The sequence below is a fragment of the Thermobia domestica genome, unplaced genomic scaffold (assembly GCF_964235325.1).
Source record: "Thermobia domestica unplaced genomic scaffold, izTheDome1.hap1.1 HAP1_SCAFFOLD_1116, whole genome shotgun sequence".
Taxonomy (NCBI): domain Eukaryota; kingdom Metazoa; phylum Arthropoda; class Insecta; order Zygentoma; family Lepismatidae; genus Thermobia; species Thermobia domestica.
The window spans coordinates 1-58544 of NW_027656826.1; the positions used below are offsets into that span (position 1 = coordinate 1).

Here is a 58544-nt window from a genome sequence, read left to right on the forward strand (position 1 = left end):
CCTACAGAAGAGTAACATTTTCATCCATACGTCTTCATATTTTTTCAATCACAAACACTATCACTATCACGTTGGTTTTTATTCCAGATTAAGAATTTCTTAAAATCTTTCTGCAAAAATATTTCTATTAGTTGATTAACAAATGTATCATTATGAATGGCATCATCATATATATGAAAAAACTGTTCTAATTTATTAAAAGTATTGTCGTGCATTTTTTGAAACGTATACCAAATTTCATTTTGTGTGTCCATATCCATAATAACATTTAGTACTTTTGTTTTCAATATATTTTTATGTAACAGAATGCAGTCATGGTTTATTGCGTCTTTCAATCCACGTGCACACCCACTGCAAAGAAACATACTTCTTCTTTTAGATTCCCACATTTGAAAAGCATTTATTAAGCACTGAATGCTGATGTGAATATTATCGCAGAAACAGACCAATACGTTTTCAGCATTAGACATTTTTCAGTTCGACAAAGTAAACGAATTATATAATAGTTCACAACGTAGTTGTTTTTACGACTTTTTAATTTTAAATAACACCAATTTTTTAAAACGTTCACAATCTATTTTAACAATTAGTTTGCACCGCAAACGATCCAATACATAAGCAGAGTATGTATAACATACGATTCGTAAAATATGAAGTGATCAAACTAAAATAAAAACACTAGCCACAAATATCTTCATTGACCACCATACAAAGAAGAAGAAATCTTTTCATCGACTACAAACAGTACAAGAATATTCTTATGTCACTTTCTTAACCGCGGTATTTATACTTTTCACCGTGGGATGTAATGACATGTTTGAATTAACCAATGAAAACAAGTTTAAGGTAAACCTCAAACTCATAGTTCCCACCCCCTATTAGTTTTAAATACTATTCTTTTATTATCCAAATTAGCTTGAATATTTCATCTTTGCATCAGTTTCACAAGCGACAAAGTCACTCAGACCGTTTACTGCGCGTGCTTGAATTTCTATATATTCACATTGAAAGCAATAATTAGAAATCACTATACCTGAACCCCAATAGCTCCTTTTGTATTTACTTGTCTTTTAATTAGCCTGTTGGATTTCAACGTATCAATAAATAATGCTTTTAAATCCATTTTTTAAAAAGTATACTTTTGGTTATTGTACATTTAAGACATGGTGGATTACTTCCTTTTGTGACAACTTTTAGTAATGAGTGGTGCTATCTTATCTACAGAATACTCCACACTTGAAAAATTTATTACAGTTGTTATCATAAGACAATAGTTATTGAACTTTCGCTAAATATGTTTACAGATAAAGTATTGCGTACAATAAGGAGAAACAAATGCTATCGAAAACTCGTCAAATGTTAAGGATTCTTGTAGACAATCCATGTAGTAAGTTGTGAATATATGTTAAAACTGAAGCCTACATTATGTATTTGATCAGTGCTAAAAAATACCTGTGAATTTTCATTAGGTATGCTATATGTTAAAAGCTTAGGAAAGAAAAAACTAACACCAACTTTGCAATGGGAAAGGAGAATAAACTGTTTCACAAACTTCTTCTTCTTATGTCTGAAGTTTCATGAAAGTAAAATTTATTTATTTGTACAAGTAATCACCGATTTATTTCCTATTTATCTGTATTCTTTTTTCATGTCTATATGACATATATTCAAAGATCATTTACTTATTTAAACAGGTTTTTATGTCGATGCGCTAGGTTATATATTTCTATTGTATTGAATTAGATTCAATCTCCCAACATGACCCTCCTCCTCCTCTTTGCTAAACGGATAGCGTACATGTTATCGGTGGTAACAGACCACAATCATGTAGGAAATCATCATCATTTTATTTACACTTTTTTTTTTCACGAACAATAACTTTGTAAGATTATATAAAATACCCATTACTGTTCAAAGGGTGAGGTCAACTAAACTACCACCTTTTCCTATCATTTCATTTAACCACTTGTTTTTTAAAAAAGAAGGCCAATAGAAGCAATTTTCAGTTCAAGTTCTTGAAAACAACCATCTTTTAGTATATATTAATCTTACTTATTTGACACACAGTTGTTCATTAATTTTACTTATGTACTGTTCAAAACAGAAAAAGATTTGTTCAAAGATTTGATAATAAATCTATAAGTACGTTAGCAATAGTTCACTATTGTTTTCTTATCGAGAACAAACTTTTATTCTTTCATAACAGGTCCCTCCCATGATTCACATTTAATTTTAACACTTTTGAAAATACAATTTCCTTGAGCATCCAATAAAATAAAATAACATTATATGGATTACTATGCTGACAAAGTTTCAATGTTTAGTTTTTCAGTGCTAGTTGGTTTCTACAGTTAGACTTTTCTTCATTAGGTATTCATTTATCAATATAAGATCATAATGGCTCAATGGTAAAGGGTTCATTTCCACTGCTTAGGATTCCTAGTTCGGTTACCGTTTACATCAATTATTTCATTTGTCATAGCGGAGCCATAAGGGCTCAGTGGTAAAGCGTTCATTTCCACTGTTTAGGGTTTCTGGTGCGATTACCGTTTGCATCAATTATTTCATTTCTCATAGCGGAGTCATAAGAGCTCAGTGGTAAAGCGTTCATTTCCACTGTTTAGGGTTTTTGGTTCGATTATCGCTTGCATCAATTATTTCAACATTTTTTATGACAACATTAAGTTTGGATTTATTTCTTATAAATTGTGCTGAACAAACAACATGTTCTCCCACTTCTTCATTCCGCCAATTTCATAACCTTTTCTAAAGTGATCCAACATAATCGTGGGACTCACAAATTTCATTTATTATTCAAAATAATTTCATAATTAAGCGTACACAGATACCATAGTAAGTAAGTAAGTAATTTTTTTATTTCTAAGAAACAATTTTGCTATTTAATCTTTACATTTATTCAGAGTTCAATTCCATGCTGCACAAAGTATCTAAACTGAACTGAACTGAACTAAAGTTCTTTTGTCTTTGGGGATTGCAATGGGTTAGTGGTCACCTTTCGTGCTTGGGGGTTGATCCTAGGATGCTCCAATTATTTGATCATTTTATGACAAGTATTTGTGTTTCACAGGGCCGCTTTTTATAAAGTGTCTAAGAGACAACAAATCTTCATGACCTAAGTGTACGGGACTCCATTTCATCCAAATAGATAATAGTATGCCAATTAACATATATGTCATTCTACACTGAAACCCTTTATTTATATTTACCTTGAATAGTTGGATATTATTGTGTTTTTGCACAAAATTTTATATACAATACCGTGGCTCGCAAATCCACAGCTTCAAACCCAAAAGAAATACCTAGTTAATTATTCAAGGAATAAAAAAAAAAACTGATTTTATTGTATGTTCCCTGGCACCAACTACATTTTAGTGTTCACAGAAGAAAAAGTATTCAAATTCTCTATCTTGTCTGCATAAAATAAGTTGCTCCGAGTAATTTATTAGGAGAGTATCTTTTATTCACTTACATATTCTTCGAACATCTTATACATGTGAGTGAATAAAATAAATTCATTCACTCATCTTAAACGGATTTAATCAAAAAGTAAAAATTCAGACTTTTCTTTCAGTATACTATCATTTAATAGCAACAACTAATTAGTAAACGAAAATGTTGTTGTTGTTGTTGTTTTAATTCTTATTTATGGACACCAGCAAATATCTCATTACGCTTGTTTCACCCTACAACTACGTATTTTGGTTAAAAATAAAAGGAAAACTCAAGTACAATTTGATATTGAAGGGAAATCAAATTATTTATGATAGCATAATTAAAATCTTTTCAATGGTAACTGTTAACTGAATAGTACAACGTACTGAAAAGCATAAAGATTTTTTCCTGCTTTTAAAAAACTCTTCAATGGTAACTGTTAACTGAATAGTGCAACGTACTGAAAAGCATAAAGATTTTTTTTTCTGGGTTTTAAAAATTCTAACAACAATTTTTATTCTGAAAATATCTTTTCTATGCTTCGAAACGTTACTGTTAATAAAAGGTATCTATAAGTTCAATATGACACGGAAAAAAAAAAGTTAGACATTTTTTATGACCTTTGTTAGGTAGGTTTTAAAAATTCAAAGGAAAGGAAACTCAAAATTTACCCATTTACCCAAAAAACATGATTTATTTACAAGTATTTACAACTATTTACAAAAAAAAAAATTAAAGCCCCAAAATTACCTCCCCTCCCTCCCCTTCTTCTTCCTGATCCATTTCTTCTTCTTCTTCTGCCTCCTTGTCTTCGTCTTGCTTTTCTTCTTCTTCTTTTTCCCTCACCCGTCCCTCCAAGTCCCATGGTATTCCGATTATTTCCCCATCATTACACTTTCTGTCTTTTTCTTCTATATACATTTTTAAAAGTTCCATGTTTACACACATATCACATGTATGCCATTTTTCATTTTTCTTTTTATTTTGTGGGCATACATATGATAGAAAATATGATTTTCGATCACCACGGTTTTTTATTTTTTTACGGCAGTAGTCGTTTGCGGTGTACGCTTCAAATTCAATTTCAGTCATTTTCTTCTTCTGCAAAATAAAGAAAAGTATTATTAGTACAACTTATTTTCACCAAAATGAAATCAATTATAATCAACACTAATAAAATTCTATTATTCTAATCACAAGCTCAATTACATTGTTTAACTTGGACAACTTATGTATAATTTTAAAGGGGGTTAACTTCACAAAGATTTGACCGACATGTAAGAAGTTATGTTTGGTTTTCGATGTGAATTTTATGGGTCAAAATTTTAAATCTGTGTGAGATATATATTTAATTTTCAGTTTTTTATTCTGAAAAAACCTATAAGAAAAATATCAATCTTAAATCAAGTCTAGTGTTCCTGTGTAGCCTAACATAGTGATTAACGCTAATAATCACGCTATTGGTACAAACTGTCCCGGATTTAATTTCCGGTGGTGGTGGTAAAATACTAGTTTCATATAGCTATGCTACTAAACAAAACAATAAACTTAAAATCAATTCATTTTATGTAGGTACACGTCTCATATAGTCATGCTACTGAACGGGATAGCAAACTTAAAATCAATTCACTTTATGTAGGTATACGTCTCATAAACCATGTTACTGAACGAAACAACAACAAACTCAAAATCAATTTACTTTATGTAGGTACACGTCTCGAAGTTTTCAAGTTTATTTTCCAATAATTATTAGTTATTTAATACGTTCATGTCTCATATGTCAATGCTGCTGAACGCCTTGGTTAACTGAAATTAAGCTACTATTATTAAATCTTACAGGTATGTTCTTATATTTTAATAAACGCTGCTAACAAACACGAATTCAATTTCCGGTTGTATCCTAAAAGTTTCACGTTAAGGCTGACGCATTTTGTTAAAATGAATCACAATTTAATTTGTAATGGTTCGACATGTTCTAACCCCTTAATGCTTTTGCCTTTGGTGCAAACAAAACCATTGTACCGTATTCACTAAAGTTATCATCATTATCTTTACTGCAAACATATTTCCGTTCTCAAGTACAAATTTCGCATGTCATAATTTTTTAATGTTATTGCCTTTCGTGCTAAGACGTACAATTTTAATTCCCGTGCAGGTCTACCCGCATAAACAAAGTCACCTTACCATTAAAATGCTGATTTAATTCCAGCGTAAACCTAACACTAACGTACGAGTTCAAATCCTGGGCAAGCCTACGCGCATAAACAAAGTCATCTTAACAGCGGCGTGCGGGTTTAATTTCCACGTAAACCTAACAATGGTGCATGGGTTCAAATTCCGAACGGGCCTACGCATATAAGCAAAGTCACCTTAACAGCGGCATACGGGTTCAAATCCAGGTGCGCTTACGCGTATAAGCAATTAGCCTTAAATGCCCTACAACAACAACGCTGCAAAGGGTCGGAAATTAATTTTAATAATAAGTATTATATTTAATCTCGGGTTTTATTCAATGTTACTCCAATCCAATTAGCTATAAAATATTCTCCTACATTCAAATGAATTCTGCAATATTTAAATATATCTTTCACGCCATTTCCCTCAAAATCTGACGGAGTAAACAAATTAAGTTATTTTTTTTTTCACTGTATATAAATCAAATTTCCACCCAAACAAACTCAAACAAAGTGATTATTAAAAATAAAATACGTTCGCTTCATATAAGCATTGTCTCTAGTTCAAACCTTGAATCGGTCATAAATGAACAAACGAAATGTATATCAGTTTTCTTATGCATCTCTATATCAATTTTAAACTTATAAATATTCTTTCAACAAGAAACAAAAATAAGATTGTGTATGTGTTTTCAATAACCATATTAAAACAGTAAAATCACATTTCTTCTTCTTCTTCTTCTATACTTATTTTTTTTCTTTCTTTCATTAAATAACCCCGTACTAATTATTATATAATTCTCTTCAATCATTTGTTTTCATTACTTTAATACAAAATCAACTATAATAGAAAATTGTGGTTCCATGCCATCTGTCGGAAATTTTTTAAATTAACTTTAGTTTAGTTTAAGCCGTGTGTCGTGTTGATGTATTTGTTATTAGTCCTGAATATATATTTATATTTAAAGGTACAATATGATATATATATATATTATATATATATTTTCTTTTTTTTAGCCATTAAATACTACTGATAGCATTAAATAAGTACCCTTCTTGCAGTTGTGTTCTGTTAATAAAACATAATTTGTGAGGGCATAGTTGATTCTTCTTCTATCAGTAAACCACCAAACGTTCATTATATTACAAATCCCTAAGGGGGACCCTTCAGTTGAACATAATTATCATCATCATTATGTTATTACCTATTCAGAAAAACCCGCAATTGTAAGAACTAACTAACTAATGGGGAACTTTAACACATGTCAATGTATATGGTAAAAACACATAATTCTCTTTTTGCTATAATATAATACTGCTAAAATCTCGGGTCGCCTATAACTAATGGGCCCCCGCCCAGTTATAGCTACGCAATTTTCCTTTTGCTATAATATAATACTGTTAAAATCTAAGTAAGCCTGGGGGGCCGCGGTGACTCGGTGGTAGAGCGTTCACCTCTGGTGTTTGGGGTCCCGGGCTCGCACCAATATTTCAACATTTTCATGACAAACATTGTTTGGATTTATTTTTTATAAATTGTTGTAGACAAACATCGTACATATGAAAATTTCTCGGGGTTCTACCCGTTTCCTATATACTTTTAAGAGTTTATTTTAGCTCCCATATTTAGTTCAAGTTTGTAGAAACAAACGAGAAAATAAATAATCACACTGTAAGTGTTCAGAGATTTCATAGAAATCGAACCAATAAAAAAAAAAAAAAAAAAAAAAAAACGGCATAACCGTGGGGACTCAAAAATTTCTAAGTAATCTTGTAACTGGGACCCGCCAGTTATACTGCAAATAGGACTACATAATTTCCTTGTAATACAATACTGTTTAAATCTGGAGGAACCCATAAGTAAGGGGAAGGGCCTCCGCCAGTTATAGCTATGTGTTACAATACTCGTACGTAATTCTCTTTTGCTATAATAGTCATACGTAATTCTCTTTTGCTATAATACTGGTAAATCTAGGCAATCTATATAACACGCAAAAGCACCCGTCAGTTATAGGAGCATGGTACAAATAGGAATACCCATACATAATTTCAATTCGTTTCATTATAATACATTACTGCTAAAATCTGGAGGAACCCATAACTACGGGGAGGGAAGGGGGCCCCCGTTACTTGTAAAAATATACTACAAATACCCATACATAATTTCAATTCGTTTCATTATAATACATTACTGCTAAAATCTAGGATCGCCTATAACTAATGGGCCCCGACAGTTATAGCTACGTGATTTTCCTTTTGCTATAATATAATACTGTTAAATCTAAGCAATCTATCTGGCAGGCAAAACCCCTCATTGAGGGACATGGGCTCTATCTGGAAGGCAAAACCCACTTAGTTGAGGGACATCATTTCCTTTTGCTTCATTGTAATACAATACTGCTAAAGTCAAAAGACAGTGTTCAATAACCAATGTATTTAACGGGTCCGTCCTTTCTCTGTCTTGACATTAAAGCCAATGTACGCGTTATGTGGCTAGCTTCCACGCAAATAACTAACATTCAGTAATATTTACTATTAAAACACAATAATGTTGGAAAAAGCGCTCCCCCCAAGACTAAAACATTTCTTTCTGCAAATACTAGTCTTAGTTCAAACATTTGCGTTCCTAAAAAGATTATCAGTTGTATTACCAAAGCGTAGTAGTATGCCATCTATTGGTAAATGAGCTTACTTAAACAGTTCAAGTCCCATCTGTACAACGTACATATATATATTAGGTATAACTGATTTAAAGTGATCGGTATAACAGTTAAAAAATCGTAACAAATGAATCAAACATATTGTAATTAAGCATCCTATAATTAAGCAAATAAAACTCTACAAGTAAATGGTCCGTCTTTTATTTGTAGGTTCACACTACAGGTGTTCTGAGATTTCATAGAAATCGAACCAATAAAATAAATTAACACGGAACTTCTAATGAAGTGATTGAACAAAAAAAAAGCAAATGAACCAATAAAATATTTTAATAGTTCGCACCGTAGCTGCTATTAGCCTGTGTACCAAGCATGAAAAATGCAAATAAGAAGCAATCCGTAAAAATAATAATAATAATAATAATAATAATAATAATAATAATAACTTTAGTAATCGAAAATCGCAATTACATTTCAAGCGTTTTCAGTATATCGCAAAGCTTATCCTCTTGTCATGATTACAAAAATGGTCGTAGGTTTATTTCCCGGATAATGTTTCTCAGAAACAAATCGTGTATTATTTACTTAATTATAATGAATTGAATAATACATGACATTTAAAAAGTTCTCACCTTAAAAAATCAGAGTTCGATCTGTTAAATCACTCCCAAAAAAGTTCAACACCCAAAAGATCAACACACACACACACTATAAACGGTGTAAAAACAATAATAACAAACTTTATTTCATTACTGTATATATATATATATATATATATAAGGATTTCATTATGTCCCTCCCCCCAAGCATCATGTTTTTTCAGCGGGTTTTCAACCCGATTTCATTAATTATAAATAAATAAATAAGATCATCATATCCGCTAACATCGTTTATTCAGTGTTACGGTAAGACATCTGAATTTCTTATTTTCAAGTTCGTCAGCCGGTGGAGAAATCTCATTCAGACAGGGTATCGACATTTGGGACTTGTAGCTATGTACGGTTTTCATCTAATTAAGGAAAAAATGCTTACATGTTCATCAGATATTCTGCCAAAAATCAAATATTGTCACAAAAATACATCTTCTAAAGGGAGAAGAAACATGAAATTTCTATCTGTCTTCTTCATCACTGCCGATAACTATCGCTGTAACAACCATCGTTAATGGAAAAATATTTCAGTATGTTGCCAGACAGTTTCTCATGGTCAAGGAGAAAGTGTGTAAGGTTATTCCAGTACATGCGGAAATAAAATTAGAAAGTACATTGACACTCAATGTTCTAACGGATGTCAGGAGAAATCGTGTAAGGCAACGACCCTGGCATTTTACAAAAATAAAACTCTATTCATTCTAAAACAGCCTTCTCTCAGAGACGGAAGAACAATTCACTCGCTCCGTATTTCAAACTTGGCTGTAAACACGGAGTTAACTATAAGGAATAAAAAACAATGAATATTAACAAAATAAATAAAGCATTCAATCATACATACACAGACTCCGTATTTCCTATATGTTTTTTTTTCTCGCCAATTTACATGTGAGAATTGCAATAATTCTCAGTACAATACAATATACACCATTAGTGTTTGGGGGTCCCGGGTTCAGTCTCCCGTACAATACAGCGTTCACCGCTGGTGCTTAGGGTCCCCGTACAATATAACGTTCATTTCTGGTGTTAAGGTTCCCATATTCAATCCCCGTACAATGCATCTTTCATCTCTGGTGTTAAGGGTCCCGGGTTTATTCACAGTACAATACAACATTCATCTTTTGTGCTAAAAGTCCCATATTCAATTCCCATAAAATACAACGTTCACCCCTGGTGCTAATGGTACCACGCTCATTTTCAGTACAATACAGCATTTATCTTTGATGCTAAGGCTCCCATATTCAATTCCCATACAATACAACGTTCATCTCTTGTGCTAATGGTACCACGCTCATTTTCAGTACAATACAACATTCATCTCTGTTGCTAAAAGTTCCATATTCAATCCCCGTGCAATGCAACGTTCATCTCTGTTGCTAAAAGTCCCATATTTAATCCCCGTACAATGCAACGTTCATCTCTGTTGCTAAAAGTCCCATGTTCAATCCCTGTACAATACAACATTCATCTCTTGTGTTAAGGGTACCAGGCTCATTTTCAGTACAATACAGCATTCACCAATAGTGGTAAGGGTCCCGGGTTCGATTCCAGTGCGTATCACACATTATAAGTGTTCTCACCTTCTTATTTTTAACAATCACCATCTCCTTTAGCCTAACAGGTGGAACTCAAATATTTCATTTTCTTTTTTATTCTATCACATATTGTTCGTGTAATATATTCAATATTAATTTAATCACTACTACGAAAGTACGTGATACAAAATGACGTATCAACAGATTTAATTCAAATTTCCATTATTATTATTATTTTTAAAAATACCCAGTATAAAGTCTCTAAAAAGAGGACACGATCTTTACATGTCAGCACAACTAAAAACAGAAATATAACAACTTTCCAAATCCATGTCATCAACCCATAATGACCTACCAAACCGTTTGACAACATCCATTAAAGAAACATGTTAGAACATCATTATTACGTAAAGTACCGCTAACATTCCAGCTTTCGGGTGTAGAAGTTCGTCAATCACTACTGAGGTAGCCGACATTAGTGCCAAGCGGCCAGAATGGGTCCAACTAGCTTTACTTAGCTGTGAAAATATCTTGCGGAGAAGTATTTCCTATATTAAATGTATTATATTGTTTTTCATTTAAAAAAAGGAAAAAAATAAATCTTGCTTGAAACTACTTTGTTACGCAAGATCATATTTTTCATTTCTGTTTCATATGCATGTTCTTCTATCAGCCATGAGGTTCTTACGAGCCGTCAACTGGTTGGAGTCATACTTTAACTAGGCTAACTTAATAAATAAACCCATTTCCGAGACGGTATTTCTATCTCAACTCTCTCGTACTATCCCACCACTCCTCCCCGGATCGAGCGTAGGATCCCTATACTGGGATTCGAAGCCGACCATTTAAAGCTACAAGCAAAATCTTAACAACATATATATAGGTCGTTTCAAAACAACACCGACAACATTTGGTAGGTGATTCCTGACACCAAAATAAGACAAAAAGGATAGACCAATCTGGGTGTACAAATGCTTCCTTTCGGAGTTATAGGCTGCAGAAAACATGAAAAAATGGACTTTAATGAATTAAATGAAAATGTCTTTATTGAAGCAGGCGAGGTTCAGCCATGGCTGCTCTACCACCTAACACTTGTCAAAAGAATAAAATATTAAATACTACACATCAAAAGGAACGGAAAAAACTATAAAAAAATACAAGTAAAAGAATAAATCAGAAAATAAACAAGTGACATATGCAATAAAAACTATTGATACTGTTGGATTTAACTAAGTTCTTACATAAAACTGTACATGTAAGTGCCAGAGGCCAGTCGGTGGGATTTCATCAAATGTGATTTTAATGAATTTCGAAATGAATTAAATGACTTTATTTTCGTGAGAGCTTTTGTTATCGCATTCCATACTCTCAGACCTGCTCTAGAAAATGATCCTTGCACTATCTTCAGTTTAAGTCTTTGTACGTTGAATTTCTTACTGTTACGCGTAACGTGAGAGTGAATTTGTGAACGCTTTGTAAATTTACAATATAAATATTGTGTTGATTGAGTTTTAAGGATTTTATATATCAGGCAACTATAGGGTAGGTATCTTCTTCTCGACATTGTTAAAATATCGTTTCTATTTAACACTGGTAGGATATGTTCCGATTTCTTTAAGTTAAAGGCAAACCTAATGCACGAGTTCTGTATTTTCTGTATAGTTTTAAAATTGTAAACGGAAAGAGATGGTCCATATACAGCGTCACAGTAGTCTAATAACGGTAAAACAAGAACTTGTATGACATATAATTTCATAGACTGAGATAGAAAGTCTTTGGCTTTGTAAAGTCGATGTAATAAAGTAATAGCTTTATTACACTGAGTAGATATATGGTTATTAAATTTAGTTCCTTATCCAATATGAGTCCTAAGCTTTTCACATGGGTAGATTAAGAAATATAAGTGTCCATAATTTTTATTTTTAGATCCGCTGCCTTGATTTTATTCAACTGTTGTGAGGTTCCTATAATCGTAAATGTACACTTACTGGGGTTGATGACAAGACCGTTATCGGTACACCATTCAGATATAAAGGTTAAATCTCTATTAACAAGTTAACTTTGTGGTGGACAAACACCGTGCTCGTGAGTTTTCTCGGGGTTCACCCATTTCCTCCCACTTTCTTCATTCCACCATTTCATTCATTTCTCATAATCATCGTCTCCTTTAGCCTAACCGGCATAACCATGGGACGTAAAACTCAAAGATTTCATTTCATTTTTTCTATTAACAAGTTCAATTGTGGTGATGACATGATGCAAAGTTGTGTGTCATCCGCGTAGCAATGCACAGTAGAGTATTTAATGGAATATATGAGGTCAGCAATGTAAATAGAAAAGAAAAGGGAACCCAAGATTGACCCTTGAGGTACTCCTTTGTTTATAACGAGTGACGAAGATAAGGGATTTTGAGCTGTCCTAAGATATACTTGTTGTTTCCTGCCTAGTAAGTAGCTTTCAATCCAGTTTATAACGATATCAGAGAATTTATAATACCTTAGTTTAGCCAGCAACAGGTTATGATTAACTAGATCGAAGGCCTTGGTTAGGTCTAAGAGGACTATGATTGCTACTTGAGAGTTATCAACTGCGTTTAATATCCAATCTGTTACCTCGAGCATCGCACTGACAATACTATGATGCTTACGAAAACCGGATTAAATAATAGGGATGATATTATTATGATTTACATAGTCGTATAATTGCTGGTTTACTAATTTCTCTACAACCTTTGACATTATTGGTAAGATACTAATTGGACATAGCTCGTTTAAGGAAGTTACGCGGGGTTTCTTTGGTAACGGCGCCACTTTTACTGTTTTCCAGACAGTAGGAAAGTAGCCGTTAACTAGTGAATAATTAATTATTTTTGTTAGAGGTGATAGTATGAATGGCAACGCTAATTTGATCATTTTAGTGCTTATTGCATCAGGGCCAGCTGTGTTAGATTTTATGCTGTGTACCGCCTTCCTCACATCGGATTCATTTACTGGATGAATAGGAATGTTGTCTCCAACTGTGGATGTTGCTTAGACATAAATTTCTTAGTTTGATTGTGAACTCTCAGAATTATTAGGACGCAAACCAGGAAGACTGACGAAATGATCATTAATATCTGGATCATTGATTTCACTGGAAGATGCTACATCATTGTTCCTGTTACAAAGAGACAGCACTTGCATTACTTTCCATTTGTCTTTAACTGCAGTGCAGTTTTTAATACGATAAGAGAAGTAATTTTTTCTTGTCGAACCACTGACGTTGTAAAGTTCCTAAGCCTTTTAAACTCTTCCCAATCTTGTTGGATTCTGATACGCTTGAACTTGAGATGTGCTCGATCACGCATTTTCATTAATATCTTGGTATTACTTGAGAGATATGGGAGTTTAGTTTTAGAAAGCTTGATCTTTTTAATAGAAGCATGCACATCAAATATATGTATTAATGCGTCATGTACAAAGGAAACCTTACCGTCTATTATTAAAGGTCCATAGCTTCAAAACTATGGGATCTACCGTAGTCAGGTTAAGGCTTTATTTAGGAACTAATATGTGCGCTACCCAAAAATATATATTTGAAACTCCTAAGGTACTTCCGCAACAATTTTTAAAGAGGGAGTTTGGCTACGGGCATGTACTCTAAAGTACTCACCAACTACCTCTATAAAAGTTGTTGCTCAAGTACCGCAGGATTCTGGAACTTGGATATTTGGATAGCGTGTGTATATATACAGTGAAACCTCTAATAACGGACACCTCCCGTAACGGGCTAATTTTGTAATCCTTGAACACTGTAATAGGAAGAAACATATTGGTAAACCCCTCTAAAGCGGATACTCTGTAATACGGACACAGACAGTCTTTCCTGTATGTTATAGGTATTATTTACCTCCGTGTTACGGACATTTTCTCTAGAAACAAGTTCAAAAGTACAGCAAAAGTACATTTTCAGTAATTCATACATGTGTCAGCAAAGAAGCATTGTGATAACATTTTGCCTCGTTAACTGACTTCTCAGCAACCCAGATGAAGCGTCTCTGTTTAACAACACCTTCATGTTCTTTTGCATTCCACTCCCACCCAACCTGCTTGAGAAATAAAAGTGATTGACAGTTGCCCGCCGTTTGGGATATGACACGTAATTCTACTGTCCGACTGAAATCTCTGACCAAGCAGAAGACAAGTTCAGTATTTTTTGCCGTGGGTACGCATATTGTCTCACTGCCTCTATTTGTAGAAATATTTTTTTAAAGTGATTCTGCATCTCGAATATGCAATAAGGTGAATTCAGTTGTAAGCTTTCGAAATGCCACAAAAAGCGCTAACGTTAAAAGAAAAAATCGAAGTGATTGATATTTCTAAGAAAGACAACTGTGGTGTGCGAAGGACAACTGAATATTTTCGTATCGGTAAAATACAAGCAACTGAGATAATATATTACTTTGAATATTACTTTATTTACTGATTTACGTAAGAAAATATTGAAACTTCTCCAAGGCGGACACCTCTCTATAGCGGACAATTTTTGGTTCCCCACGGCTGTCCGCTTTAGAGAGGTTTCACTGTATATATATATATATATATATATATATATATATATATATATATATATATATATATATATAGAGAGAGAGAGAGAGAGAGAGAGAGAGGCTGTTAATGTGCAATGTTTGGGAGGTAAATTTACTTATACAGTAGGCAAACGAAATAAATACCAGTAAATATTTCCTCGGAATCGCGTAGTTTCAGAGATATAGGCTGCTGAAAGCGTGGAAACATAAAGTTTAGAGGTGAATATCCTCAAAACCACTAGCCATTCAGCTGATGCGACATATTATCGTTGTACATCCTTGATATCCTCTATCCAAAAATGCATAATTCAGAATCTTCTGTTGACGGTGCAAGGGGTTCCTCCACAGGAACTGAAGAGTTTTGGACATTCTGTTAGGATAGATGGATCCTATTTATGATGTAATGAAAGATGCCCCAGTAGGTAACAGAAACTCGTTGACATAATATCCATTTCTTGATCAGAACCAAGATAACGAGCTGTTTTTGGTGTGTGGTTCGTGGTTACGTAAGCACAGAAGAGAACGATTGTGACTGATCAAATGAAATTAAATAAAATCTTCAGTCTAATATCTCACGATCATACCCTGAGCGTTAACGGAGATAGATATTTAATGATTTTAAAAGAAGTAGCGCTTAGACAATGGGGAAGAAAATGGAAGTATCCCTCGTAAATAAAAATACAGACACTATGTTCTCCCACCACAAAGCCACTTGACTTGGGTTTCTTTTGCGGTAGAAATGAAATGAAATGAAATCTGTAACTTTTACGTCCCACGCTTATACCGGTTAGGCTAAAGGAGACGGTGATGATGAGAAATGAGTGAAATAAAGACAGTGGTAGGAAACGGGAGAACCCGAGAAAACCCACGAGCACGGTGTTTGTCCACCACAAAGTCCACACGGCGCGACCTGGGATCGAACCTTGACCCCAAACACCGGAGTTGAACGCTCTACCACTGAGCTACCGCTCCCCCTAGCACTGACTTACCATGCATCCCTTCTTTCCCTTCTTTGCAGTGGACAAAAGGTTGTTAACAACGCGCTGGAGGTTGTTATTATTACTACTACTAAGTATTCTGATTGGTACTACTGAGTATTCTACCTGGTACAAGTAAGTTGGCAGGTCCAGGGACTAATGAGTTTTTTTTTTTTTTTTTTTTTTTTTAGGTTCGGGCCTGCAATAGTTTTTCCATGTTTTTTTGATCCTCAGCTTCCTATTTTAATTCCCAATATCTTCTTATATTTTTCAAATCATCGATCACTTGAACTCTTCTTCTGTGTGAGGTGATGACATTAAAACAGAAAATTGATTGTGAAACAAAAAGTTGAAAAGGGTGTGTTAAGGAAATCGACTTCGTGCATAAATTAACTTTACATACGGATATTGGCAAGGGCGACAATACTGCAAAATTGCGGTGACAGGCGGCCCATTAAAGAGCACAACATGGACTTTTCCACCCTCTGGACAAACGTGGGATTTCCTTCCTGACTTCATGGGATTTCCTCTTGTTATGCCCCTGACTTGTATTTTCAAGTTACTTACCTTCCCTGAGATTTTAAAATTAACATTTATTTATTTTTTTATTTATCGACACAACAGGTATTGCTGCCCAATTACAGTGTCTACATATGCAACTTGAATACATAATGTTAGAGTATGACGTGAAACTTGAATGCAAAAATTAAATTATAATGAACCTGATGCTTGAATATAGAATATTAAATCAAAGTAACACATTGTACTTAAACTTTTTTTCTTTTTTTACAGAGCACTCAATATTAATTGTTGAGTTGATTTTAGTTTAGCGTCCCTTTCAGCAGCGAGGCTATATGAGATGTGGACATACTGATTAACGTGGAATCCGAACCACATGAGCTCCCGCCAGGAATCGAACCCGGGTCTCCCACGCCAAAGGCGCGTACGCTAACCGCTTAGCCACGAAGGAGCTCTAATACACTCAATATTAGTTTTTTGAATGACTTTTCAGAACAATGAAATATACCTACATCTTCATAACTTATATGTTTTATTGTATGTAGCACAAAGTCTCCATGTAGGTGACATATGTAATGTATTCGTTTGTTCCTTCCTGCAGTAGAATAGGCCACTATTTCCCTTGCGTGTTTTGAGGTATGGAACCTGGATCATTATTTTTTGTAATAATACCCATACAGTCTATTTCGTTGTGCAGATGTCTGTTTAGCTAAAGGATGTCGTTCAACATCCGTCTTTGTTCTAGTGTCTGAAGTGTAAAGTTATCAAGTAAATTATCATACGGTTCGTATTTGGGTAATGTCCTGTCCTCTTGTATGTGAAAAAACGTATGAATTTCTTTGTATTTGCTCTACCTTTTGACTACGTGTTTTCACAGAAGTGTTCCAAAGAAGTGAGGCATATTCAAGTTTGCATCTTATGTAAGAAAAATAAAGCGCTTGTAAATTCTTTGGTTGTTCTGATAAGAAACCCAAGGTTTCGATATACATCCTTGGTGATATTTATCTTAGATTTTTATCACACCTAGATCTTTATTGATATTTAGTTTTTCTAAGCTTGTCCCATTAATCGAGTAAGTAAAGTCATACGTTTTTTCACGTTTACTGTACGTCATGGTTTTACACTTATTTATATTTACGTCAAGTCCATTGGTAGTACACAATTTAAGTATATTAGTCAGATTCTGTTGCAAGAGTAGACAGTAATATATAGATTTCACATTTACGAATATTTTTGAACCATCTGCAAAGAGTAATTTATGAGAGTTATGGATATTATTAATAAATAATAAAAACAAAAGACGTCCAAGATTAGATCCTTGAGGGACTCCGGAATTTACACAAAAGTTTTTAGTTTTATATTCTTTATACAGAAAGGATAGTCTACGTTCACGGAAGTAAGATTTTAAAAATATACATATCATGGGGGACTAAAATTGAAAGTGGCAAGTTTCTGAATTAGTATGTTATGATCCACAATATCAAATGCTTTATTAAAATCTATATATTACATCTACCTGCACATTATTATCGAAGGATGAAGTGTGAAATCTGAAATGATGGTGAGATTAGTTATCGTGGATCTCTTCTGTAGGAAGCCATGTAGATATATTGATATTGAAGATTTAACATGAAATATGACCTGATCATAAATGACACTTTCAAATACCTTTGCAATTGTTGGTAATATAGCTACTACACCATAGTTTTCTATGCTATTTCTGACATCCAACAGTGATGGCCTTTAGTCTAAAAGAGCGAATGATTAACGAATGATTTTTAGAGTTAATGGAACGACAACGTGGTAGGAAAGGGAAGAGCTCTAAGAAAACCAACAAACACGAATTTTTTACCAGTATCCGACAATAAATATCAAATGGGAAGCAATCCTTAGTATCGGGCTACGCGTAATCAAACATACGTGCAAAGCACTAGTGTTATAAATATATTAACGTTAACCAATGAAGGATGTGATGTTCACAAACCTTCGTGTCCGTTTGCAATTGTGGATAGCACAATAAGATAGAGGAATAAGTGAGAATCACGTTTATTTTGACTGTACCAAGATACATTGGCCATTTACTAGGGCAGATCGCATATCTCTCGATCTATTGTTGGAAACAGTGGTGTATGATGAAATTTTACTTTGGGTAAGCATTAGTAATAGAGGCGGCTCCTGAGGGACATCACAGCGGCAAAAATTATTTCTTTCTCTTCAAACTAAGAGAAGAAGACTTTATTAATGTAATAATTCTTCAATATAGCAATTATTGCATTATTCAACATTGCCTTAATTTCAAGCAATAAAACTGCTTTTTTTCTTTTTCTTTTTTTCTTTCTTTTTCTTTTTTCTTTTCTTTTTTTTTTTTTTTTTACCAGAATGACTTTTCTCACGAGCCACCTCTGAATGGTATGAAACTTCTTGGTCTCTTTTCTCTAAATTCTAAGAACATTTAACAGTTTCTGAAACCAGATAGTCCAGAATCAGCTAATCTAGCTTCCGTAACGTGTTTTGTGAATTCGATGTTGCATTAACGAAACAGTCAAACAAGTCATGGTAAGTACCCGGCTATTTGGTAGCGTTTGCAAAGCGTATTTATTGCTCATGCGTACGCTTGGAATACGCTGACCATGTATTTAAATGTAGATGGATAATCACAAACGCGAAAACAATAAAAACGCGGAAAAGACGTCAGCTCGAGCGTATTTGGTGCGTTTCGGAACAATAGACCGCCTGCTGTTTAAAAGATGTCTAAAGAAAGGACAAAAAGGAAAGAAGTGTTGCCAGGCAAGGAGATTTTAAAAAGAAACAGCTGCTTGGAAGATGCTTTGTGCAGAGTATTGGAACTCTGCTAGTATAGACCTGGATCTAACAAAAAGACCCGGAAACCCTGACTGACTCACAGTATGATTTACAACTCTGGCAAAAGTAAAATTACCGAGTAGCCAATTTGACCGTGTTCCCTGTGGGGAGTAACGCATTCTCAAATAGCCATACGCTAATATTTGTTGCTTTGATCAATTTTGTTTCATTAACATACGTATGTTGAATATTTCCACAGCTATAATGAGAAAATTTGCAGTTGTACGCATCTTCATCTGTTTGAAGAATAAGTACCCTCATTATGACCTCCTGAAAACTGGTTCTTGTATGCCTAGAAAACAACAATTAAACGTTTCACAATATATATCTGTTTAGGAATACGCTCATTGTGTTGGTCAGGGACGTACTCAGAGGATGGGTTCTGGGAACCCCCCGGAAATCCCAACTTTCCTGTAAATATAGGGAGTGATTTTTCTAATTTTAATATAATAATAAATCCTCGTATTGACTATGGAATCCCTCCAAAACATTTTGACTCCTGCTGAAATAAATTCTTGCGTATTTGTCTGGTGTCACTGATCGCTTATTTCCGTTTGTTCATCATGCATATAGTTAATCCTGGATTTTCCAAGTTTTATTATTTTTTTTAATAATTACTGCTTGCAGATGACATTGAGAAAGATTGTTCTTTCGTGTACATTATTAATATAATTACATCCTTCATTCTTCCACATATTTTTGTCACTGAAAAAAAAATGTCAACAATCAGTCGCATACGCAGAATTTCGTCAATTGTGAAGGGTGTCTTCAAGCACTCAAACTGATATTCCTTGAGTAGAGCCTACAAGCGTGATTTTGGTAGAAATATGGTAAATGGCTATTATTCCATTTCAAGAGGAGTTTAAAATCCCGCACCCACACTGCTAGCAATATAGTTTGTTTGTAGAAAAATAACCACACAAAAAAAAATATTATCTACATTAATACGAAAATGTTTTCACTTTAGTGGAGGAGTTGAATAACTACTCTGGACAATTATCTTTCTTCTGATTTTCTTTCCCTTTCTTTTCTTTTCTTTTCTTTTCTTTTCTTTCTGTTTTCTTTTCTAAATGCTCGAGAAGTAAAATTAAATTGGCGAATACCTCAAATTATACAATCACAATTGCCTCTATTGCCATTTCTCACGCTCCTACCTTGTCTCCATTTCACAGGTTTCTTGCTTTCACTGCAATAATTAGACACAGCTACTGCATACCTTCCTCTATATAACTGCATAAGATTAAAGTGCATCACTACTTCACTCAGGCACGTAGCCAAGGGGTGGGTCCGGGGGGTCCGGACCCCCCCCTTCAAGACCAGAAATTAAAAAAATAAGGAAGGACGAAACAAAAAGAGACAAGAAATAGGAAGAATCAGCGTTAAAAATAAAAGATAAAATATAAAGATAAAAATAAAGCTAAAAATAAAAATATTTTTTTAACATCGCTTCCCTGTAGTATCTAACATGTTATTTCAAAAACGGTTTTCTACTGCTCCTTTAACTTGTCATTTGGAACAGACAGTAATTGACGGAATAAGAACAACAAAAAGTTATGTGGAAAGCAAGTCCTGTTAACATTTGATTCAACAGAGAAAGGAACGCAGATATAAAATATTTTACAAGACATTATTGGATACGTACTTTCTTTTTAAATAGTTGAGGTCATAATGAAAGGAAAATTGTTATATTTGGATGAACAGAAGAAGGAACGTAGATATTATAATTTTTAAAAAAATATTTTTATAAATATTTTTTTATTCGAGATTTCTTCATAGTTTGTTACTAAAATACTTACTAACATACATGGGCACCGATCCTGGGGGGCCGAGGGGGCCCGGCCCCCCAAAGGTCATGTGAGCCCCCTTGTTGTATTTATGAATATACAATACATTGGCATAATTTGAATGCAATTTGTCTTAAAATCCTCATATATGCCTTCTGCATCTGAATGGACCCCCCCAAATTTACAGAGAAATCGGCGCCCTCGCTAACATGTCCCAATTTTAAAGTCTTAACAAACCAATATATGTTGCTAGTAAAATAGTTTAAATTGATCAAGCCCCTGGTGTGATAACCACAATATTCATATGAAATTCCCCCCCCCCCCCCGTCATGAAATCCTGACTGAGCGAACCAATACAGTGAAACCTCTGAATAACGGACACCAATGGGACGGGAATTTTTGTCCGTTACTGAGAGGTGTCCGTTACAGAGAGGTTACAAAAATTTAATTTTCTCAATGGTAATTGTATGCAGTAATATACAGTAAATACATTTTGTATGAGCGTAAATACGTAAAATTCAATATGAAAATACGCCATTTAGTACATATTTGAATTACTGGGACGGATGAAGGAGAAATTAATTTCTGTTAAATAATATTATTGTTGTGGGATGTTTTAATATGTTCGTATACTGTAAATGATAATGCGTGTATGGTAATTTTCTTAAGGACATGTCATCACCCTGTAAAAAATCCATTAATTCACTTACCGCCTATATTAAAAGTAAAAATAGCTTTAAAAAGTATGCAATATTGTTATTAAATACTGAAAATGTGGAGAAAAACTCATCAAATTTCTTGGGGGAAAGTCTGTAGTAGTTGTCTGCCGTGTACATCCTACGGACACTAGTTTCTGTTTGAAATTTGCTTGCAACTGTTGGATCAATTGGAGAACTTCTATTTCACCGCGATTAATGGCAAATTTCTTTAATTGGTTCAACTGTTTGACACCAATTTGTACAAAAGAAAAATTTTGCTTTTCCAAAAAAGTAAGAGAAAAAGCATTGCTCGTTGAAAAATGTTATCGCAAAATAAACAATGTTCTTTTGTTATCTATGAAATCGTCGGGAAAGATGCAAGACCCAGAGGGAAAAGCACTAAATTTGTTAGGGAAGGGAAGATCCGCATAGAACTCTTGATCATACGAATAATTCAGCATGAGTGTTAGTGCTTATTGAAGATTTTCTAGGATTTCCACCAGAAAGCAGTTTATTGCGGGCAGATAAAAAGAAGCATTTCAAGTTCAGCTTGAAGTTGTTCTGTTTGATGATAGATACACTTGTGGGGAAAAAACTTTTCTCTCTACTGTCAAATATAGCAGAACCAAGAATAATTCCTGTCCGTTATGAAGAGGTTATTGAAACGTTTGGGGGTAAAAAAGGACTGTCCGCGTCCGTATCTGAGAGTGTCCGTAAAAGGGAGGGTTTTGTTCCGTAAGAGAACATATTTTTTGCCGGGACAAAAAAATCTGTCCGTATTATAGAGGTGTCCGTTATTGAGAGGTGTCCGTTAAGGGAGGTTTTACTGTATATGTTACCAGTAAAATAGTTTAGAATAATCGAACTCTGGTGTGATAACCACAGTATTTCATGTCTCGGACCCCCCCTATTACGAAATCCTGGCTACGTGCCTGCTTCACTGAATGTCTCAATTAAAGAGAAACACGTCTATACAATTTATAAGGGGTTATTATTATTATTTCGCTGATTTTAGTATAAATTTTGTTCAATACTACCACGAGAAAGGGTACTTTCTGGCATTCTTTCTGTTTTAAATTTCGGTACTGGTAAGCAATACAAACAATTACATCCAGCGCCACAAGCAAATCTAAAGAATGACGCTAGAGGACACACCTAGAGTTTATGCTATTGTGCTGCTCCTAGTGACAATATATGGAACTTACAACATCAATTCAGTTCCATTGTCAAGGAAGGGAAGCAAACGAACAATTTTGAAAATCACTTGGAATAAAATGACTTAAAGAAATATTAATGTTAAGTGTGTTGGATTTGGGCATGCATTGCTTACCTTACACATGAGAATCGCTGCTGATTGTAAAATACGATTTTTTTACAGTAGTCAGGATGGCGAACTACTCTACATCTGAAATATGGGACATGCACCTCATTTATGGAGAGCCACAATGAATCAGCCGGGAAGGAAAATGTCTACACTATGAACAGTTCCTGCATAGGAGGTTACCCTTAAACATTTTTCAACAACTTCATATTCGCATTGGGATCCACAACCTCTTTTACCACCGAGAAAGAAAATGATGATCTCGTAAAGTATACATGATTCAGTATAAGGAGAAGACACTTGCTAGTACATGTGATATTGACCTGGCGCTATACACTCACTATGTCAATGTTTGGCTCATCAGCAATAAACAAGAGAAGAATTCCTTACAGTTTTGGGCTGTGCAACGAAGGTTTTCCAAATCTCCAATCATTTTGGCAATTTTGTTAACAGTCTTCTGTAAACTATGGAAAAGGGGGAAGAAAGGGTATGTTCTGAGTTAGTAGCAGTCTGTTAACATCTTCTGAAAGTTTCCCATTTTCAATACCAGGTGAAGTGATTTAGAATTTAGGATTTAGATTTCTGAGCTTTCGGCATCTAAGACCATTTAGACCGTCAAGTTTGAAGGATGACATCCCTCGGCAAGAACACTATCCGGGGAAAGAAAAGGAGGAAAGGTTGGGGGAAGGTAGGAAGCGGCCTGGGACTTGTAAGGTAGGTACCACCCCGCCATTTGCCTGGTGTGAATGAGGAAAACCTCATTCAGGGATGCTTGTCTGAAAAACCTTTTTGCACTTTTTTGACTGAGTGCTCCCACGGGAATCGAACCTGGGATCTCTCGCACTGAAGGCGAGAACGTTAGTGACTACGCTACGCGGGGCCACACCAGTCAAGTGAGTTTGTTGTGGGAGAATACAGTTTCCGTTCGCGTTAATTTCATTTCATCAGTTACAATCATGGCTTTCTGTAGATATGCAACCTCTCAGAGTACACAAAAATCCTTCGCCATCTTGATTCTGATCAAGATATTTATGTTCTCTCAACTAACTTTTGTTACTTGCTGGGATATGGGACCACATGAATAGGTCCCACCTATCCTAACTGAATATCCGGAATCCCTCAGTCCCTGCGAAGGAATCCCTTGCACCACCACTACAGGGTTCTGAATCATTCATTTTAGGATAGAGAACATCACAAATATAATGCGATAACACGTTCGTCACAGCCCAGTGGCTAGTAGTTTTGGAGAAATTCACCTCTTAAACGCTTTTGGCAGTCTGTGACTCTCATACTAACCGATTCCAAAGAATTTTTACTTGTATTTTTTCTACTTTAATTAACCTCCCAACCATTGTTAACTGAGCACATTAACACTTTGTATATAGGGTGGGTACAAAGTTCATTTTCCCACTATATGAAGAAATATTTGTTTAGGGAACTGAAACTTCTTTGCTCTCTCTCTCTCTACCCCCATATATATATATATAGATAGATATACATATAGATAGATAGACAGATAGATAGATATAATACGCCTCATTTTGGACATGAAGGGGGTGAATTTGAGTTTAAACTGCATCAGAAATGCTAATATTCGTCCTAGCGACTCCGAAAACTATGGATTCGAAACTACTAATATCGGTCATTTTCGATAATTTTTTAAATATCTCCTTCTCCCCTCAGTTGCACAAAGTGAAATTATAAAAATCATTCTCGTCCCGAACTTCATCTATGTTGAAAATTTCATCAAGATCGGTCAGCCCGTAAGTTGCACCTTTAAGTGAAATAATATTAATAATAATAATAATAATAATAATAATAATAATAATAATAATAATAATAATAATAATAATAATAATAATAATAATAATAATAATAATAATAGGTCTAATAATAATAATAAAACTAGCCCGAACCTCATCTATATTGAAAATTTAATTTAGATTAATCTGATGCTTCAAGAGGTAGGAAGTCACAAACATAGTGACTTTCATTTATATACAGGGTGTTAATGAACTATACGCACAAACTTTAACAGGTGATTCCTGACATCAAAATAAGAGAAAATGTTCATATGGACCTATGGCGAAAAGTGCATAGTTTCAGAGCTAGGGCTGTCCAAAATCGCGAAAAAGCTGAATTTTCATAGGCTCTACTTCGAATTCCAGAAACTGTGAATGGTGGCTCTTATCAGTGTAAAGGAAGCCACGCATACGCAACCCAAATGTGCGTATTTCATCAATTGTCAATAGGTGTAGGGGGTATTCCCTAGAGGTGTAATTCTCAGATATGCTTTCAACAGAGTTTTCAGATATACCCTTATTTCAAGAATGGTCCAAAGTAGGCAGGAGGTAAGCCTTGACAGCAATAGACATCCAATGCTTTGGAGGGAAGTCGGAAATGTTAGGAAACGGCAGCTTTATGTTTTTCTGTGTTCGTAATAATGTGTGATGCGATGTATTTCGACGAGGTATATTTCACGTTTTCTTCACTTACAAGCATGCGTTTTCCCGAGTACAAGAGACCGTGCTGCTGCCGATCATTAATGCTTCCGACATCGCGCCAAAGGATTCTGTGTTTACTGCTGTGAAAGCTTATCGTTTGCCTACCTTGGACCAATCATGAAGTCAGAACATATCTGAAAATCCGGTTGATGCCATGTCTGGGATTTCACCCTGCAGGGAATACTCTGTAGACACATTGAACATTAATGAAATACACATTTTTTGATTGCGTATGCGTGAGTTCCTTTACGTTGATACGGACCACCATCCATAGTCTCTTGAATTCGAATTAGGGCCTCTTGAAATTTGAATTTTTCGCAATTTTGGACAGCCCTAGCTCTGAAACTATGCACTTTTCACCATAGGTCCATATGAATTTGTTCTCTTATTTTGGTGTAAGGAATCACTTCTTACAGTTTGTCGGTATAGTTCATTAACACTCTGTATATCCTAAACTCAGTGGAGGGTAACTGACCCATCAACCCCAAAGTGATGCGCCTGAATTCGATCGGTTTATTAACAGGCCTAAATTGTTGTAGTAGTTCTATTAATAATGAAGAGTTACTCTTCTTTTATTGGGCGGAGTTGGTAATGCTCAAAGAAAAGACTTTATAAATAAAACGATCAACCTTCAAAGTCAGATTGGGTCTCTCTGTCTTCCTTTCGTTTTTAATGAATGATCATTTAATTTTTTCCTCATATCTAGACTTTTCAAATTCCTTTGTTTTACTGTATATATACATAAAGTGTAAGATTTTAACCTGTTACATTTCTCTTACAGCAAAATATATCACTCCGTGCTCCAGAAATGATCCAGAATTGAATGCATGTATAAAGAAGTCAGGAAGCCCTGTAGTTCGACATATTGTCAAGGGTAAGTATTTTCTTTCTTTTGCAACCAAAATTCTCCGGAGACGAAATTAGACTCCTATCAATGTAAATTTTACACTTACAGAAACAAGCACAACAACTGTAGTGATGGTAACTGAAGACAAAGTAGAAAAATTACCGGGAATCAAGTATTAATAATACAATAAATTACTTTAATATGTCCATGAGGCTTTAATTATTATAGCTGCATTAATTTATTCATCGTTTTTCACTGCCCTTTAAAAACCTTCATAAATCCGATGTATGCTACAAAAAATTGTCACGATATTTTGGAAAGAGATTCGTCACATCAAGATAAGAGAAAAAGTTCATATGGTCGGAAGTGCAGAGTTTAGTAGTTATAGGGTGCCAAAAGCGTGAAAAATGAAATAGTATTAAGGTCCGTAGTTTCACTACTATAGGACCGATCGTAGTGGTGTCAAGGTTATTTTTCGACACAGTTTCCATATCGCTTGATGCACTATGTCGCATCGTGGGATAAGTTTGAAGATTCCCTTCAAGTAGAAATCTTATCCTAACGTATTCACGTTGTCACCAACTGTTTTACTTCATCGTCTGAAGCGAAGCGACGACCTCCTAGGTGTTTCTTCAAGTGCCTGGAACAGGTCAAAGTCGCATGGAGCGAGGTCCGGAGCTGTAAAGAGTGTGGTCGATGATGTCCCAGCGTGACTCCACTGCTTCAACAACGTAGTGGTCTTCTGGGCTGTATGCGAGCCCGCGTTGTCGTGAAGGCAGATGACGGCATCGGTGAGAAGTTCTGATCATTTCCTCCTGTTTGCTTTCTGCAATCGTGTCAAAGTCTCACAATATCGGTTAGCGGTCACTGTCTCCCTCTTTCCAAAAACTCCAAGAGTATGACACCGGCGCTGTCCCAAAACACTGTGTCTCTCACTTTCCCGACAGATGGAGTCACCTTACATTTCTTTATCTATGGAGAGGAGGGCGCTCTTTTGATAACCGCTTACTGTTGGGGGTGTAATGGTGAATTCATGCTTCGTCACCCGTGACAATACGGTGAAGAAAACCGTTAAGAACCGTTTTAAAATTTGCAGACTTGTCCCTATGCGCTTCTCCTATTTTGGTTGGACAGATTGCTTGGAACGTGGAGAACGCTTCCGAACATTTCCAATTCTGCCATCAGATGCCATAATGTGATCATACTGCCGTCCTGAATCAGCTCCTCCAGGCAAGCTGTGTTCACATCTGTTGATGCCATGATCGGTCGGCGACTGTGCCCCTCGTCAGTGATGCTTTCTCTACTAATCGCAAACTTTCGATACCATTCTGCCACATGCTGACGAGACATTAGAGTCTCTCTGTAACCCTCTACCACCTCCTGGTAAATTTCACCAGCAACTATTTGTTTCGCCCACACAAATCGAATAATTGAGACCAATTTTCTAAACGAGTCGCTAGTTGTGTTTACGTACAACAAGCGCCATAGGTTGTGTGTGACTGAAACACTGCATAGTTGCCAACTCCATGTATTAAAATTATCGCACACTTCTCATTCCTTTAAAATAGACAAAACTCCAGAAATATAGGGCTTGTAGCCTTAGGTTCTGATTCTACTCTTCGTATTAGTTAACTAGTCGATGTGTACAATTTCTGACATTTCGTTAATTAAAAATACTTAAATATGCGTGTTTTAATTTGAAAATTCCTTTCACTCAAAATCATTCACACTGGCATTGGCACATCATAATTTAGAAACTTCTAAAAGTTATTATTCATATATGAGTAGTGATGATAATAATGGTATAGGAATATATAATTCATTTTTAACAAGAAATATACATAGTTTTTATTATTGATTTATAGGTACTAAGAAACTATGATATTATACATACTATATGGATACATAATCTATTAATATCATTGTTTCTTTTTGTGTTATATAGGTGACCCACAGTATAATGTTCCTGCGATCGATCCTCTACACGTGGAAGAGATGATTATCAATCAAGGGTTTGGATCTGTAGTAATAAACCTAATATTTAAGAAATTTGAAATATTTGGACTCAAAGATACAGAAATAATTAATGTTAGGTAAGTTGAAGCTATTTAAAAACATATATTTTTTTATCTTGTTAAAATTCGGTAAAAAATATTTAATAATTGAGCTCAATGTCGATTGAACTCGAGAGCCTGGCTCACGCTTATTTATTGAGTTCAGTGCAGATTGAACTCTATACGCGGGCTTGTAGTCATTTATTAAACTCAAGTCAGGTTGAACCCGAGAGCCAGGGTGTCACGTATATATTCGTCTCAAGGCATATTGAACCTAAGATCAGGGCTCGTATTTATTTATTGAACTTTATGCCAAATTACTTCGAGAGACGGGGTTGCCCTTGTTTATTAAGCTCAAGACAGGTTGAACCCGAGAGCCGGGCTCGCAACAATTTTATTGAGCTCAAGACAGATTGAATCTGATTTGAGTTGAGTTCGTTTTGAGTACAGTGACCCTTTCAGTAGCACTGCTATGCAAGATGTAGGCCTACAGCTTAATTTGGGATCCGAATCACAGAGTTGCAGATATTACATTGTAGTCGCACTTTGGCTACAAAAGTCTTAAGCTGGTTACAGTTAAGAATGGGAACAAGTAAGAAATGCATTGAGAGACCAGAATAAACTAATTTTTCATGTTTCTTTTCTCCGGAAGTTAATAAAATAAGCAAGAGTAAAAATAAATGCATATGAAGGTGCCATTAAAAATTTTTAATGATATTCAGAAAAAAAAATAAGAAGTCTACTTTTCAAATAAAGCACAAGACACAACACCATGTCTAATAGTAGTAATGCATACCTGTAAATATACATACTTGACGCCGATAGTTATTTATAAATATATTTTGACCAAACAATAGAAGTGAAGTATGTTAAATAGACACTTAATTCATTTCAGAGCAGATTTGGACAATTCTGAGCTCGAAGTGGACTTTAAGATACCAGTATTTCAACTCGTAGGTCCTTACAATATATCTGGGAAGGTATTACTATTACCAATCGTCGGAGAAGGATTAAGTAATTTTACTAGTGGTAAGTACAGTATTGGTTACATTCAAAAAATGAATGTTCTTACAGAAATTATTCTGGGTTCAAAGAGTTCTACCAGAGTAAGTTCTATTTTTATTATATTTCGAGGTACAATGTTCACACACTATCTTCGGAATAATATATTAGGATTTGGAATGATGTTTCTGTTCATTAGCGGGATCTATGGCCTTCTAAACCCTTCATGTATGAAGAGCGACGTTCTCCGAAAACATACTTCTCTGGGTAGTGGGAAACGAAGGAAACATTCTGGAACCTTTGTTTTAGGTACCATTTGGCTGGTATGTATAAGGAAAACCAAGGAAATGCTCAATCAGAATGACTATCTTGATAAGACTTTCATAGCTTTTGACCGAGTATCTCCACTTGGAATCGAACCTGAACCGCTTTCACCAAAGGCGAGAGCGTTAGCGACTATGCTATACCGGGCCACTTGACTGAATTGAAAGCTTTAATAAAAATATAAAACCTGACCATAGCAAATAATTTTAATAAATAATAATGTTACGGTTTCTATAATGTATTAATATCATTGCATTTATCAAACACAGTACCTCTTCTGATGTGTCTTATGAAGGCAATTAAAAAATAAAACCTGACCTAAGCAAATCACTTTTAATAAATAATAGTGTCACAGTTTCCACAATGTGTCATTGCCTTTATCAGACATATTATCGCTTCATCTGATATGTCTTATCAAAAGAATCTACATTGTGGATGTGTCTATTTATTAAAAATGATTTGCTTTTGTCACATATTATTTTTGTTTGTAGCAACACTGTTCCAAAGCTAATGAATGACATTCAAATAGAAAGCCCGCTGTTGCGTGCTAATTGTCAAGATGAAATGAAACTGTCGCGTGTGGGTATCGGACACTCTAATCACATATTAATATTCAGTGCGTGATACCAATCGTCCGTATTGTGAAGAATGTACTGCATCCCACTGTGTATTTGGCATAATGTTTTAGAATGTCCAGAGTAAGACCTCAGAGAACGCTTAAGACACCCTAATTATTTTTTGTCAAGTGTTGGAGACAACCCTGTTTTTAGTGATTATTAGAGACCGGAGGTTAGGCAAAATGCCTATTCTTTAACATTAAAGATATGATCAAAAATAACGTTTTAAAGTTTATATTAGATGTTATATTTTTAATTTCAACCAATTTTATTTTGCCTATTTTGCCCTTTCCTTCCTAAATAATTGAGGGATTGAGCGCAACAGTGGTCTAATCCACATTTTTTAAAATTGGAGAAAAATCAAGTTAAACTTAAACACATGCAGTTTTTTGTACAATATACGAAAAGCAAGCACAAGTGGTTGAATGAGTCATACATTGTACATACATACAATGTACAAAAAAACACATGTTTTTAAGTTTAACTTGATTTTTCTCCATTTTCAAAAATGTGGGTTAGACCATTGTAGCGCTCACGCCCGCAATTGCTTTAGTGCCTAATGTTGCCTATTCTATGCATTTTCTTCAAAATAAGACCTTATTGGGCAAATGTATACTTTAGTGTTTCAAGAAAGGATTCTGCTTCTTCCGAGGCTGTTTGTTGTAGTAAGATGCCGTAAACCTTTGAACTACTGTGTACAGATAAAGTGCTGTAATACTTTGAACTACTGTGTATACTGATAAAGTGTATAAAATTTGGACTGTTATGTGTAAGATAAAATGCTTTATAGAATGTGTTTGCCAAATGTACATGGAATACATATCAAACTTCGTTTTGCTATATACAGTAAAATAAAATAACAAAGAGGTATGTTTCTATATTCTTTGACCATTATCTATCACTTGAATTTATTTTTTAATTCTATTGAGTATCTTCATTATTTCGAGTTATTTTAGTGCCTACTTTATAGCCTATTTTTAAATGTTAAGTGCCTATTTGCCTACCTATTTTCCAGGTTTTTAATGCCTAAACATCTGGTCTCTAGTAATTATATCTCACTTTTGTTCGGGCGTCTGAAATAGCTATCGTTCTCTGAGGCAGTATCCTTCTATCTTGCCTAACGTCTTGTCGACTACTGATTTTTCCAAGATAAGAATTTTCATTTTAGACGAGATAGAATTTCTCATCTTTCTTAATTCCATCTCCCTTAAAATGGTGACTAGGAAATTTCTGAACTAGATTATTAACCAACAGTACCACTAAATTGTGAAATCATAAATACTTCACTATATATACAACCCGCACCGGCATAGTATCAACATGGGTTTATAACCCTATTGCTCTTTTAAGGGCATGATTAAAAGGTTAATTATTTCAGGACAGCGGAGTATCAGCGAAACCGTACAGAACCGAATCGGCATAGGGCCAAAACATGATTCTGAGCTGAAGTTTCGGCCGTATGCCGTTTCGGTTCGACGCTGCATTCCCACCATAAAGCGAAATCATAACCATTCATTGTTCTTTCATTGCCAGTGTTGAAATATTGCGTACAGACTACAAGTGCTATAAGTAATTACTCCAAACCAGAACTTAACTTTTTAAAGACCTAGGACCTTATGCAGAGTTATTCTGACGCGTGATTAGTGTTATACAAAACAGTTCGACTAACATATGTTTCCTGCAGTAGTCAGGCCTTTAGTATGACGCTAATCATACGTCAAAACGATTCTGCATAAGGTCCCTAGCCTCTATGCTAATATTAACTGAAAACAAGAATCATATTCATATTCTACATAATACAACATTTTCATAGTCAGAAGTAACATATCTCAAATCATGTTTAAGATTAATCACAATTGCAAAGACAAATTATAGTTAATCATGCTAGCTAAAGTCACAGAATAGAGCAGAATTAAAAACGTTGTTTTATTTGGTGCTCGTTCAATTTAACCATCTTTTCACCTTTTCCAATTTCTTCAAATGATAAAATGATCAACGTTTACCTTCTTGTAACCTCTCATGTCATTTTCCTGGAATCTGCTTCTCTAATCACCAATAAGAGAATGAGGTCCGTAATCCCTATCTTCCAAACGCAAGATTCCACTAAAGAATCTTCGGAACGACGTTGCATTGTACGTTTATTCGCTCACACTATATTAATTTATACAGCACATTCATTAAAGTTTCCAACTGTTTGGGCGCCTCTGCGATCGATTTTAAATACATTGAAGTAGATTTAGCGAAAATCGTGATTTTTTTCATCCTATTGCTCCAGGGCTGAAAATAGACGGAAGTACATATATATTTCCTCTAATACTACAATGTGCAGAACATACGCTTTCAAATTATAGTAACATGATATACAAACAACATATTTTATGGCCGGTTGTGTCAAAGTGAAATCACTTAAATTCTTGCATTAAATCTGTGAGTCCCCCAATATCCTATTTTTTTTTATGCAGTTCATCAGAAAGTTAAATTATTGAAATCTCTAGGAAAATGACCACATTATTCTGCGCTGCCCGAGCCATGCTGGAATTAGTCATGAGCCGCCACTGACACGAATATATATTTTTCATTTTTGAATTATTATATAATACGAGGACACCAGAAACGTTCCTAACACTCCATTTATTAATAATATTAATGACTAACACGTGATAAACTCAGTGTTTTCATTTTTTATATTCCAATATATTGTTCATGATTTCCATTTATACTGCCTGCACTCATTATTATTTACAATTATTGTCATTGTGAAGGTTTTTTAAGTTATTTTTGAACTTACAGTTCACGCATAATTGAACGACTCGGGGAAACATAATGGTATTCCATACCAAAGGCGCCCATGTTGTGGTTTCCAAGGAGGGGCAAATATAAGCGAGGTTTCAAATTTAGTTTCAAATTTTGCTATAACTAATGTAAAAATTCTATTGGGCTTTCGATATTCTCAAGTACGATTTCCTCTTAGGAGGAGTGAGCGCCCCACCTTGCCCCCCCTGATGGGCGCCCTTGTGCCATTCTTTCTAACTTTCGAGTAACCTGGAAAACAAAGTTCAACATTCTCATGCTATTTAATGCACTGACACATACAAAATAATGCTTCTCTGCCATCAGCAGGTACATTTCGAAAATTAAACTACCTACATACTCTTCTGTGGTTCGATCCCCACCCATTCCACCTAACAACTCAATTTCACCATAAGTGGGGCTACCATTATGTTCGCCTGAGTTTCTCAATTCTTGTGGCGCGCAACTGTATCATGTATATTGTTACATACAGAAACAACATAATAATATATGTTTTCTTCAATGAATGCTTTACATACTGAATATTTGCAAGTATTATTAGCAAACTAATGTTTCGTTTATCTGTAAAACACAATAAGTAATATGTTACAAATCAAATTTTACTTGGTATTAACTAATATTATAAAACAACGTGTCTGTAAGAAAGGTCCATATAGTTTGATAGAGTCTAACCTGGTGGTTCTCAAAAGCTGTGTCGTTACGCACTGGTGTATCGACCAATATCATAAAGTGTGTCGTCAAATTTTAGTAATTTAATGAACCGATCAGTTAGAATCAGTTTCAAGATAGACTGTATCAGTCAAGGCCTCCAACGATAGCTACACTGCCCAGTATTACATAGAGATACTATTTTATAGAAACTCTTATCTTACACTATTATAAGTAGCGCACGTAAATGGAGTTTCGGGATTTTAACCCACTTGAGGAAGCATTAGAAGGTTATGTTAAGATATATATGATATCCCAGATTGCACAAGGACGTCCATCAGACGTCCGATACTAATCTACCATGGACAACGGGACATACCGGGATCACCCAAATTTGTTCCCGAGACATCCATAGGACCTCCCCGGAATATTCATATGTCCGCTAATATCCCGGAAAACGGGATATTTAACGGTACCTCAACCTTGGGATAATATAGTCCAGGTATGTTCGGCGTGCGATTTCACTGGGATTTCCTGTCCCATTAGGGACGTCCCGTGAACATTCTACGTGGGAATTCTTTAGGACGTCCCATGCAGGGCGTCTATGGTATGTCTACTCATTGTCCCGCGAATATATGGTATAATTGGGGTCAAAATAGGACGTCCTACAGACGTCGTGTGCTATGTGGGACGTCCTGAAAGGATGTCAGATTGAGTGGTTGCACTCCCCGTGATGAAACTGTGTACGCAACTGACTATTATAATTTGTTTATAATTTTAATTAAAAAATCAAACGAGTGTGTCACGCTGTCGTAGGAGTACGGTAAAATGATTGAGAACCACTGGTCTAACCAATGTAATATTTGAGAATAACTAAATTAGAAGGTCAAAAAATAATACGAACGTGACGAGCTCAATGATATCTTTAACTCTACATTTAATTTACATTCTATTTTCAGTTGATAATTTTGCTACAATGGTGATGTCGTGGGACTACTACAAGAAATCAGACCCTGGCGAATTTTATGTTCGAGTAAAAGACATATCATTCGATTTTCAAACTAAAAAATTACATATGTATCTTGACAATCTTTTCAATGGAAACGAAAATTTAGGTAAGTTGTTAAACATTATTTGTATGTTTGCTTACATCTTAAGACATCTAGTGACATATTCTTAACTATAGTGCCTTGAATTAGGGAAGACTGCAGCTATTTTTGCCAAACTATGGAAATATTTTCCTGTATTTGTTGTTTACTTTAGGCCAAAAATTTATGCTTAGTTACGAAATTGTGGCCCGTACAGCGGGTAAAGTCCTAAATTATGTTTTAAAATGAAATTTCATTTCCACGTGGAGATGGGCGGGCCGCAGAAGGTGACCATGAGTATTTATTTATTTGTAGTTTGCATTGGCAGATGGATCACAGGATTTATTCATTGATCGATTTATTTTTTACAACATAAAATTACAAAATACAAAAATACAGAACAGTAGAAATAAAGCAAGAAAATGCTTTCTACTAGTAATGTAGTGCTGAAGCGCTGAAAAGGTTTCTTGACTCCACGGTAATAATTCAGAGCGCTGAAGTGCTGAAAAGCCTTCTTGACCCTACGGTAATAGTTCAGAGTGCCGAAGTGCTGAAAAGCCTTCTTGACTCTACGGTAATAGTTCAGAGTGCTGAAGTGCTCAAAAGGCTTTCTGATTCTATTGTAGTAATTCAGAGAAGAAATCCGTGAGGACAGTGAATTTATTCAGCAGATCGGGGGCGACTTTCAGCTTTGGCACGTAGGTGCGTAGCATGTGTACTATGTTGGTCAAGTTTAAATCTTTCAGAAGTTGAAGAACATTTCTGATAATGTCTTCAGAAGATGAATTATCATCAGGAGACGTCTTCAGAGACGTTCAGGAAGCTGCGACAGTGCGTGATATTCCAGACTCAGGTCTTGAAGAGGATATGGCAGCATTGTGTTGAAGAGGTGCTGAATGTGACATTGTGCTTGCTGGTGTTGTTTTCCTTTTTGCTTGAAAAAATTTTTTGTATTCGCGGACATCCGAAATAATTAGCAGGATTAGCGTCTTTATAGTTGACACATTTCTCTGGTGTGTCTCTGGTCTTCTTTTTGCATTGGTACGTCCAGTGAGAGCTGGCGCACTGAATGCACCAAGACAGAGCTTGCGGAAACTTTGACATTTGAAACATTGCAAGTAATGTTTCTTTTGTAGAAGTTCTATACGAACTTTCATGTGTAGCAATAAAGTCTTCTTTGAAGATTCTGGTGGAGTCTTCTACAATGTAACTAAGAATAGTGGGATATGGAACTTCCCTTTCCCACCTTTACTATTCTGGGTTCTCATTTGTGAATCGGAGAATATTGGGTAAACCTTCTCCTTGAGTGCCGTTGTGATGTCTTCTATTGGAAGGAGGTGAATAACTACTTTGATGATCTCAGTTTTCTTCTTGATTTCGGTGGCATATTGTAGTTTGTTGTAGAAACAAATGTTTTCACTTCATAATTTTCCTGAAGCTCACACTTAACATTTGTGTATTCTTTCATGAATAGTAAAAATACTTCTTTGCTGCAGTCTTTAGTTATTACCTGTTATAATTTGTAGCCATAGAGAGGGGGTAATCATTCATGAATATCCAAGTTTGATCACGCCTGACGTAGCCTTCATATCATCTATTTTCTCATCCTTTTCAAGTTCAATGTCTGGAGTGGGACCTTTCTCTGTATCATCCGTGGCTTGTGAAAGGACCTCATACGTATTTCTGTGATGATCTCAGGTTTATTTTTGATTTCGGTGGCATATTGTGATATTTGTAAGAATAAATGTTTTGGGCAACTTTGTAATCTTCTTCCTTCGTTTTCTCCTGTCTGTTGTGTACTTACTTACAATTCCAATTAGGAATCTGTATACCAAGTTTCAACTTCTTAACTTGGAGTGTTGTTGTAATACTTTACTTTTTGCATACAGTGTGAATCCTCTTTGTCCAACCTTGGAGTACACTTCTGAACAAAAATGACATGACATAAACTCGGCTTGAGCCGGGTGCTAAATATGTTCAAATTTCTGCATCCGTAAGTACTGCTTGATGATTATGAACAATAGAGAGTATGGCGTACGAAAAATCTACCGATGAATTGATGGAACTTGCGCCAGTATTTTGTAGGACGTGCTTCATTAGCTAGTGTGTTCCAAGTTTGAATTCAGTGGCGTCACTTACACGCAACGATATTAGTGATTCTTAGGTATTGATGATGAAGCCGAAGCGCTTCAAAGTTACCAGTAGATAGATATTCACGGAAAGCTCTGCAGCATGCTGAAAGAAATGGTAAATATTTCGGAGGTAACTTAGGTTTGTGCAGCTGAATTTCGACTGTTGGAATGGAACGTTGTGCGGCGTCATGAAGGGCTGTAGTAAGTGCAGTGATTGTTCGATCGAGTTGGTATTGTGTACTAGGCATTGTGAATGTAGTTACTGCAGTGTCTAAATTGGTGTGATATTGTTCCCAATTTGCCCTTTTGGTAGCAGTAGACCTTCTGAGGAGGAGGCTTAGGCTGAGTGTTAGGAGAACAATGAAGTTCGAGTTTGATGGGGACATGGTAGCTACCTATGGAGTCAAATATATGAATGGACTGTGAGAGTGAAGATAAAGTTATGACTACATCAGGAGTAGTGCGACTGATAGGACGTGTAAGTTTCGGTAAAGTATGGAATTCAGCTCCTGTTTCATTCCGAATAATATCTAGAAAGTTGTGTTTGTCACGTTGGGAGCGGCTATGAAAATTGACATCGGCCATGATAATGTAATGCTGGAAGTTGGTATCAATATGGCGGAAGAAGTCATAGCTGAAAGCTCTGCCTGGACGATAGTAAATAATGACAAAGGTAACTGCTTTGCCTCTAAAATAAATCGTCGTGATGTTATGTTCGGGAAGGTGAAGTGCAGATGTGACAGAAACAAAACGATAAGGAAGACTTTGCCGAATACCAATAGCTGTGCCTCCTTAGACATGGACCAGTTGGAGCATCGTGTCGAAGAGTGATACTTCGGTATATAGCATGTTAAATATGGCGTAAGGTAAATTTCATTAGGAGCAAAAGCGGGAATTTGTTCTTCTTGTAGGAGCTGTGTAGAGAGCACTTGGTGCGTCAACAGTGATCGTATGCTACGAGAAAGTAAATTGTAACTCATAATGAAACAGAATATAGGTGTGTAGGTAGAATTGTCCACATGAAACATAAACTTCAAGTGGTTGGATTTGCAAATGCACTTTTGGTCCAGAATAAGTTGCATGTAGATTAAACAACAGTTTGGCTGCATGCGTGATTTGAGTTGGAATATGGTTGCGAAGAAATAGATGGATGTTCGGTAGAGAAATAGTGAGAAAACTGAGTAGATCTTCTACAGTAACTGGATGGCGTATCGAATTTGCTGATGGAGTTGGTACATCGACCAAACGTATTGGAACAACTTGTTTAGGCTTAGCTAGATCAGGCTGAGGCTCAGCTTTACATTTATAGCTGTATGTTGGGTGACATTCAGAATAGCGATAACAACGTGATGGTTCTTATGGTTTGGTCAGTTTTGGTAGGATGTTCGCGGGAAAAAAAACATTTGATATAGTTTTTGCATTCAGCGGTTGGGTGTGAATTATACTGTTGGCATTTCTCGCATCAAACAGCAGAGTTGCTGACGTGAGAGATGGTTCGACCTTATATCGGCGTCTACAGATATATGTGCCCTTGGATAGAAGTTGGTCAATCAGCTGTTGTTGATTAGTCAGCACTTGTACGAGACAAGTTGGCCCCTGGTTGTTTTTGATCCTAATGCAACGCTTTATAGCTAGCCCCTTCTAAGGAAGTTCAGCAAGAATTTCGTCATCAATACGATCAGCTTCTACACCACGAATAACTACTGACAGCATAGGAGGTCGCCGTGGTGGATGAAAAGTTTTGCGTGTACTTAGTTGTAAAGTAGAAATCTTTGCTTTCGTCCCAAAAATTTCATAAGCTGCCTTGTTACGAACATGCGTGGCGAAATTCAGGTTACTGGATTTCAAAATGATGCATCTTATTGTCTTAACAATTTCACGGACCTCTGGACGAAGGACGTACTTGACTAATTGCTGGAAGACAGAACGAACAAGGTCATAGTTCTGATCATAGTCGGTTAGCAAGAAGTTGTACACGGGATCTGATTGGTATTGCTGCTGTTGATTATCAGCTGAAGTGGATGCCCAATCCATAGTATGGCTGGCAGCTGTAACCTGATTAACATTGAGAGTAATTCGTTGCTTCTTTGGATCTAGGGTTTCTTCGCCATCAGAGAAAGATCGAGAACGAATCCGCTGTCCTTTATTGATGCAGTCAGCGTAGGTAGACGAAGGAATAGTGTTACGGTCTGAACGAGGTGTTCCCGTAACAATGCGTGGCAGTATCTTTGGCGACCATTAGGTTCTATGTTGACTGGTGAAAGTTGTAATCCTAAATCCTGACCGAGATTCGTAGATCCGTTAACCTTGCCAATGTCTGTCATGGTAATAGAATAGCCGTGGGCCAAAGCCCAGATGAAGATGAAAAAGATGTTAGATGAAGTTCAAAAAACAAGACACCCTCCGAAATTGAAAACTTTCGTCAGACCGCTAAGTGTTGTAATTGTGCTATGCTTGCAAGCACGTGTGCTATACTTGGTCCTCGCAGGCACAGTAACTGACACAGGAGAGGTTAGGTTTCTTGGTAAGATATGAAGATCAAAAAGACACGATATCCAGATATAAAGCACAGAAGCAGAAACCTCTACCATCATTAAATTGCATAATATCTACTTTAATTTTCTTGAGTTGTTGCTAATCAATAAGATTATAGGGTGCTGAAACATACATTTAGCTCTTCCTTATCATTCTTGTTAACATTTCTTGTCTTTCGCATTTTGAATACAAGAATTAATTAGTCTGAGTGTAAGTTGCACTATCTAGTAACTTTCAGTTGAATCGTCTTGCTAATATTAGATTCAGGATGTCAATAGCTGTTGCTATCTTTCGGTAAAACTACATGGTAAAGTTTGTATTTCATTTACAGTACACGTATGTAAACACACATATGTAAACCTACAAGCACCATTTTCAAAACTAGAACAGTTGAGAATGCTCCAAGAGCAATGCCAGAATGAACTTAAAAAGAATGCAGAATGGAACGAGAAGGATAAATATGGTTGTTCCTACATGTAAACGTAAATCATTTACCCGCATCTTCTCTTTCTCGTAAAAATTCACAAAATATCATCTCTCTATGACTTACGGTTCAGTAGATATGGCTCCTTAATTCTCCGGAAAGTCGAACTTTTGGGGCCAATATCTGGGAAACGATGGCCAGTTAGCGAGTGAACAGTTGGCCAATAGCCGCCGGTTACTATTTCGTACCAAGATGTTCACCATCCTTTTTGGTATCGATCAACACCAATCTTTGTGACTTACGGTTTTCGAGACATGGCTACTTAAATCTCCCGAAATCGCAACTATTATTTGGCCAATATCACGGGAACGGTAAGTCATAGAGAGATGATATTGGTATAAATCAATACGGTACCTAAGAGGATAGTAAACATTTTGGTACCGACATTAACTAGTGGCCATTGGCCAACTCGTCACCGGTTACTATTTGGTAACAAAATGCTTACTATCCCCTTAAATATTGATCAACAATATAATCTCTCTATAACTTATGGTTTCCGAGATATGGTCCTTTTTAAATCTCCGGAAATCGGCCATTTTTTGGCCAATATCTCGGGAACGGTAAGAGTGACGCGAAAAATTTAAACACTTTTTCAGATAGTTTTTGATAGTTTATCGAAGAGCTCAAAATTAAAAAAAAAAAAAAATGACTAATAACAAACAGACACACACACACACACAAACACAGACATAGAGAATTCAGTAACGAACTTTTTAAGTTCGTTGAATATTACACGTGATTGGTGAAACCGTATATTTGTTTGCTATTTGTAAATTGTGAATCTCATATATTTTCCTTACATAAAAATCGTATTTTTTTTTTCTCTTAAAAATCTGGCGACTCTATCTGTAATGAATTTTTATGTTTACTTTAATATAAAGAAATAATATACGAGAGATCTTTAATATAAAGATTTACTAATGGAGGAATTTTCATCGTTTATAGGTGGAACTTTTCTACAGCTTAATACACATTTCGGGTTATTTGCTTCCTAAAAAAAGTAGATTATGTAGACATGGTTCTCAAATTAATAATGTGGAGCTGCGATGGTTTAGTGCTAAAGGACTCACTTCTTATGCGTGGAGTCCCTCGTTCGATCCCATCTCTCACCAAGTGGCTATGTAATGAACAAACAACATGTGTACGTGTGTTCTGTTTTCTCACTTCCCTCATTTCAGCGGTTTGTTGTATTTAGATACAGGTATAATACGCATCATACATTTTTAAAAAGTCCTTCATTTAATTTTTTCCCGTTCAGCATTGACCATAGATTACTATTTAAGCAGTATTTCTTACAGTTTGATTATGCCCAATGTATTGATTTAGATCTTTGTGCATAATTTAGAAATCAATAGCCTTCATGACATAATACATGGTGATTTAAAAAAAAAACTCACGGATTTCATTTGGGTTAAGAATTTGTAAATGAATTCCGATTTTCTTTCGGTTTGTTGCAAATGATCAAGGGGAGATTTATAGAACTATGTTTCAGGGGCGGATCCAGGACCGACTTCTGGGGGGGCGGTGGGTTCTCATACTGCTACTCTTAAGAGCTCCAAACTTTGGGATGGGTTTTATTTATATATATATAAAAACAGAAAGTTTCCTCTTCTGGGGGGCGATCGCCCCGATAGCCCCCCTGGATCCGCCCCTGCTATGTTTACTGGTTTAAATTCATGCGAGGTAACATTGGCCACACCTCAAGAAAAACAGCAAATATTCGCCAGTGTGCCTTACAACTGGAATGACGTCCGATGCGGTGCGGAGATTTAACTTTTCTTCGTTAGGTAGCAACCTCACAAAGGACAATAAGAAACAGAAAACTGTGCCGTTGTATTGGGAATTGTGAAGTACAGTTCTGTGCTATTGTGTGAATATGATCAGGGCACGGTGAGAATAGTGTGCTCTTTACAGCGACATGAGTTTATCGTTAGAAGCTTCCGAAGAACGGAATTTGTTGTTGATACACAAAGGGCATTTGGAATCAAATTTGCTTCACGTTCTGCTCCAGACAGGAATATAATATGGTCGCTAGTAAGGAAATCGGAAGGAACAGGATCGCTTCTGAGTGAGACCGAAGCATCGGACCCCGCATGCGGGTGTTGTTGATGTCAGTAATCGACTCCATTAGTCGCTCTAGAAATCTTTCCGTCATTTGTCACAAGAACCCGGCTTTAGCTATTCAACATGTGATTTATGGGTGTTACAACTAACACTTAATTTGTATTTTCTCTAATACTTAATTTGTATTCAGCAATTTCGCTTCAGAAATTCAAAACCTCATTCCAATTGAAGGTACACTGGCGAATATTTGCTGTTTTTCTTGAGGCGTGGTCGCTATTATACTGGATGAATTTAAACCAATAAGCCCAGTGCCATAAAGTTCCCATCTTTCCTTGGTCTTTTGCCACAAACCACATGATAATCGGACTTCAGTTAGAAATTCTAGACTCAAATGAAATTCGTGAGTTTTAAATAAATCACACTGTATTTTACACACTTGTATAGCCGATCAAGGATTACCACCATCCAAATTTGATTTGAACGAATGAGTTCGGTTGATTTCTTATATTTTCTTTTTTCTTGTTTAAAGAATGATACTGAAATTTTCTCAACTCATAAGTCGAATTGTGAAAACCTGCACGCATAATACTTGACATGCTTATAGATCTTTAGCAGGTGGAGGTCTCCGATGATGTCAAAATTGATCCCGCTCGTTCGCGCTCAGGTGAACTTGTACGATATATATATATATATATATATATATATATATATATATATATATATATATATATATATATATATATATATATATATATAATTTTTAAGGAAAGAAACCCGTTGAAGGTGAAACTGTTTCATAATCTTATAATAGAGAATGTATTTCTATTTAGAGTTTTAATTTGTATTTATTTTATTTATTTTGCAGGAAGACATATGAACACCTTCTTGAATGAAAATTGGAAAGAGATTTTGGAGGAAGTTAAACCAGCCATAAGTCAAGTATTTGGTGAAGTGGCCAAGTTAATCTTCAATCAAATAGTGAAAAACGTTCCTTATGACAACATTTTCCCCAAGTAAACGGATTCTGTCGTTCCTGCTACAGCAAAAAGAACTAACTAGTTTGTTGCATATATAGTACAAAAATATATATGTATACGCGTTGGATACTGTATGTCACGTACTAAGTGAAAATGCTACGTGATAGTGCACACAAATATAACGTAAAATAAGGGTCTCAATTAGGAGAAGAGACTATGGCTCAGTGGTAGAACGTTTATCTCTGGTGCATGTGTTTCCTGGTTATATCTCGGGTCAAGTGAGCTTGTAGTGGAGAACCTCGTCTCTGTACGTTTTCTCGTGGTATTCCATGTTTCTCCCACATTCTCATTTTACCGATTTTTCCATCATATTCACTTCCCTTATTTTAAAGAACATAATCGTGAGACGTTAAAATGAAAGATTTCATTTCATTTATTTCATTTTATTTACTAAGAGGTAGGAGACGATATATAAGTCCCAAACAGAGATGGTCATCCTCCCTCATTTTGCCCTCATGAGGGCCGCCCTCACCCTCATTTTAGTAGTTGAGGGTGAGGGCGTTGGAGTTTGAGGGCGATAAAGTAATTGAGGGTGAGTGTGAGGGCGTCAATGGAGGGTGGGTGAGTATGAGGGCATCAATGGAGGGTGAGTGTGAGGGTGTCAAGGGAGGGTAAGTGTGAGGAAGGGTGAGGGGAGGGCGTCAATGGAGGGTGAGGGGCGTCAATTGAGGGTTAGTGTGAGGGAGGATTAGAAAAAATGACCATCTCTGGTCCGAAACACCGTGTTATATAAGGACGCTGAAAAGAGGTGTGTATACTGTAAAGAATACCATTCTTATAGTTGAGAAATCATTTCTTATCTCTGCACCGAAAAAAATGTTTATCCAGGAACGAGATTTAGGCAATTCTCATTCATAAGGAAAACAACAGTTTTCAGTAGGTTTAGTGTTCCGCTTTGCACAACAGATTCTATTTCCCGTCCATTTCTCATTAAATTAAAACTTTCAAAGTATCGTTTCTAACAAACAATTTTCTCGTTGTACAGATAAGAAAAAACTGCTAAAGATTTTTCTTAAACGTGTAATGGTCAAAAGGACAAATCGTTTACGCAAGTCAAAATAGTGCTATTTCAACCTTTACTTAATTTTAAGCTCATTTTATAGATTATGCTTACGACACTATTAGAATTATGTATGTTCCTGTTAGGAGTATCAATTCATATACTGTATGTCTGATCACAAACAATATTACAGTTATTTTGAAATAAAGTTCCAGAGTTAATTTTATAACTTTAATCTCTATTTCATTTTAACAATACTATTTATTGTCAACTTACGAGGAAACGGTCTTAAGTGTAAACAACCGATTTGGTAAACGCCAAAATACGTGTCTCCTACTTTGGTCTCCCGTAACACATATCCGGACCCCAGCCAAATCGGTTGTGTACAAGTAACGTCAGTCGCTTCCTAGTTATAGAATGTAGGGCCACTTTGGGGCCCCGTATTACGGAAATTTCTGCGTATGGTCCCAAACGCCAAAATACGTGTCTCCTACTTTGGTCTCCCGTAACACATATCCCGACCCCAGCAAAATCGCTTGTTTACACTTAAGACCGTTTCCTCGTTAGTAGCGTCATAATGAGAAGCATAATGCAGTTATACTTCAGTTGCAACTAGGGATGCGCACGAGACAAGATTTGAGACTGTCTCGTCTCGAAAATCTGCTGTAAAAGTGATGTCTGGACTCGAAAAATGTATATTTCTCTATTGGAAGAGCTGTGTCTCGACTCGAATTTTGTCAGAAAAATTCCGTCTCGATTCGTCTCGTGCGCATCCATAGCTTCACATCAATAGATGTCGCGGTAATCGCTAAGCATCCACTTTTAGATTTGCAAAAAGAATTTTTCTAGATTTTCTCGAAAAGTACACGTAAGCACTAACATTCCCTCGTATCATGTTGTTCAGGCCCCTTGAGGTTAATTCACACATAGTGTGCCGTGCCCATGTAATTTCCCTGCCATGCTATGTTCGTGCTACCGCCGCGACCATTCACACACATCATTCCATGCCGTGCCGTGCTGCTACTGTTTTCTGCATCATTTCCCTTGGTTCTGGTGGGCGCTTCGCGTACTCCCAAGAAACCCGAAAGTTCCGACGGCCGACGAGCCACGACCGCACTGGTTTCTCTTCAAGATGGCCTGTCGGGACACGGCATGGGAACGGCACACTATGTGTGAGTCAACCTTTAGAAATATCGATTAGTAAAAGTCTCATCTTTAAGATTTCTTTGCCTCGTTGAGCACTATTATAATATTAAGTGTATCATTTTGTTATGCTGTGAAAAACTTATATGAAACCTCAACAACTTATTTTTAGTTTTAATTTTGTAGTGGTTTCCAGTGTTTCCTTTCTTTCAACTCTACATTACTTCTCGCCCTCTTCCTGCCTCTCATTCTTCTGTGGGTTCCCTTTTGAACACCTGATTTCATACGTAGCATTGAATTCTCAAATCTTCAATAATAATAATAATAATAATAATAATAATAATAATAATAATAATAATAATAATAATAATAATAATAATAATAATAATAATAATAATAATAATAATTTGAATTTATTGATAGTAGTGACCACAGGCTAGGTTATTAATGGTCACAAATATACAAATAATATACAATGAAGCATTAGATCAAAGCAAATACAAAATAAAATAAACAAATTAAAAAGAAATGGTACATCAAAATATTTCAATCAGATACAAAATTATATGTTGTACATGAAGTTAACACAAGGTGATTATTTTTAACTCAGGGGTTTCATTTAGACCTAGAATTTCTAAACGAAGTCCAATTTTCATGCTGTTAATGGCAAATGATCAAGGAAGGATGGTATATTTACGGGACAATGTTTACTGGTTTAAATTCATCTGGGATAATATTGACCACACCTCAAGGAAAACAACAAATATTCACCAGTGTACCTTACAGTGATTTGGATTTTTGAGGCGAAATTGCAGAATACAAATTAAGTGTTATTGGCAACATCCATAAATCATATGTTAAATAGCTATAGCCGGTTTCTTGCGACAAACAACAGAGATATTTCTTGGATGACCTAAGGAGTCGATAACTGACATCTTCGACAACATCCGTCAGCGGGGTAAGATGCTTTCCTGTCTCACTCAGAAGCGATCTTGTTTCTTGCAATTTATTCACTAGTGATCATATTATATTCTGGCCTGTGCAGAACATGAGACAACTTTATTTCTAAAGGCCCTTTGCATAGTAACAACAGACTCTTTCTCCAAAATCTTTTAAAGATAAACTCATGTTGCTCCAAAGAATACACTATTCTCACTTGACCTGATCATATTCACGTAGTAGAATCCAACTCTACAACCCCACAATTTCCAATACAACTGCCCAGTTCCCTGTTTCTTATTGACCTTGGGGAGGTTGCAATCTAACGAAGAAAACTCAAATCTCTACACCTCACCATACCTCATTCCAATTGTAAGGTACACTGAAGAATATTTGCTGTTTTTTTCTTGAGACGTGGTCAATATTATGCCAGACGAATTTAAACCAGTAAACATAGTTTCATAAATCTCCCATCCTTCCTTGATCATTAGCCACAAACCGTTAATAATCGGACTTCAGTTAGAAATTCAAGACACAAATGAAATCTATGAGTTTTAAAAAAATCACCCTGTACAAGCTTAGATTACAAAATAAAATTTTAACATTACCTCCATTCAAGTATTTATTAAATTGAAAACTCTAATGTAATATATAACAAAGTAAAATTTAGTGAACACTAATAAAATAAAACAAAATAGAATGATTAGATAAAAATAAACGTATATCAGACGAAAGACAATTGGGTTTTCACAGACAATATACAAGAGGGAACAATGACGAATTTATATATTTACTTTATAAAATTAAAAATCACTATGATTGTGACTAGTGATGGGCAGTGGGAATATTCCCGGTGGGAAGGAAAATATGATGCAACGTAGGGGAGGGGAGGGGGAGAGAAATTTAAAAATGATCAAAAATGATCGACATTAGTGTTGAATCCATAGTTTTCGGGATAGATGAGAGAAACAGTGACACTTCTGATGCTGTTTCAATCCAAGTCCAGCCCTGATAGTTGGGGAGGGGAGGGTACAACGTAGAGGCGGGGATAAACATTTAAAAATGGTCGGAAATGACTAATATTACTGTCGAATCCATAGTTTCAGCAGGAACTGAGATTAACACTGATAATTCTGATATCGTGAGCCGCAGCACGGAGAAGGGGGAGCTATCATATCACTTTGACTGCAGAAATTATGGGAGGGGGAGATATATAAAAATAAATAAAACCTAATAACTCTTGAACCACCCGACCGATCTGGATCAAATTTTCAGCATAGATGAAGTTCGGGCCTTTCATGATTTTTGTTATTTTATTTTGACGATGCAACTTAGGGAAGAGGGAGCAGGGACATATATATATATATATATATATATATATATATATATATATATATATATATATATATAATGAAAATAACTGCCTTTCTGAGTTCATCATTCTTCAACCACCCGACCGATCTCGACGAAATTTTCATCATAGATGAGGTTCGGACCTGATATGGTTTTGTCATATCACTTTAACGGTGTAAATTAGGGTTGGAAGGAGGGGAAGGAACATTTATAAATGATGGAAAACGACCGATATCAGTGTCGAATCTATTGTTTTCGGGGTCGCTGAGGTGCACAGTGATACTTCTGGTGCTGATTAAATCCAAATTCACCTCCGCAACTTGGGAAAGGTGGAGGAAGGATATATATATATATATATATATATATATATATATATATATATATATATATATATATATATATATATATATATATATATGGCGTAAAGTGGTCATTTCCTACCCAGGCAGTATATATTATTCTTTATTTTAGGATGTGATTTTTAACATTTTCTAACTGTTTATGTTCCCATTCTGACTGTTTATTAATATGCTGTTATCAAATAAATTAAAGGAATTTGCTTATCTGCAATGTTTTTGCATGCTCGACCTCTTGCAAATATGGTTTCAAAAATTCATTATTATTTAATGTTTACTCTTTCTGCGCTATGGTATATTGCTCTCGCATTGCAATGATGCTATTAACGATTATCTACTATGATATAAAATTGTAAGTAAAAAAGTTTGAATTTTTTAGCGCTGAAAGTCTATGTTGTTTCTTATACCTCATAGTGACATTTTCTCCAAAGTCAGAAAATGAAAACAGACAGTTTAAAAATTTTTTGAGAAGAAACTATTCAATATTTTGTAATGAAATTTCTTGAAAGTGGTGGAATTATTTGCAAAGATTTTTAGGAAAAAATGGTGTTTTGTTTCATAGTAATATATATAAGTTATTTTATATTAACTACGAATTTAAAAAATAAAAAATGGTCAGTACACCCCATCTTTTTTTGTTATATGTATAATATTCATACCTTCTTATCTTAAAGCTGTGAAATGTAAATACTTTGGCTATCAACTAATATAATTCATTTCTCTGCAAAGTAATTATAACTTAGACGAAAATATTTTTTTAAAAAATACATTTTTTAAAAATTTCAAGTGGTCATTTTGTTCCGTCCTTAGTGTTGCCATACTCACTGAGTTTACCATACAGCTTTCAGCCAATCAGAAAATTATTTTGTGTCATGTGACTCTAAGTGCGTTTAAGAATATTCTACTATGTATATGGAAATATTGGAATTGTTCTATCTACAGTCAGGATTACCAACTTTCCTAAGTAGTACTCAACCAACCATCAAGCTCTTCACATGCTCGCGCGGGAAGGTGACGCGTCGATAGAAGAAGGAGGGAGAGCGAGAGAGAAATGCAGGAATTTTATACTGAAAGAAGAACGCGGCGAACAATGAGACAAAAAATCGTGGTTACAAAAGCCTTGCTATTGTGTTTTTGTGCGCGTGAATATATTAAATGTTATTTTTCTAAAAGAAACATCAGGGTAGGAATATACGCTGTGGGAAATTTATTGCTAGTATTTTCAGCAGCATTTTGTTAACGGGCGATTGTACGTGAAGGAAAATCAGTGTATTTCTTATTACAATTGTGGCATTTAGGAATAATTTATAATAATCGAGCATGCATAGGGGTGAATGATAGGGGCGAGGACAAAAGAAAGCTGCACAGAAGCGCATTCTAAATTTCCGAAGATAAGACAAATCTTACCAAAAGTTTTCCTGACTATGGCAAGAACTCATAGGCGTAGCGAATAACCCGTAGCCCCCGAGTGCGGGGCCCTAAGCGTATCGGGGCTCTATTTAATGATAGGTATAACGACTATTTTGTCATATTAATCGAGCTTCTGATAATTCTTGCCAAGTATAAAATTCGCAGGGGACGCGACAGACAGCGACAACCATCAGCATTACTTGACTTCGAGCACTGTGGCTCAGTGGTAGAGCGTTCACCTCAAGTGCTTGGGGTCCCTTACTCGATCCCAGCTCGCGCCAAGTGAGCTTTGTGGTGGACAAACACCGTGTTCGTGGGTCCCCGGGGTTCTCCCGTTTTCTGCCTCTTTCTTTATTCCAACATTGTACTCATTCTCATCATCACCGCCTCATTTAGCCTACCCGGCATAACCGTAGGAAGTAAAAACTCAAATATTTTATTTTCCAGATCATCACTTGACTTCTTCTTTGTCTTTTTCCCGAAAATTTAGTTGTATACACCAGCACTGTAGTCCCAGAATATGCAACATTTTCTATATTTTTTATTCCATAAAACGTCTTAAGTTGCTTAGCCTCGTTGTTGAATTTTCACTTTTTTCTTTTATTAAGAGGGAAGTCTAAATCCTCCGCTACCCCCTGCAAAAACTCATTTGATATTTTACGAGTAAACAATAATACGCTCTGTACGTAGGAAAATAGTGTATACGTAGAGAACGCAGTAAATTTAAAATTTGAACACTTATTTTATTCAGCATGCTTACATTATACAATATGTTGTAATGTAATCAATATGTACAATATAAATATAAAACAAGTAGTATTGCCACGTGTACACTACATGAAGGACTTTGGCATATTTGAGCGATATTAATATTGAAACAGGAAATGGTAGAAGATTTCTACCACTTCCGGTTTCAGTGGAGATTCAAAAGGGTAGGAAAGCAAAAGTGTTATGAGATATCGAGAAGTGGTTTTCGAAAATCGACTCAGCGTCCCAAGAATAGGTTTCATTTCCTCTGATAGCTTCCTTCTTAAACCGGAAAAGGTAGAAATTGATCATTTCCTGTTTCAACATGAATGGCCATAAAATGGAAACCGTAATAGTGACAAGCGGTTTTCAGAAATAGATTATGCCTCTTTTCATCATCAGTCCCGTTTTTAAGCAATTACGTCCGTTTCAACGCATGACAAAACTTTAACGAAAACTTTTTTTTTTTTTTTTTTTTTTTTGCAATTGATAGAGGTATTGGAGGCGAGATTTTTCGAATCCACCTCATCTTTAACTTTCCATTCTGTGATTGGCTGCTCTTGTTAAATGACGTCAAATGCTTTAATTCCTTATCACCTCTATATTATTTAATTGAATGCCCACCGCAAAATCAACTTCACACCATTCCCTGGCCAGAAGCCATAACAAAGGAAATCCCAAACTGATTTACATATATGGTTACCCGATTTGATTCTTCAGTGTCTTCTCTGCTCGGGGCTCCATGCTACAGCAATGAATGGGAATCTCTGTCTGGGAGCCCATCAAGGCTTTTTCACAGTCCCATTGCTTGTAATATATGTCTAGAATGAACAATGAACTAAAATTCTTACTCTTGGTCAAATACCCATTTCCCTAATTAAAAGAAATCAAAATGTAAAATATGAAATTTTATGGCGCATTTTTTGACGTCATAATAATCGCAAATACTTGGATTTCAAATGAATCCATAACAAAATAATAATCCCCCTCCCTGCCATTCGACTCGATTGGCATTTGTGTGAGTGTCCGTTTTGTCCATTTGTCCATTTGTCCATCTGCCTGTCTATCCGTCTTTCCGTTTCTCCATCTGTCCATCCATCTGTGCCATGGTATCTTGTGTAAAACTTACGGGATTTAAATGAAATTTGGTTATGCGCCTTCCTTGGACTTGCAGATGTAACCCTCTTGTCTGGAGTTACAATATAAGTAGGGAATAAAACAGGTAAAATCTACCCTTATGCTGTAAATTTCGACATATGCATGCAAGGTAAATTTCCAATATAAACCACGTAAAACATTTCAAAGAATAATTTTCTTAAAAGCTGAAGATGATCATGGACAGGATTTAAAAGTAAAGTGGTGCCCCGGGGGGAAATATTTATCAGCAACTAGGGTGTCATAATCAACGACATACAGTAACGAGTTAATACGAATAAACTGTGTTCTGTTGAGTAGGCTACTCCATTACTAGAAAATAGTTTGTTGATGGTATGTAATATTAGAGTTCTTTCCAGGGGGGCGATCGGGGCGATTGCCCCCGCCCCAGAAGAGGAAACTTTCTTATTTTATATATAAATAAAACCCATCCCAGAGTTTGGCGCTCTTAAAAGTAGCTCTAAGTAGCAGTATTACAACCCACAGCCACCCCCCCAGAAGTCCGTCCTGGATCCGCCCCTGGTTCTTTGAGATCAGTTTACGTATCTTTAAGTCCCGTTTTTTTTTTAGAGCTTTAAAAAGCACGTATCGATTTTAGAGTTACTGGCAAGTTTTGATTCGCCCCCAGTTCATGAGTTCTCATTTTATTAGTTGTAGTGTAATGTTTCTCTATATTCTGTATTTTTAATTTTACATAACAACATTGTTATTAGTGCAGCAAAATAATAATAAGCAACCATTTTTTCTAACGCATAGTTATGGGCACGAGTCAAGCTAAAACTCGACTCGAATTTAAGTCTAGTTTCGAGTCGAGTTAAAGGTAATATTCTCGAGTCGAGTTCCGATCCGATTCACTGTTTCTGGCGTCAAGTTTCGAGTCGAGTCGAGTTTGATAAATAGCTCGCTCGTTTTAACTCGTTTTGAAATCATGGCCTGATTAAACTGGAAAGCGAAAGCCATGAGAAATGTAACATAAGCAGTAATATGGAATACTTTTAGTGTCGCTCACGAGAGGGTACACTGGTCGCATCTCGTCTCGTCTCGATAGTGAGATTCCAAGAAATATTTTATAACAAATTCAGCTCGGCTCGGCTCAACTGAGCCGTTGGCTCGAGCCGGCTCTCTTGGAGTGAACCATCGGCTCGAGCTGGCTTGGTTGGGATAAGCCATCTGCTCGGATCGGCTCAACCGAGCCGAGGGCTCTAGCCGAGTCTGTTGGGTGAGCTGTTGGCTCGGCTCACTTCTCGGTTCGGGTCGATATTGAATGAGCTGTGAGCCAAGCTGCGCGAGTCGTTGACAATTCTAAACACGGGTCGAGCAGTTTTGAAGATATTTGGCCAGTGCCCTGTAACTTTTAACAATGTTTGGCTCGACCCGAATACTCAACCAATACTCAAAGCTAAGATTAACAGTTATCTTCTTCAAGAGGGTTTACGGCAGCATAGAAAATTATAAATCCAATTATTATAAGTAGTACCTCTGACTGCCCCGCATTTCACATCACATGCGCCCTTCATCCTGGGGCCGCGGTGGCTCAGTGGTAAAGCGTTCACTTCTGGTGCTTGGGGTTCCCTGGTTCGATCCCAGACTCCGCCAAGTGAACTTTGTGGTGGACAAACACCGTGTGCGTGGATTTTCTCGGGGTTCTCCCTATTCCTCCCACTTTCTTCATTCCACCATTTCATTCATTCCTCATCATCACCGTCTCCTTTAGCCTAACCGGCATAACCGCGGGACGTAAAACTTGAAGATTTCATTTCATTTTCATTTTGCCCTTCATCCTGACAAGTGGGCAATTCATCTGCCCACGATGACTTTTCAGCCGTTCCAGTAACATCAATATCTCAGTTTGGGTTTGGGGATCATGCTTCGGTGAACCTTGACTATCACCATCAGCAGCTATTAAAGAATTATAACTTATTTCCGTACTAGATAATATGGGTAACTATAGCTTTTTGTCTATAGAAGACGGAGAGTGTATGGTATTATCGCAGGAAATATTTGATACATAAGACTTAGATTGTCAGTATTTAGGAGCAACTTTTAAAATAATCAGTTACCTTAAATGTGCTACTGCTTAGCCGAGAATACCCGACAGTCATAGTCAAGTGATCTACGGCATTAAGCTGTGGATCGTTTGCTGTGAATGTCTTGGATTCGAATCCCGCTTCGGGCATAGGTGTTCTTAACTGTCCTCGTTTACTTCTATGTCTGTGTGGTGTCATAATGGTTACAGTGTAATCCCTGCAAAGCGTTCAGCAGGTTAAATAATTTGATAAAAAGCTGTTATCTTTTCATATAAAAAACAGTGGTTAGCGCGTGCGTTCGGTGCCCGTGGTCATGGATTCAATTTCCGGAGAGGCACTAAACAATTTCGGTGTTGACCCAGCATCGTGAGGGCAATTGGGGAGTTATCTGAAGTAAGAGGTAGCGGACTTCAGTCTAAAAAGCCGGCATTAGGGTTTTCCAATATCCAATATTTTCTTTTCAACTGGTTTGCGAAACTCAGAGCTAGCTACTTGTTTTCTTTTTTAATTCATCTTCATAATTACTAAGGAAAACCCTAATTACTAAGGAAAAGCAATCTTCTCAATAAAATTCGTCTCGCGTCTTTCGTAACTCTAAGTTTAGTTACTTTAGCTCTTTTTTTTTAAGTTGAAGGGCGTTTTATCATTTTCCCCTTATTTCCTTTTTTTTTTTTTTTTTTTTTTTTTGTTTTACCTATGTTTCTTTGCACGAACATTGCATCTATAGGCACGTGCTTAGTGTGTTCGTTTACAAAAGCGGGTCTCTTTTCTACCACTATAGAAAGTGAGAGTGCCCTGTATTAGAAAAATATTAATTGACGTATGTAAGTGAATATATCTGTAATGAAGTCATAATTACTTAGATTTTGCATCGTACATAGTTTCCTCATCCTCAATAATCTCTTCACCCCCGCTTCCTGAATTCCAGTTATGGTATTCTTTCTTGAGCAAGGCCTATTTAATGGGGGACTAATGTTTCATGTAAGCCTCTTAACTATAACATCAGCAATAAAGAAAGTAGGGTTTAATTTACACTAGTTTTAGAACATTACGTTAATTATTAGCTAAATAATAATAATAATACGGAGCGTGCTTAGGCTAGTGGTTAGCATTCTAGCTTCGCAATTGGGTAATACCGGGTTCGAATTCGGAGACCAGCCATCCTGACTGAGGACTTTCCAGGGTTGTTCCTCAGTTATACTGGGCAAATGCTAGGTTAGTACCTTAATCTAAGGCTCTGAAGACCTTGCTTCCATTCCTTTTCCAATGTTGTTTTCATCTGTTGATTACTACAGTGTAAAGTGACCTTTCAGGACGTATCTGGTAGCTTGTAGTAAATAAACAATAATGACATAATAATCTTCATGAAACGTGTGGGTTAATTTAACTACAGCCTTACGTCCCAACACATAGCTAAAATTTTAAAATCAATTTCCTGACTTTAAAATACTATTTTCACATTGTTTTAGCCTTCAATTTTCTCATGTATGTTCCACCGAAAATTGAACCTGAGATCACATGAACATATGAGAATATGTTAACTATTTTTGAACACTTTAATATGCAAAATACGAAACACTTCAATGATACGATGCATGAATGTGTTTTGATTACGTCCTGCAATGTATGATTAAAGAAACCTGGAGGGTGAAGAATAGAATAACAAAAATCTCTTTTCTTTTATTTACTCCTTCAACAAACCTCGACCTCAGAAGGGCAAGCGATAAGTTAGGTGATAAAGTCATACAACAAACACTTTTATTAATACAGTGAAACCTCTGAATAACGGGCACCAATGGGACATGAACTTTTGTCCGTTACTGAGAGGTGTCCGTTACAGAGAGGTTACAAAAATTTAATATTTCACAACGGTAATTGTATGCAGTAATATACAGTAAATATATTATGTGTGAGCGTAAATACGTAAAATTCAACATGAAAATATTGTATTTAGTGCGTATTTGAATTACTGGGAGGAATGGAGGAGAGATCATTTCTGTTAAATAATATTATTGCTGGGGGATGTGTTAATATATTTGTATACTGCAAAAGATGCATAGGAGGGAAAGTGTGTGTGGGGGGGGGGGTAGTTTTTCATTCATTTCAAATTCTCAGAACCTCAAAAGATGTGTTAGGAACCAACTAACCGGCTAAACTCCTTTGTTTAGCGAAAAAGGCATACTTTTTCCTCTACAAGGGTAACAAAACTCATTAGCAAGTGTCCTCTGAGAATCCTCAGTAGAAATGTGTGTGTGAGTATGTGTGTTTGTGCATTGGTGCGGTATATTCGTTGACGGAATCGATGAAAAGATAAGTTATTGGAAGTGTATATGTTTATTGACCTAAAAGGAAGCCGGAAAAACTCCAACCCAGACTTGTTCCAGTATCATAAGTAAAAGAAAAGTGTTGCTTTTCAAAAAAATAAATAAATAGATAAATAAAATAAAATAAATAAAGTACTAGAAGAAACATTCCTCGTTGAGAATCTTATTGTAAAACAATCAATGTTTGTTTTGTTACCTATGAAATTGTCGGGAAAGATGCAAGGCCCAGAGGAAAAAGGACTAATAGGGAAGGGAAGATCTTTCGCATAGAATTCTTGGTTATACAACTGACCCTGTATGAGTGTTATTGCTTGTTGAAGGTTTTCTATGATTTCCAGAAGAAAACGGTTTATTGTGGGCAGATAAAAAAAAGAAAATCAAGTTCAGCTTGAAGCTGTTCTGTTTGATGGTTCACCAGGTCTAGACTCATGATAGATACACTTGTAGGGAAAATACTTTTCTGTCTACTGTAATATATCGCAGAACCGAGAATAATTCCTGCCCGTTATGGAGAGGTATTGAAACGTTTGGGGGGGGGGGGAAGGACTGTCTGCGTCCGTATTGGAGAGTGTCCGTAAAAGGGAGGGTTTTGTTCCGTAGGAGAACATATATTTTTGCCGGGACATAAAAATCTATCCGTATTGTAGAGGTGTCCGTTATTGAGAGGAGTCCGTTAAGCAGGGTTGAAAAAAACACGTTTTAAAAAAGAATGTTCTTTTATGTTTAAAACGTTTTTTTTTTGTTTAAAACGTTCTTAACGTTTAAAACAAAGTATTTTGTTTTAGACAAAAAAAACACGTTTAAAATGTTTATTTTGTTTAAAACAATAATCTAAATAGGCATATATATATTCCATTTTTACACGCTCACAGGTATTGCTTGCCATCTATATTCAACCGTTAGATCAAATTTCTGGAACTTCCCTAATCTCGATCCGTCTAAATGTTCAATTCCGGAGAAAGAAATCGGGATTTTCCCAATTTCGGTTCACTGAATATGTAGTTTCTTTGTGTTACGTTCTACTAGTCGTCTGCATTCTTAATCTTTAAACGCCCATTGATGCAACTGCTGTACACTGGCGGATCCACGTGGGGGGCGGAGGGGGCGACCGCCCCCTCCAAAGGTCTTTTAATTCCAGCCTTTATCGTTCGGAAATACAAATATTGTCTTTTCCCTGCCAATGCAATCAGTGTGACAAGCTTAGCAGAGCCGAATCATGTGAATACTTCTGTCCCTAGTTCCTTGAGACGGTCACCATAAGCCGCAAACGAGCAAAGATGATTCATTCGTTGAACGAACAGCTGTAAGAAGAAGTAAATACGGCTCACTTTTTGAACTAAAAACGTATATTTTAAAATTGTTTCCTATAAAAAAATAAGATGTGGGGATGGAATTCATAACCTGAAGCTTCAATTACCTTTACCTTGAATAAAGATAAATATAGAATATTCAGCGCTCCTTACCGTAAAGTTCCCTGAATCTGAGATGAGACTTTTCGGTTGGTTTATTGATTGATATCTACTTACGTCGTTTGTCAAAAGCTGTGCTTTACAGAAGGAGAACTAGAGTTTAAAGTTGGATCTGAACCACTGTAGTGCGTTCGATGTTCACTCACCGGGTATCAAACTACAGAACCTCATGCATGAAAGGTCAAAGATACGTTCGCTAGCTACTACATCAACAAAGAACTGTGACTTTTGGGGTTCAACACGGAAACTTTCATTGTGACTCTTAATGGCATTTCATTTTTTCTTGGGAAATAATACAAGCTGTTATTGTAATCATATATAAAAGAAGTCGTCCTGATCTTCGCACAGGTGAAATCGCTTAAGCTAGAAACTTGAAGTTCGGAAAGTAGATAAGATTTGTTATCTAGGGTATCACTAAGGAAGGATTTTGGGGGAAATTCAAAGAAAGGAAGGGGGAATGGGGTGAAAATTATTTTAATAAGATGGTCATCTCTCCGAATCCGTTAAGATTAGAGACTTGAAATTTGGATTTGGATTTCTCATTTAAAATAATTTGACACGCTTTTCAACATTTTTTTATACTTTAGTAAAATGGGGAAAAGAGGTGGAAAGAAAAGAGTGCGGGGATTGCAATCATTATAATAAGTTATCTAAGAATCTTTGAAGGTTAGAAAAATAATATATTTCAGCGTTTTTGTATTATTATTATTATTATTATTATTATTATTATTATTATTATAAGATGGCCATATCTCGGGATCTCTTACGGCTAGAAACATGAAAGTTGCTAGTTTGATTATTCATTTAAAATTATGAAACATGTATTTGAGCATTTTTTGCCACTTTACGTAGAAGGGCAAAACAAGATGTGGAAGGTTCATTAAAATGCCTTGCGAGGTGTTTGAATTTCGTGACAGCGTTTAGCTCAATCCAGTTCTATATGAAAGACACAGAAGGAAGAACGCGAAATATTGTGCCACAGTAGCACTTAAAAGCATTTGCTATATTCTGCGAAGCCGTATTCAGTACAAATTGGGGATCTGGGAGCGAAATCCCACCTAGGCGAAGGCTACTATAATATAATTTTATTGTTGTTGTAAGCATAACTATAATTATACATGTTTCTAAATGCTGCTTTTAAGAAATTACCTAATAGAGCCAATTTCCAACTCCCTGCTCCTAATCTGGTCTAATGCTTTTTCTTCTTTACATATAATCAATTATACCACTGCAAAAGTGGAGTATTAGGACAAAATATCCTATACGGTGCTCAT

The 58544-nt window shown here is 35.9% G+C and overlaps 2 protein-coding genes across 2 annotated transcripts; both read left to right on the forward strand.

Annotated features, from left to right (window-relative positions):
* Positions 1 to 15421: 15421 nt before the first annotated feature.
* On the forward strand, positions 15422 to 31571 carry LOC145677618 (protein takeout-like). The gene is made up of 5 exons (XM_081748069.1): positions 15422 to 15461; positions 26486 to 26578; positions 28497 to 28644; positions 29501 to 29634; positions 31564 to 31571. Exons 1-5 carry the CDS (start codon positions 15422 to 15424, stop codon positions 31569 to 31571), a joined length of 423 nt encoding a protein of 140 aa, XP_081604195.1.
* A 3405-nt stretch (positions 31572 to 34976) lies between these two features.
* On the forward strand, positions 34977 to 44550 carry LOC145677617 (protein takeout-like). The gene is made up of 2 exons (XM_081748068.1): positions 34977 to 35122; positions 43176 to 44550. The coding sequence occupies exons 1-2, from the start codon at positions 34984 to 34986 to the stop codon at positions 43325 to 43327; spliced, it is 291 nt and encodes a 96-aa protein (XP_081604194.1). The 5' UTR covers positions 34977 to 34983; the 3' UTR covers positions 43328 to 44550.
* The last annotated feature ends 13994 nt before the right edge of the window (positions 44551 to 58544 follow it).

What these genes read in the sequence shown, in the direction of transcription:
- LOC145677618 (XM_081748069.1), top strand. Translation starts at nt 15,422, where the DNA reads ATGGATCCTATTTATGATGTAATGAAAGATGCCCCAGTAG. An exon ending in AATGAAAGATGCCCCAGTAG is followed by an intron (nt 15,462 to 26,485) that starts GTAACAGAAACT and finishes TTTCTCTTACAG; the next exon opens with CAAAATATATCACTCCGTGC. An exon ending in ACAGAAATAATTAATGTTAG is followed by an intron (nt 28,645 to 29,500) that starts GTAAGTTGAAGC and finishes AATTCATTTCAG; the next exon opens with AGCAGATTTGGACAATTCTG.
- LOC145677617 (XM_081748068.1), top strand. Translation starts at nt 34,984, where the DNA reads ATGGTGATGTCGTGGGACTACTACAAGAAATCAGACCCTGGCGAATTT. An exon ending in CAATGGAAACGAAAATTTAG is followed by an intron (nt 35,123 to 43,175) that starts GTAAGTTGTTAA and finishes TTTATTTTGCAG; the next exon opens with GAAGACATATGAACACCTTC.